Raw genomic sequence first — 71,507 nt, 5'->3', positions numbered from 1 at the left:
CCGAACTTGTAAACCACTGGTTTCAGGAGGTGTACCATCATCTGACCGCTGTGATGGCCCTGCAGCTGCTTGAGAGGATTGAGTCTCCCCCTGCTCAATATCCCCTTCTTCCTCCTGGTCTGCTTCTGGTATATCTTCATGCACCTCATTATCCTCTGTGGCTATCTGGGCTGGTGCTGGATTAGGACAAAAATTCTCGGCACTAGAACTACAATTAGGAGACATTCTGGGCTTTTCAATGTCTTCCATTTTCTGGTTTTCTTGGAATACTACATCCCTGCTTCTAATAACCTTCTTTGTTTTCGGGTCCCATAACCTGTATCCGAATTCTTCATCTCCATATCCTATAAAGATGCATGGAGTAGATCTTGCATCGAGCTTCTGTCTGAGCTCCTTGGATACATGTACATAAGCTAAACAACCAAACACTCTTAAATGAGAGTAGGAGGGAATCTTACCCGACCACACTTTCTCCGGAATTTCAAAATTCAACGGTACTGACGGTGATCTGTTGATTAAGTAGCAGGCGGCACGAACAGCTTCTCCCCAGAATGGCTTTGGCAGCTTAGCCATACTGAGCATACTTCTGACCTTTTCCATAATGGTTCGGTTCATTCTTTCGGCTATTCCATTATGTTGTGGGGTGCGAGGGACCGTCTTCTCATGTCGAATGCCGTGTCTCCTGCAGTAGGCATCGAACTCCTTGGAAGTATACTCGCCTCCATTATCTGAGCGGAGGCATTTCAGCTTCTTTCCTGTTTCACGCTCTACCATGGTATGAAACAGTTTGAAGTAATCCAATACCTGGTCCTTTGTCTTCAAGAAATATACCCACACCTTCCGAGAAGCATCATCAATGAAGGTCAGGAAATACTTGTTGCCACCGAATGATTCCATCTCCATGGGACCACAAACATCAGAGTGCACCAGACTAAGCAACTCTGATCTTCTCGATGCAGAGGAACTGAAAGAGACTCTATGTTGCTTACCAAACAAGCAGTGATTACAAGGATCTAGCACAGCATCCTTGCAAACAGTGATAAGCTTCTTTCTTGCCAAAGTGGACAATCCTTTTTCACTCATGTGACCGAGTCTCTGGTGCCACAGATTTTGAGACGCCTCTCCTTCTGCAATATTGAGGCTATCTGCACATATCTTCACATGAGTCTTGTACAACGTTCCACAAATATGTCCTCGGGCGACAACGATGGCACCTTTCGTCATTTTCCATGTGCCTTTACTGAAGTAGTTGTCATAGCCTTGCTTGTCTAAGGCTGCTCCCGAAAGTAGATTAAGCCGAAGATCTGGAACATGACGGACATCCTTCAAAGTAATTGTACAACCAACATTCGTTTTTATCTGAATATCACCAGTTCCCATAATCTTTGCGAAACTGGAATTTCCCATCTTTACCGTACCAAAGTCTCCTGCTTTGTACGTTTTGAAGAAATCTCTATGTGGAGTGACATGGTAGGATGCTGCAGTATCGACTACCCACTCAACATCTTGGGTTGATATATGAAGGCATGTCTCTTCTTCGGTGGAGCAGAGCGCCACTTCTCCTGTACAAGTGACTAGTGTCTCTCCATCCTTCTTCGGCTGATTACCTTGGAGTCTCTGCTCTCTCAACAACTTTCTGCAGTTCTTCTTCATGTGACCCTCCAGGCCACAATGATAGCACTTATACGATGATTTTCTGCCGTCTGTAGATCTGCCTCTGCTCTTGCTCCTGCCTCTCCCCCTATCTCGACCACCTCTTTGCTGTCTTCCTCTCTCTGTGACGAGGGCATGTGACTGATCCATGCCAATGTCCTTTCTCCTGGCCTCTTCATTAAATAGGGCATCCTTAACCATAGACAGAGTAAGTTTGCCATTCGGGGCCGAATTGCTGAGAGAGACTACCAATGTCTCCCAACTGTCTGGAAGAGAGCTTAAAAGTAGGAGGGCCTGATCCTCATCCCCTAGTTGGTAATCCACAGCAGATAGTTGATTTACCAAGCTCTGGAACTCACTGGTATGCTCGGCTACAGAAGTTCCACTCTGTAATGTGAGATGTACCAATCGCTTAAGCAACAGAGCTTTGTTCCGAGCAGTCTTGGCCTGGTACATGTCCTCCAATTTTGTCCAGAGGGCATATGCATCCGTTTCCTTCGCTACATGATGGAAGACACTGTGGTCGATCCATTGCCTGATCTGACCGATCGTTTTCTTGTTTAATTTCTTCCATTCTGCTACTTTGCTGGGATCGGGGTTTTCGCTTTTAGCTTCTATAGGATCAAACAGATCCTTACAATTGAGGAGATCTTCCATCCGAGGTCTCCAAAGTGTATAATTTGTGGCAGTGAGCTTAACCATAGCTCCCGAAGATGATTCTTCCATTGACATTATGGCTTGACCAAAATTGGAGCTGAATTTGGCAAAACGGAGTTAACCGTTGCGTCCGGAACGGCCGAAAATGGTGGACTTGACTCTTCCGGGGTCAAAATATAATTACCAGGAATTTTGGGGCAAAACTGTAATTTCACAAAATTTCTGGGTCAACCTGCAAATACAGAAACTTCAGGGGTCAATCTGTAATTTCCAATAGTTCAGGGGCTGCACCGTAATTTCAGAAAACTACAGGGGTCACTCTGTAATTTCCAATAATTCAGGGGCTGTTCCGTAATTTCCGAAACTTCAGGGGCTGTTCCGTAATTTCAGAAAATATTGCTGACGTGGCACCACGTGGCAGATGACGTGTCAGATGACGTGGCGACACGTGGCAGATGACGTGTCGGCTGGCGTGGCAGATGACGTGGCAGGGGTTCGCTGACGTGGCTGCTGACGTGGTCGTCTTCAACCTCCAGACGGCGCGTGCGGCGCGTGCGCGCGTGAACAGTTGCAGAAAAATTTCAGTCGGCGCGTGCGGGCTCGTGGAACGTCCGTTTTCTCTCCGGCGAACTTCGTTGTTCTCCTCTCGTCGGGTAATTTCACCTGGGATTGTCAAATTAATTATTTGAGCAACTTTCCGAAACACCAACTTGAAGAACAGTAGCTTTGTTTCTTCAAATTTTGGACCCAAGCTCTCAACCTGGAGCTCTGATACCACTTGTTGTGGTTCTCTGACCACTTTAGAGAAGAAATATGAGAAGAAAAATAAAAGAATTCTATTAATCTCTTAAAAATAGAATACAAAAATAAAAACTTCTCTCATGGAGGATTCTCTCGTGGAACCTCTCTCTGCACTCTCCAATTCTCTCTGGAATTGCTCACTCTTCTCTCAAGTTCTCTCTGGAACTTAAACAACTCTCTCTCTTGGAGTTTTCTCTCAATTCTCCTCACTTGGGAGGATTGAGATTGCTCTCTTGGCTTGGTTATCATGGAACGGTAAGGAGCCTATTTATAGGCTTACAAGGCCACAATTTTCAACATCTTAGCCCACAATTGTTGATCGGTGCAGCATGTCAACAATGGTGGCTGTCAACAATGGTGGCTGTGGTTGGTGCGGCTGTGGTTAGTGAGGTTGGTGTGGTTGGTGCGGCTGGACTTCACATTTTGGTGCTGCCTGTAAAGATTGCCAATCGGATGTGGCAATGGTAGATGGTGACAGCATTGGTAGGATCATTTTCCTGGCTTATTAATTCGCATCTATGTTCTTGCAGAGTATTCTCATGAAGCTGAAATTAAAGATATTGACCGGGCTTTCGGGAGTGGCGGGCAGGAGAAGAAGAATTGGAAAAAATCTCTTTGTGATCCATCCACCTGAGTGCATGGAGCACACGGCATGGCGCTTTCAAATCCTTCCAAGTTCGAAGCTTCGAACGAGCCGGACCATCCATTAGAATGCCTTATCGACAAACAGACTCGCTGACTCGGTGGTGGATGTTTTAAACGTGAAAACTCTCCTAAATGACCTTTTTTAAAATATAGCCAATATAGAGGCTATGGGATGAGTCTGATTTTTCCAATGAAGAGAGGATAAGCTAAGTGAGGAAAATAAAGGAAAGAAAAGGAAAAAAAATATATATATATATATATATATATATATATATATATATTTTAACAATTATTTTTTGAATGATTAAGTAAATGTAAAGGAAATGAAAGAAAAAAAAATTGATTATAATTGCTGTTTAATGAAAATAGAAGGAAAAGAAAAAAATAATTAATGCAATTTATATTTTTTTTACAAAAATATCCCATATACAAAATATTTCAACTTTTTTTTATTTTTTTATTTTGTGTATACAAATAAGGTTAACTTTGGAATACCAAAAAGTTTCATTAAATTTTTTTTTCCTTTTCTGTTAAATTTGAATGGAAAGCTAGACTCATTAGAATACATATATTCTAATTCTCTCATTTCCTTTTCTTTCTTTTGTTATCCTTTCATTTTCATTAATTTTCACTCGTTTCAAATTCCAAAAAAAAAAAAATTGAAATATTTTTTCAATTTGATGTTTATGTTTTAGAAAAAAAATAGTTTGAAATATTTTTCATTTTAGATATATTATTCTATTCTCTTTTTTGCTTTTTGGATTCCAAGTTTATATTATATGCTGTTTTGGTAGACCACAAATTTAGTTTTCACACCAAGCTTGGCAAACCTTCCTCGTATTTCTTTTTCTTCTTTTATGTACTACACTGTTATTCCTATGATTTTCTTCATTAATTTTAAACAAAAAAAAAGAAGAAGAAATTAATATATATAACTTATTTATGATATAATAAATGGCAAAAAAACACTGAAACAAACTCTTTCTCAACCAATTAAAAATAACATACACACACACACACACACACACACATATATATATATATATATATAAGGCAAAGCTTTAAAGCAACAACTCGCACAACAAAAAAATTATTCTGAATTCTTTAATAAGAGAAGCTCTATAATTATATGAGCTATAAAGTAGAAAACCTTAGTACACTACTTCAATGTAAAAGAAAATTTACTACTCCTTAGTAGTAGATTATGAAATATTAGCTATTAATTTATGGATCAAACTGTCAGGACCCGTCTAAAATTCTTTACCGGAACCCTAGATAAGCCTTGATCTCAAAGAAACCCTACCAAACCTTCCAATGGAAAATCCGACAGAACCTTCCCTAAGGGTTGGACTTACCACAAATTTCCTGTACTGAAAACACACTTCTATAAACACTACCTTATTCCTCCCACATTATTACCATTTAATTCCACAAATTTGCAGCATTCCAAATGAATAACAGGAAATCAGTGCATAATTAATAACTAAATGTCCAATACAGTATACAGAGTATTATACAAATAAATATGAAATTAATACAATGACAGATAAAGTAATACAAGATGGAGAGGAAAAAGGAAAAAAATCCTTCTTGGATTTTCGGCAATGAACTGAGATGTCGGACTCGTTCCAGACGATCAACGTCTCCCAATCCTTGTACCTAGGGGAACGGAATTTAAAAATATGATATGCTAATCATCTCAGTGAGTGATCCTATCTACTGTACAATTATAATAGTAACGAAAATTATAGTACACTTGATTAATTAAGAATAAATAAATAAATAATTAATTAATTAATTGGAAATAATATTTTCTCTCAAAACCCTCACCATTCACTCCGTTGGAAAAATTTTCCTTTTAAAACATTTTCCAAAACCCACTATTTGTATGCCCCGAAAACCAAGGAAACAATTAATCAACTAAATATCAATTAGAGCATAATAGATCAAGAATCCAAAATTTATAATGAAAATAAAATAGGAATAGAATAAAAATAATTTCATAACAATTACTAAATGATTAATAAATGTCATAAACAAATAATACAAAAATATTAATGAAACTTACATTAAGACAATTCAGGAAATAATAAAATAATTAGAATGAATCAATTAATTGACAATTAAATAAATGAATAATTAAATCAAATTAAAATTTCCATTTAAAATGAATTGTAAGAACATAGTAAAATCGCTTTAAAATCAGCAAATCAATATAAATAGTAAAATAAATCATTTAATTAATAAAAGAAATACTTAAATCAATTTAATCATCTATTTGAAGTAAATGATAAAACTATAAAATAATTTATTTGAAAACACCAATCCATTTAAATAGTAAAATAATCAAGGTAAAATGCATTTCAGAAACATTGATTAAATAAATTATAAAAATTCCATTAGATACATTTTTATTTTAATTACTCTTTAAAAACATTATTATTTGGAAATAATATCAAAAGCTACTTGACGCATCATACTATATACCGGTGATGTCCCATATAACCCAGCGTCCCGAGCACCATGTAACGGGATGTTAAAGAGAGAAACTTGCATACGGTCGCTTTGGCGTCCCGACAGCGCCGCTGCTTAAACTGTTATCCCAGCCATGGAGGGGGGTGGCTTATGGCCAATATCAAACTTGCCTACCCTCGGTCCAATGGCAACTCACGGAAGACATTATAACTTGTGCGCTCATCCACATACATAGTACAGAACACTAGTACTGTATGAGTACGTCTAAAACAAGTAACCATATTTATTATTAAAATACTCAATTTTTTCAAAATTCACCTTGTGAATTATATCATTTTTTTTTTTATATTCACCATCCCATATTTTTCCTTTAATAATACCAGCATGAATACTTCGATAATATATATAACTTTTCTCATATCACAAAATCCATCGATACAATTATACAATTTTCAAATCCATCAACTTTCATTTCCATCAACTCAAATATACAATTTTACAATGACATAAATATTTTTGAAACATAATTCTTTAAAACAATATTTTTCTCCAATCCTCAAAATCCATTTAAATCAACATATCCTTAAAACCATATAAATTTCATATATAATTTAATTCCACAAATCCTCAGTACCATAAAATAATTTTCACAATGCATAAATTTATATAAATGCATTTTTTATTAATCAAAATAAATTCACAAATAAATTCCGTAATAAGTCAAATAATATTACTTTTACAATTCCTTTAAATACCAAATTGTCATAAAATCTAGATTTCCATAATTTATCAAAAATCATATATTTCAATTTATTTAAATATGGGCATCAAAATTTAATTCACAGTTTATTTAACAATTAACATAAAATGAAAACATTCAAATATTAAAATATCACAATATAATTAATTTGACTCCCAAAATTAATTTCGAAGGTGGGTCACTCACCTTGAGTACGTAATTAACCCAAGATCTTCCATGGAATAAATTCCACAACGCACACGTGCTCCTCCTGAAGATTGGACCCTGGTGGCCAGAATCTCGCTGGAAAGCTCACGGATTCTAGGCCTTCGATTCTCACAATCCGTTAAGAATTGAAAAAAATGGATACCGAATTTGGGTTCAAAGGGTCCGAATTAGTGGGAAAGGATGGGCGGTACAACTGAAAACTCGCCGGAAAATCGATTTCCCGGCGAGCCGCCGTGGTCACCAGAATCTGCCACCGCCGGCGGCGCATCCAGTGGCCACTGGCCGTGATTTTTGGTGGAAAGGTAGATCGGGGAATGGGTGACTCAACGGGATTGGCATTGAGGCAAATAGAGATCGGAATAGGGAGAAATCTGGGTTTGAAGTGATCGGCACCACCGCCAGAAAAAGCCTCGATTCGGGCGCGTCGGTGGTCGGTTGGCCGTGATTTTTGGCTAGCCGGCCGGTTTTCAGGTGGGCTTCAAGTTAGGGTGGAGCGTGTATTGTTCTGGTGGTCGGAAATGAATGAATGGTGGTGGCCGGTTGGTTTCTCTCTCTAGCTCTCTCTTTCTCTCTCTCCTCCCCTCTTTCTCCCTCCTCTCCCCGGCTCCTGTGTTTTGCCAAAATAAAAGCCACCCGTGGGTGACACTGTTCACTCATGGGATTGGCTGAAAATGCAACACGTGGCACACACTGTTCATTCAAGTCAAAATATATTAAAATATTACGGTATTTGAAAAATTTTACATGTCCAAAACTTTGTAATCAGATGTCCAATTTAAGCGTGCCGCTAGTCTATGAACTTGTATCGATGAGTACTTCACAACCATGCATGAGTCAAAGCTCAACTTTGCATGAACAAAAAGTCAACTCCGGCACCCCTTGAACAGTTTGGACCTCAACTTGTTTTGCTCATAACTTTCAAACCGTAGCTCTGTTTTTAACGTGCTACTAGTCTATGGACTCGTGACAACATGTACTTTTTAACGGTACCTCGGTCAATGTGAAATTCTATCAGAAACAAAAAGTCAATATTTGATCCCTTCTCGATCAACGACGGTCAAACCCGGTTAATCTTGGTCAAATTTGAGAAATTTTCGATGTACTTCGGGACGGGATGTTACAATAATATCAAATTAAACACTAGTTTACAATTAAGTGTCATTCCTTGTAAACAAAGACACAAAGACATAATTATATATAAACCAAAGATAATAATATTATCTTTAGTGGATTCTGTTTAATTACACCAGAGCCTATGCAAGTGTAAAATTTTTCATGTCGAAGGGAACAAAAAAATGTGTGAATTGGCCATGTCCAAGTATAAAAATTTGTATGCCTTTTTTCAGTTCAATTTTTTGTACATTTGTATGTAGCAAACATTAGTCATTTTTACAAGCGAAGGAAGCCACTGTTAAGTATTTAGTCACCTTTAAATCTCTTTTTGGAACATATGAGCAGTGTTAGTATTAGTCACATTATTTTAAAATTTTCAAATAGCAAATTCATTGTTGAGAAAATAGTACTTCTTTTACACTAAAATTGGTGTAAACTATTAAAAAAAAAAGAAAAAATAATTCGATTTATTCAATAAAGTAGACAGAATTACTGAAAACAGAGTTGGTTCTCACATATGACCCAAAAAGATTTCAATATTTAACCAACATATTATGGATGGAACTGAAAAAAATATGTTCCATGATAAGATCACAACATGTTCATGAAAGAGGAAAAAAAAATGCCAAACATTTAATCTCTAAAGAAAATGTCCATGACCAAAAAAATGAATAAGATATGCATTAAATCACTTTCTAATGCAACCTAAACTAGAAGTTTTTAGTAGTCTTGTGAATTATATATGTGATTTTTATTAGTATTATTATTATTATTATTTTTCCGAATTACGGCACCACCACTTGTTGAGATATTGCCATACCAAATCCAACCCAAACAAGGCCCAGATAGTTGTCAAGTGTAGAGAAGACTAAAGGTGGCAATTTAGGTCATGATACAGTGATATGCTTCGAAAATGATACGAATTTAACGGAATTTGAGTTCATTATAAATGGGTTCGGATCAAATTCGGATCAACCTATTTAACACGATTAATAAACGGATCAATTTCAAGATGACATGCTTAACTCGAAACTGATCCGTTTAACCCAAACCCTCCAAATTATAAACTGTTTAAATTATAACTTTAATATATTAAATTTACTATTAATAAAACTTTAACTAATACTTTTTTATTACTAAATATCAAACTTATTTAAGGTTATAACTTATATTATTGATTTTCTTTTATTAATTAAAAATAAAAATAAAAATTATTGAAATTATATTTGTTTACTTAGATATAACATGTTTAATATATGTATGAATTTATGGACATCGAAAAAATAAAAATTAATATGTCTAAGAGTATTGGAGATGTAGAAAATTAAAAACATAATTATTAATAAATTTTTTACATTATTTTTTAAAAAGTAGTATTAGGTTTATTATGTATATATATGTGTCTATATTTGACTATTATATGAGATTGTTATATTATCATATCACATGTTATATTATTGTAAATTTGTAACTGTAATTATATGGTTTTACATTTATTTTCCAAGGAATGAGTTTTGATCTGTACTGTGATAGATTGCTGCTAAAAGACATGGAGGAATTAAAAACACATATATAATTTGACCTTATGTAAGAGTTTTAGCCGGGGGTTTTCAATTGGGCTTGAGGAACAAAAAATTTATGAATGGCTTTCTCATTGAAAGATAATATGGATTTATTTGCATTTGGCCGAAATAAATCAACTAGGTTTTCTCTCTGATTTTCTTTCGTTTTGACTAAAAATATTAGAATTTTGAGGGGTTGGAAGCTTAGGCAATGTAGGCAGATGGGTACATGAATTAGGTTGGTCCATATTGAGCCAGACTTCAACTTATCAGTTTAGGGTTTTTTCGATAAATAGCCACCTTACAACTCCATTTTAGAAAAATACCAAATTTTTTTTTTTAAAAAAACTAGCCACCTTGGGACAAAAATACCCTTGATAAAATTGAAAATTACGCAAAAAGTTTTTTTTTTACCCTTTCCTTTCTTCCTCTACACAGCCGTTCGTGGGGTTTCTTTAAGGTCACTCTTTGCATCTCATCGCCTCTCACTCTCATTTTTTTGTATTTTCTCATATCTCAAACTAAAATCAGATAAAATTTTTATCTTTTTTCTTATTAGATGAAAGTAAGGAAATATGTGTTTTTTTTGTTTTTTCTCTTTCTTTTTTTTCTTGTAATTTTTATTAGTTTAGGGTTTTTTAAGCTTTTTATTTGATATGGGTATGTAAGAAATTAATTTATGAGCTGTTATATGTGATTTTAAAGATACTTAGGTGGCATATGATTTGAAAATGGGAGAAATTTTGTGTAAAACTGAAAAATTGCGAAAAACAGTAAAAATGGAGGAAATTTGGCGAAAAAGATGAACTTCCGCCAATTTCCTCCAGTTTGTCAGTTTTCGCAAAATTTCCGTCAATTTTCCGCCAATTTTCCACCAGTTTTCCGCTAGTTTTCCGCCAATTTTCTGCCAGTTTTTCGCCAGTTTTCCGCCAATTTTCCGCCAGTTTTCCGCCATTTTTCCACCAGTTTGCCTCCAATTTTCCGCCATTTTTCTGCCAGTTTTCCATCAATTTTCCGTCAGTAGGAAAAAGCTATATTTGGCCCCAAAAAAAAAAAAAAACAGAATCAACTTTTTTAATACAGTTAATATGTTTGTTTAGTATTATTCAAAACTTTATATATTTATTGATTTAGTTTAACGTTATTCATTTAATTTTGTAGTAAAATGGAAGATGATGACATTGTAATTGCGGTTTTATACAATGGAACATTGATATAAAATGATAGTGGTAATTGGGAATATCGAAATGGTAAAAATATAATGGTTTCCGTCGGCAAGAGATGCACAAAATCAGAGTTAGAGGATGAGATTTTCAATTCTATTGAGATAGATCGAAATGAATATTTGCTAAAGCTAAAATAGATATATGGACGATGTGCAGAAAAGTTGGATCCTACAGAAATACGATGTGATAGGGATGTGAAATGCTTTCTTCAAGAAGTGAGGAATGGAGGGATGACAATGATGCGGCCTCCATTGTATATTGAGGTAATTTCGAAAGTTGAACATGTATGTAGAAATGTTCATCAAACAGCATTTGGTTCGGATAGTGGGAGTAATCTTCATTCTTTTTCTTGTCCTCCAATTGGCGCTCGTCTACCACAAGCTTCCGGTACTGAACCTATTCAGGCTACATATCAGGAAATTATGGTTCAAGAAACTCAGTTTAGAGATCAAGTTGATGTTCGTGGGGCCTGGACATCATTTAACATCCACGAAGGAGTTGATGTTGGAGGTGACTATGCTGAACGGTTTCCTAACGACGAGGAGTATGAGCAGTTGCATCATATTGATCATGATGAGAGAATTACAATGCAGCAGGGGATGATGTTGATCATAATGATGTAGATTTTGATCATGAGTTGCCGGACAATGATAATGATATGCATTCTGAAATGAACAATAAAGGAGTTGATAATGTTAGGGTTCATCGTGCTACAAGTGACCACATATCATCGAGCAACAGAAGTGGTTCTATGGCCATATTTTCGTCAAAGTTCACTGGTTGTGAGAGCATAGTAGTTGGACAATTATTTCGCATGCGAAAAAATAAGGAGTTCAAGGTGACACGGTCAACTACACAACGGTATGAGGTTGTATGCTTGGAAAATACTTGTAAATGGCGACTACATGCAACCACATTTAAAAATGGAGAAATATTTGTTGTGAGAATTTTTGATAATGTACACAGTTGCTCGTTAGATATCGTGTATCGAGAACACAAGCAAGCCAGTAGCCGGGGTATCGGGCAATGTATCAAATCTAAATATGAAAGTATTGCACGTGTTTACAAACCCAAAGAAATTCAACATGATTTTTTGCAGAAATATGGGGTGAATATAAGCTACAACAAAGCATGGAGAGGTAAAGAGTATGCACTTAACAGTGTTAGGGGATCTTCAGAGGAGAATTTTGCTAAGTTACCTGCCTACTGTTATGAGTTAGTGTCGAAGAACCCTGGGACTGTTACACGTATCAAAACAGATGATAATAACAATTTTGTATATTTCTTTATGGCGATTGGAGCAAGCATTAGGGGATTTAAATCCCACATAAGACCCGTGTTGGCTGTTGATGCAACTACATTGAAAGGGAAATACAAAGGGTACATGTATATTGCATCGGGCATGGATGGCAATAAGCAAATATATCCTTTGGCTTTCGGCATTGGAGATGGAGAGAACGAGCAAGCATATACATGGTTTTTCCAAAACCTGAAGGATGCCATCGGAGAGTTTCCAGATTTGGTGTTTGTGAGTGATAGACACCCCGCTATTGAAAGGGCATTACGCAAAGTTTTTCCCAATGCATACCATGCGTTGTGCACGTACCATATAAGCAGAAATATTAAAGCAAATGGACATGCGAAAGATGAATCAATAATACAATGTTTCATGCTCGCAGCTAGTGCATATTTGGTTGAAGATTTTGAGTTTTATATGGGGCAAATTGGGGCAAAAAACAGTAGGGCTGCCCAGTACATTCGATCATGTGACCCTACAAGGTGGGCACGTTCTCTTTGTCCATGTAAAAGGTACACTATCATGACCACCAATATTGCAGAAAGCTTGAATGACATTCTGCTAGATGCTAGAAAGATGCCAATAGTAGCATCAATAGAGCACATACGGGATTTACTGCAAAGGTGGTTTTATGAGCGACGTACTGCAGGTGCAAAATTGACAAAGCCTGTGACTGACCATATGGAAGAGCAACTCAAACTACGAAATTTGGAGTCCATCGGACTACGTGTGAAAGCCATTAATATGCATGAATTTCTTGTGGAAGGTGGGAGTTTGAGAGGTACAGTTAATCTCCAATCAAAAACATGCTCATGCAAAGTCTTCGATCTTGATCAATATCCTTGTGATCATTGTATTGCCGTTTGCAGAGACCGAAAAATTGCTCCTTATGGCATGTGTTCTCATTACTACACCGCGGATGCATATCGTGCAGCTTATGCTGAGTCCATTTATCCTTTGTTAGATGAAAAACAGTGGCATGTCCCGGATGACGTGGCAAGTCGCATTGTTCTTCCACCAAGACGGACACGTAGGCGAGCCGGTAGACCGAGGATGCAACGCATACCATCCGAAGGTGAAGATGTTATTGAACGTAGATGTAGCCAATGCGGTGGTGTTGGACATTATAGGCAAAGATGTACGAATTCATTGTCTTATGCTTCGAATTAGAAAGTTTTAATTTAGTGTTATGGTTTAATATGTTTTGATAATTATTTCATATATTGGATATAATATTTTCTACTTCACGGTGGAAGATTTATTAGTAATCTTCTTTTTTTTTAATTTAATCCCAAATGAAAAGAGGCTTTCTGGAGTTGATTTTAAATCTTTAGTTTACATATCATTTTATGAAATGTCCAAATGATTTTGAAAAGAAAAACAAACATATATCATTTTTTCTTTTATTTAAAATGGTTATTGATTTTAAACGTTAATACATTTTTTGTTAATTCCATGTTCATCTTATATAATATTTTTCTTCACTCTGAATTTTTTTACCCCACTATCAACTTAAATAATATATTAGAAATTGATTTTCCAAGTAGAAAAAATTAATTTCCGATAGGAGTAAATATTATTCAACAATTTTCGCTTGGAGGAAATTTTTTTCAACCGGAGGAAAATGATTTCCGCTTGGAGGAAAAAATTTTTGCCTGGCGGAAAATTATCCAGAAACTTCAATTGGTCTCCATATGGGATTTTCGAATGGAGGAAAATATTTCCTCCAGGAGGAAAACAGAAGGAAAACTTTTCCTCCTGGAGGAAATATTTTCCAACAAGCGGAAAATTTTTCAGAATCTGCAATTGAGCTCGTAAGATGCTTGTACATAATGAAATTCTAATAAATAAATATGGTACATTTTCTATAAGGTCAATTAGTTATCCTTATATCAATAACACATCGTTATCTTCGTTAAATGAGCATTATAAGCCACCATTATCTTTACAATTAAAAGTGTAATATAATAAAGAATATGCATCTATAAACATGATAAAAGAAAAGAAAAATGCATCACCACCTAACTTATATGCTTAGTTCTTTGTTGTACGCCTCATATGCATATTTCCTCCTGAAAAACTCTATTTCATCTTATGTGAATGTCACTGGTAATCTGCACTTTTTGAGCAATGGCTTTTGGAATTTTGTTCTCTGTTTTCTTTTGAATGAAAAAAATGTCATTGATGGTTATCATTATGTCTTAGTAGAAACCTGGCCATTCATATTGAACGTAAAATAAAATAGGACTTATGGATTCTTAATCAGGAGTGCTAAGGAGAATGGGCAAGTCTAAATTTTTCAAAACTTAACCTCTAAACAATATTTGTAATAATAATAAATCGAATTAGAAGTTGGCATCTCTTTCGAGTTCTTGGAAATGAACTAGTATTTCATTATTAGATTAACTGAACTTGATTTGATGAGTACCTATGTAAAATTTCAGCCTAAAGTTTGAAATTTGTGGTTAAATTGAGAGATTCACATACAACCTAATAAGTTATCAACTCCCCAATACCTTCTTGATAGAAAGATATTCAGACTAACTTTAAATTCATCTCTAAATTCTGACACATTGTTTTATTTTATATAACAGTAAGAATGATGTCTTTTTATGTTTGCTCAAATATTGGCAATTAGCATTCATAAAAACCTTTAAAATGCACCAATCAAAGGCCCTAAAATCAAGGTTGAAGAAAATAGACACAAGTTAGAATTGCAGAAAATGTAATTGGTGCTTTTATTTGGATTAAATTTTGCCCTGTCATTTTCTTTAGAATGCTCATGGCCCTCATTTAATATTTTCAAAAGAATCTAAAAAATCAACAATTGAAAAATGCTACACTCTTCCTGAAGGTCCAATATCAAAAAAGTCTACGAGCATAAAGAACTATGTACCAATTTAACTCCAAGCATCTTATTAACAAATTCCTTATATAAACATGGGCTTCCATAAACATGGTTCTTTTTGTTTACCAAATCAATCATTTAAAGGGTATCTTAGTGATTAACAAGCTTAGGTTACAAGGAGAGAAGAAATAATAGGACTTGCTCTCTGAATACATTTTAGTCAATAAGAGATTGGAACAAAATAACATTGAAAGGTAAAAAAGAAAACGAAAAGAACGAATGAATCTTGCTGCTTATAAGAAAAGTAACATAATAATGATATGCTTCTGTGTTGACCACATACAAGAACGGAAGGACAGCAAGCATCTACAATCATACAATTGTCCTCCTTCCCTGTTGAACTGACCAGGCTTAAGCAGGATAATATAGCAAGGATTACCTTGGTCATTCATTTCTTTCCTCTTTTCATATTCTCTTTCACCTCAAACAATTTGTCTTCTGTCGAACAAAACTTGGTTGTTTCATGTAATTGAATGCGAGGTCCAGACAAAAACAGAAACCAAAAACATGGGAATGGAAGTTGCATTAGTTATAGAACAAAGAAACTCATATGCATAAGTATATATGATAATGAGAGCCATGAGCTTTCTAGACTGAAAATACATTTTTAACCAGAAGCTTTTTAGCCATTTCCAATTAGAATTCAATCAGATCATGTATTTTTAAAAAAGAAAATTCAAGAAGGGAAAGATTTAGAGTACCTGAAGAAGCATGGATGGAACAGCAAAGGGTCCAGAAATGACATGGCTTCTAGTTTTCCTTCCATTTAATGAAGCAATTGAAGGACTGTTAGCCGTTGTTATGTCCCAAAAGCTTCGTTTCTTAGCTGTTGGGACTGGTGACCGAAAACGGTGACTTGGGCTCTTCAACTCCCCTGTGCTTGGCTCCTTTGACCTCAAACTGGCCTTTGTGACTACCTTCTTTGCCCCCTCCCTTTGTAGTCCTTCCACTGGTTTTTCATTCTTCCTCGAAAACTTGCGAATGAGGTCATCCTTTTTCTTTAGTTGTGAAGTGTGATCTTTTTTTGATTTTCTCAATTTTTGCTTCTAATGCCTTCACTGTCCGGCAAAGCTCTTTAACTGCTTCATCAGCCCCTTTTTTCTTAGACTCTGGAGTGAAACAATTTCCACCTAAGAAAGAGGATCTGGATTTGTGTTTCTCATTTGGTTGGGCAGAAGATGGAGGAGTCAATAGAGAGGTAACTGAAGAAAGGGTTGGGGAGGCATGTACTGCAAAGGACTGTGCTTGAAGAGTCAATAGGTTCTGTTGTTGATGTGCCAGTTGTACACGCAAGTCACGATTCAAGTTACAGTGATCTGATCGAGCTTTTCGAAAGGCCACGGGGAAAGAAACCCTAGCTGTTGAAAGGGAAAGCTTCGAAAGGGAAAGTAAGAAGCAACCAAAAACCACAAAACAAAACAAAAGAAAAACATGCTTTTTGATAGAGAAGAAAAACAAAAATAAACAAAATCTTCATTAAGGGTATCTTCGTCCAAATAAGTAAAAAGTTGGCTATATTTTAAAAAAAAAAAATTTTTTTGCTATTTTTCGAGTGTGCTTTTATACGGTGGTTATTTTTGACAAAAACCCTATCAGCTTATGTAGGTGTGTCTTAGGCCTACTTCAACTTATCAGCTTATGCTTCAACTTATCAGCTTATATGGTGTGTCCTAGGTCTTGTTTCGATAATTTTTGTTTACACTTCTTCATGTGTTTTAGACCTTGTTTTCTTCGGCTTTAAACTCTTTTGAAAACCTAAAGCTTTTCAAACACTTTCAGAAGCTCAGAAGTCGCATTTCACAAACCATGTCAAGCAAAGCTTTGCTTTTATGATCATATATAAAATTATATATAGGAGTCATATATATATATTATATATATTTGGCGACTTTTGTGTATTTCGTGTTCAATTATTACTTTCTTGCATTTTTACATTTAATTGGTTTCATAATCATGTCTATTTCATATTTATATTAATGTTAAATAGGGTAAGGCTAGAGATTAGTTCCCTACCCCCCTCTTCAATAATTTTCAAGCTGAAATAATAGGGGTGTAAACTTTAAAAGATGGCAACTTTTGTGAAAAAAGGGATTTTTGCACCCCAAAAGAGAGGCTTTCTGATTTCACAAAAGAACAAATTTAAAACATGTTTTGGACACGGTGATTTGAGTAAATCTCTTTTCTTCTAAAGCAAAATGGATTAATAAACATAATGTAGGCTTTTTAGAATACAAACAGCCAACAATTTTGACCCTCAAAAAGTCTAATCCTCAGCCATCTACCATTTCATGTAGAGAGAAACTATTTCTTAAGAGGGAAATGTGTAAAACTTGACAAGGAAAAGAATTTTAAAAAAGTATGAAATAGAATATTCAATTATATAATTGAAACTATTGAAACAACTACTTCCTCTTGTTTCCAACACTACTGCACAAGGAGATTAGAAGAATGTTAGCCAAGTTCCAGCGATCTATACATGCATTTTCATCAGCATTAACCAGCCTGCTTTCCATTGATCCCGCTGTTATGTGCTCCTGTGCAACAACAAGGCCAACGGAAACAATTTGTGCAGCAACAGGATCCTGAACATTTTGGGCACTTTGGTCTCCAACATTTAACACAGCTAGGTCTCCAACATCCGGGGCATTTTAGCCGCCAAGAGCAACACTTTACACATTTCAGACTCGGACATTCAGGGCATTTGGGGCATTTGGGTCGACAGAATTTGATTCTACAACACCTGCTTGAGGTACCAGTGGATGTAGAATCGGACCTCTTTTGCAAACGAAGATTCTGCCAAATCTTTTTGAGACGGATCTCCGTGGTTATGTTCTCCATTTCTTGGACAAATCTGCAAAGATGGCGGATGTAATCAGGGTAAAGCTCCAAGTTGCAGTGCCCACCACCTTTAATCCACAAAGGCTCGTATGGATCCTTTGCCATTTTCCACAGTCCATTTCCATGTAACCAATTCACAACATCATCTTCTGTACCCTGTGAAATATTTTTTTCCAACCCCATCTCAACTTTGTGCAATAAGAGGCATTCAAATGACTATAGAACTTAAATACAGCAATTTGGTAGTTAAACGTACAGCAACATAGCAGCACTTTAGAAGTTCTTCAAAACAAGATCTATCATGTAAGATTTCTACCTAGGAACCTATGGTGCTTACAAGTTTGATTGTTCATTCCCCAATTTAGGCCTCGTAATGATGTAATTGAAATTAAACCCAACTGTTTTCTCTAGGAAAACCATGAATTGACATTGACCATAACTATAATGTGCTTCCACAACTAAATTAGTGAGCTTTCTCTATTCGGCATACAAAAATTGGCACAACAGATATAGAATCCAATGAAAGATTTAAGCAAGCTTAAAGGTAGTGATTTTAACAAAACTAGAACACAAAGGGAGTTGATATGATACTGTGGGCCTAAAAGAGTTCTTTCCACTAGGTAGTGGAATGCTCTGCACAAAATACTAACAAGTCAATACAATTAAAGTCATCCAAGTGGAATAGGAGTAGAACATGTAGTAAGTCCTAATAAGCATCACGATGCAGGAAAAAAGTTTATCTTATTTTAACAATGCTATCTTAGTTAGACTATAATTTCAGCAAAACATGAAAGTCAAAGCATATTGCAGGGAAAAGCAAAGTTTGACAGTGTTTCTATGTCAAGAAGTACTTACATGTATCACTAGCACGGGGCACTTTACTTTCTTGATTTTATTGATGTTCTGCAGATATAATTAACAGTTACTAGCTTGAAATTGCAGGACATTGCACAGAATTTTACATAATGCTCAAATCTCACTTTCAGATATTTGAATCATCGTAACAGAATCCACCATTTTGTTATCAGTATACAACGATACTGACAATTCCTAAGGTAGACTGTTCCAAAGAATCAATCTGATGTTAAATATATCTAATAGATGCTAGACCAGCCAAGTTCAATCATTTTACCTTGTAAATGTCAAAGCAGAATGTGAATTTCACATGGCAGAGGACACGGAGGCCAGAAAGAATTGCACTATGAAGAACTACACCTCTCAGCCTTGGCAACTTAGCTGCTAAGTGCAGTGTCGGCCCACTTCCAACTGACTGCCCATATAATATTAAATTTTCCTGGCTTATACCATACTCGGTCTCAAGGCATTCATATACAGCCTCTATGTCGGCATATGTATTGGACTCACTAGGCTGGATTTCAACAAACAAAAGTGAATTAAAAAATTCTAGCAATCAGAACACAAGGCTGTAAGCTGCTCTAGATAATATATGATATGAGAAGCCAAAACCAGAAAGGTAGACCAACAAGTAACATATTTAGAGCGATACATAGAATGTAAGGAATGAAAACCAATTTTTTTTTTTTAAAAAATAAAAAAAGAAAAAAGAAAAAACAAGACAAGAGTAACAAGAAAATCAACGCATCAATCTCATATGATCCTTCAAAATAATGGACATCAAACAACCAGATACCATTCTCCTAATTCCTAAATAATGAGTGTTGATCAACTGTACAAAGGCCAAAGCTAGATTCTTCCCCATTGTCATGACAATGCTGAATCCAACATGAGGTATCCAGTTGTCAATTAATTGTTCCAAAAGCCATTGCTCACAAATAAATTCCATAAGTACTGTCTATTACTAATTAAGAAAACATCTAGGATTAAAAGCCTATGCCTCCTGATCATGCTGCTGATACTTTCTTTTCTCAACATACATTGCCTCTGATCCTGACAACCCAAACCTGAATTTCCAGTCTGTTGCACATTCCTAGAACTAGTTTCTTAACTAACTCTAGGAAGTCTCAACTGTTTTTCTTCTTTTATTTTTTAAAGTCCCAACTAAATCCCAAATTGGAATTTGGGGTCAACCACTTAAACTTCAATTTAGAATTCTCTTAAGAGTTATGGTGCCACATCAGATTTTAAATATTAAGAAATGCTTGCTAAAATACTATTCAAATGATTACCAAAAAAAAAAAAAAAATACTAGTGAAACATCAGAATCCGAATAAATTTTATATGGTACAGCAGAAACAGATTGTAGCTTACTTTGCCGGTGGAGGCTCCATATCCAGAATAGTCATATCTACATCATAAAATTCAGAAGGAATCTGATCAAAACAAACCCAATCAAGGAATTTCCCAACCAGAAAAAAAAAAGAAAAAAAGAGAAAAAAAAACACCCAAAAGCTTAAGTTCCATCTGATAGCATTAAAATTAACAGTTTGGACACCAACCAAGATTTGAAAGGAAAAGACTGCATTTTTAAAAGTTGGTGAACTCAAATCCAGAAAACCCATTTGTACATATCCGAGATATAAGTAAAAGAGTCCCAGAGTCTGCAGAAATCATGAACTCATGGGCATAGAGGTTGAAAACGAAAAAGATGACGACCATTCAAATATGCCCAAAAAGAACAAGTTAAATCGGAAATAAAAACCAACAAGTCATTTTGGAACAGTATAATTTGTTTGAAGAGAGAAATCTGAAAGAGTCCGCAAAAAAAGGCACAAAAGTCCAAGAAGAAACAATAAAGCTGAATCTGCGTTCAAATACAGAAAATGAAAATCAACCACTTTATAGAAGGTGAAAAAGAGTTAAAAATGGACAAAAGGGTAGGTTGAAAAAGACCGGTAAGAACTAACAACGAGGGGACTAGTAAATTCCAACCTTCTTCACTTTCACCTTTCTTTTTTTTTCTTTTTTTTTGGGGATTTCTTTCAAAGGAAAAATGATAATAGAAAACCCATATACATCCACCAAATATGAACCATATACCTCAATTACAGATCTAACCCAATAAAATAAAAACCCCAACAAGCACAATTTATAGAAAAATAAAGTGAATGAAACTAATCCAATCTTAAAACACCATATGGTGAAAAAATAAAATAAAATAATTCCACATCCCACATCCCATAGATTCCAATACAAACTTAAAAGGAAATTACAAAGAAGCTCAAAAGCAATTAGAACCCCACAAAAAAGAAAAGCAGAACAAACAATATTAAACAATGTGAGAGCTTTTGTAAATCCCATAAGATTAGGTAGAGAACCACGGATTAGAGAGTTAACCCAGCAACCAAAAACCCACAATAAAAAAGCGATTTTTACCATTATTATACCAAAAAATGACAAAAATTAAAAATTAAAAAGAAAAATCACTAACCCCATGAGATTGACTCTGAGATTGACCTTAAGCTGCACAAAGAGGTCATAAAGCTGGCCAAGGTCCGCAGCATTGCCATGAGAGTAAAGCAAAGTAAGACGAGCATATGGGTTCCTCAGGTAAAAGGCAACAATCTTATTACCACGCTTGGTGTCTATTAGCAAAACGTCCAAGGAACTATCATCGGGATGTGGAATCGGCATCGACATGTTCGAAGAAGACGACGAAACCACCGTGAGCTTACCATCCTCTCGCTTCTTGATCTCGTATGTAGCCGGAGATGGAGGAAAGAAAGCAAATTTAGCAGCCAGATGAGAGAACATGCAACCCATTCACACCCCCAAGAGATTTAAACACAACCCAACTCATTGAAAGGAAAACAAACTTGAATGCATGTGAAAAAAAAGCAGAGAAAAAAACAGAGCAAAACACAGAACGAGATTTCTGGGTTTGGTGCAGAAGAAGAAGAAGAAACAAGAAGGAAATTAGCAAGCTTTTGAAGGTCTCAAAGTCCGTGAGTTTTGTTGTGGGTCTATGGAGACCATTGGGAATCAAAGAACTCTTTTTTTTTTTTTTTTTTTTTGACAGAGACTTTTGGGTTTGTGACGATGAAGAAAGAGAAAGCAGAGGAGGTGCAAATATGGTGAAGTACGTGATATAAGGGTGGTAGAGGGTAAGTTTTCTAGGGTCTGAGCTTTTGTTTGTCTAGCTAGATTTGTGTAAAAGATTAGGTCAGTTTTAATGGAGGAGATGATTTTGCAGAGTTCCCAGAGCAAGAAAGAGAGAGAGAGAGAGAGAGAGTGTGTGTGTGTGTGCAGGCTCTGTGAAATAGTGTGTACTGTGGTAAGGGTGGCAACAAAAAGAGAGAGTGAGAAGCTATAGTTTTTTTAGTTGAAAAAACAGAGTTTTTAATATTTTGGTACAAATAAAAAACTGTTTGAGTTTAATTTAAGAGCATGACTTCATTGCTTGTCAGGGCAACAGACCAGTTTCAATATTGAAATATTTTTCTTTTTTTTGAGGTAAATAATAATGAATAAAATAATCTCTCTCTCTCTCTCTCTCTCTCTCTCCAAGTCTCATTCATTAGTACATGACATTTTTATTTCTTCTATCCAATTTTGAAGGGAGTTTTCAGACCTGCAAACTCTCTCTGTATTTTTACCATATAAACTCGCTGCCTTTTGCTGACAACTGTGTATTCTGCTTCAATATCAATGGCCACCTAGCTTGCTGGTTTTCTTTTTTTCCTTTTTTTAATTTCTAAATTAATGTTAATTATAATTAATTTTTCGTGGTTTCTAAGATGCCATAATCAATTTCTTTGGTTTATGGCTTCCCATGATTAATATTTATTTGGTTAAGGACACAATGATGCTTTGTGAACAATTCTTCATAATAAAGAAACAATTAAATGTTTTTATTATTACTTTAATAGTGTTTTACAAGAAATTTCATTTGTCTAGGACAGAAAATAGTCAAACTTTGTATGAAAAGAGAGTGAGATGTCTGTGTTTTTAAAAAAAAAAAAATCAAAAAGGAAGAAGAAAACAATTTATAATCAAAATTTTAACTTCTTTTTATCAGATCATGATGGGCAAGGGGGGATGTTCTCTCTCTTTTCATCAAAAACAAAAAAAAAATTATTTTTAGTTTTTATTTAGATCCTAAATATATTTTTTTTATTTTAAAAAAATTAAATTTTTTTGGATAATATTTAATTTATAAAATGAATGACAAGCCTTTTTTTTTTTTTTGGGAGATACAGGCCAGTTTATATAAAATACAATGTTCTACCCACTACGAATAGCATAATACTCTTTTCTTTTTTCTTTTCTTTTTTTCATTTTTTATTTTGTATGGTAATTTTTTTTTAAAAAAAAATTCGAGTATTCGTCCAAAGTTATCCGTTTATGGCAAAGGTTTATAATAAATACGTTAAAAAAAAAAAAAACAAATGAGGGTTAGACAGAGCCTTCTCGTGTATAAGCTCATAATTTCCATTCATCAAATATATATATATATATATATACATATATATATAAATAAAAGTATAAAGGAAGCTCCTACTATTATCATTGAGAACCACACCATGCTTCACTGAAGGTGAAGAATGTTTTTTTATTGATAGGAATTTCCCTTCTTTTTTTTTTTTTTTCCTAAAAATAACAAATGGCATTCCCAACTTATACATGAGAGACCCACTTCCCTAACTTGAAGCTTAATTATTTTCAATATGAGGTTTTAAAGCTCAAATGCATGTTTTTAAAAAAAAAAAAGTTTCTTTTTTCCAATATGAACATTGGGTTTTCGAAGAAATATATACTCTAAAATGCAACAAGGATAAGATATGCCTGCCAATTATGAAAAGAAGTCTATGACATGTAAGATGATAGGGAATCATGTTTTTGCATGAATTAGCAGAAGATATGCACATATATATATATATATATATATATATATATATATATATATGTATATACATGTGAGGTTGGGTAGGAAAATTGGTAGGCAGAATAGCTAAGGGCCAAGTGGATTAATGGAGTGGGGTTAATTAAGAAGTTTAGGTTAGGCTAAACTTAGAAACTTTGGAAAAGGTGCTTTAATGTGTGTTTTGTAACTTTCTACACCATTAGGCTAGCTACTTACTCTAACAAGTTAACATTTCCACAAATAATAATTTAAAGTTGTAATATTATCTGTCGAAACCTATAATTATAAGATGTTAATGTGGGGTTAGTTGAAGATTTCTTCTGCTATTGGGAACTAAATAAATTGAATAAATAATGATAGTTGTTCCATCAATGCAATTCATATCATTAATTGCAAGCATATTATAAACATTAAAAAGTTCAAAACCAAACAGAAACCACCTAATTTTTGACCTATTTTGTTCACAACTTCTATTGTAAGTCATAAAGCACTTCAAAGTTGTCCACTTCATAAGTGGCTTCCCTTTGTTTGGACTTGTAGTACTCTTTATTATTATTATAATTATTTCATTAAAGAAATCTACATGTATATGATTCATCTATAAAATGAACTAAGCAAACAATTCCCTAATTAATCATAACAATTTTCCAATAAGTCCGAGTTGGAATTTTCACACTTTAAAAGAATCAAAAGAGGTTAAATTTGGTCAAAAAATGTGGCAAGAATGTAATAGTCCTCTCCTTTTTTTGTTCTTTATTGTGTATTATTATTTATTTATTTTTTTAATGAAATCAAAAAGCTCTAATTGCTTATTATTGGTGAATACCAAAGAATCAACGTTGCATTGATTTGATATCATTCTTTCACTTTGGTGACATAAAAATCAATGAAGCATGCCCCATCTTTCACAAAATACAAAAACCCCACCAGGGAACCATCATCACCTTATCTCATGTTCTCATCCATCCGTCCATCCAACCCAATCAAAGTAGGCTCCACATAAGAAAATGTGCCAAAATCACAACAATTCTGGACCCACCCCAATTCCACCTGGTGATTGTCCTGTTTTATCAAAATCCCACGACATGCATAGCTGACAAGCAAGCAAAAGGAAAAATTTCAAGTACTCCCGCAGTACTGAATGCTTTAAACTCCTTCCATATATTTAATGCCATGTGGCTGCTTTAATTCGTGTCATATGATTACATGGCATTTGGAAAAATTGTTACCCTCTCCGTTTTCTCCGTTCTCTGTGATGGTAACCATGAGTTCTCCTTCTCCTTTCCCACAATGTCTCTCTCTCTCTCTCTCTAACTATTGTTAATATATTTTCTATAATTTTTTTTCCCAACAAAAAAAATATTTTCCATATTTTTTAACAGAAAAAGATTTTACAGTAAACATCAAAACCTCCATGATCAAAAAAAAGAAAAAAATTCAAAACTTCCCAAAAAGGAGGAAAAAAAAAAAATCAAACCCAGAAAGGAGATGCGAATAGCAGATTTTCTCTCACCTTCGGATCTAAAGGAACAATATCTTCTTCTTTTTTTATTTTTTTATTTTTTTTTATTCATGACTTTCCAGTCCTTCCCCAAGCTTTTTTCTCTTCTGTCTGCAAGATTTGCTTGCATTTTTCTTTAATCTTTGAATCAAATCTCAGATCTCTTTTTAAGACCAATCTCTCAGACAAGTAAACCCAGAGGATACCACCACGACACCTCCCATCCCAACCAAAGAGGAACATATATATTCTTCAAACCCAGATAAAAATCGCCCATCTTAAATTTAAAAAAACTAAAATTAAAAATTGGAAACCTTGGAGACCCATTTGAAACTAAATTTGGAAGGTTATAAATATAAAAAATAGTTATTTTAATACAAAAGGAGTAACATTAATTATGTTATTAGAGGCTCTTTTTGAAAAAGACTGCAAAATAGTCAGGTTTAATTGTTGTTAAGTATGTTTTTTTTTTTTAAAAAAAAAAAAAAAGTATTGCAAAGTGCCAAATCCGGCCAGTGAAGACCAAGTTTGTAAGATATGAAAGCCCAAAAATACTTGTTATAGAGAAGCCAAGAAAGTAGGAAAGAGAAGAAGTGAATGGAAGATGGCAGAAGAGAGAGGACGGAGGGGAGGAAGACTGACTGGAGAAAGACATTTGGAGATGGAAAGCTAAAACGACGTGAAGAAACGGAGCAAGTTTTCTGCCTTTGCAAAGCTTTCTGACGTGGAAACTGGACAGATGACGTAAATATAAAAGGAGTTTTGAGCCCTCCCTAATCAAAAGGGGTCCCTTTGCCTCCATGAAAGGGCAATGGAAGGGTGGCGCGTGGTTCTCACTTGATAAAAGTCACATCGAAGCTCCAATTTGATCGGTGATGGTTTTGAATTGTACTATTATTAGGGTCTAATGTGTGGATTTTGATTTGTAAATTGACTTTGGGAAAGGCGTAATATGAAGATTAGGGATATCCTTGTCCCGAAAAGCCTTATTTCCCTTCTGATTTTTTGTACATGCGAAGGCTAGGTTTGGTGTCCCTACATCTCACACCCTCTATGCTTGCCACTGATGGCTATGGGATGATGCTTACCCCTCCATTTCTCTCTTATCTACTGTTTGGGGCCAAGTTTTCAATCCACAAAAATGAAATTTGGTATTTATGCTCTGTGGCTTAATAATAGAAATATAGAAAGCAAAATCATAATTTGATATATGAAGAACCCATTACAAAAAATTTTGTTTTAGTTATCCAATATAACATCAAGTGAAGGTTGTCTTTATTATTATTATTTACAATGTATTTATATGTGTTTCAGCTTTGAAGGGATGTGGCTTGGCCCCCCTGGCGGATTTGATTGTAGGGATTAATAATGCTTTGAACTTTAATCTATAATTGATTGACAAATCTAAACGGGACAAATAATGTTAGTTGGAATTAGCCTTGAGAATATCTCACCCTTCTTTTTACTTGCCACTCAAATTTCAACTTACAATATAAAATTTTCTCTTTTTATTTTTTGTATTTCTGTGAATATTTGTGAACCTTGTTGATCAATATAAAGGCACATAAAACCAACCAAAATCTTATCAGCCATTAACCAAAAACAGCCTGCATTTTTTCATTTTCCTTTGATTTTTGTTTTTTCCCTTCTTTTGGGAATGGGAGGGTGTGGACCACCATAGCAAGGCACCCACTTCCAACAGTATAAATATTTCTCTTTAATTCCTTAAAACCAAAATACAAATAACTCCAATTAATTAGTTTTATTTATTTATACTTTGGTTTCCTAATTTTTTTTAATGACATTCAAAATCTATGAATTTAAGCAGAATTCAACTAGCATTTTTTGTTTTTTTCTTTAGCAACAAATTTTAATTTTTCAATTTAACAGTAATATTCAGGAATTAAATGTTACAATTTTAATCCATATAGAAAAATTAAAAAAAAAATTTCCCAAAATAAGAAAACCCTATTTTATATAAAATATAAACTTTTTATGGTACATTTGTTTTGCTAAGAAGTATATCTTTAGTTTACTTGAGAGTTGAGAATGTGAGATGATTCCAAAACATCATGCATGAAGCATTATTCAAATAACTTTACTTTTCAACTTATTTATATAATATATGTATGTATACACATATAAACACACAAAACCATGGCCTTTTTTGACATGGAACCTTATCAGCCCTACATGGGGGCTAGAGTTTGCCTTTATTAAACCTTTCATAGTTTATTAATATCAAAGACTGTCTCTTGCATGCTTGACTTGCTCTCCTTGTACTCCATGAAAAAAACAAACACATATAAAACTGTTCCAAAATCTCTTTTTATTTTTTTATTTTTAAAATACCATTTTTAAATATTGGAAAGATGCAGTGGGGAAAGTGCTTGTGATCTTCCCCCTACATAAGAAACAAACATAAGAAAGAAGACAGAGACAAAGTTGCAGAGCCATTGGAGACTTCAAAGTGGGGCTTTGAGTGTTAGATCTCCAACAGCAATGTTTACTCACGTGAGATGCACGTCGAAGGTATATTTATTTCATGGACATTGTTAACTTGTTACATATCTGTACCTACTTATTTAGCTTATACAGACAATGTGATGGAGGTTGAAGCCACGTTACAGACATATAAACCTTTTAAAAAATAATAAAACTCTCTCCTTGAATTATTTAGGGGTGTCTACATTTATTTAGCAAAATTATTCGCTTATATATATATATATATATATATATATTATCATGGTCTCTTTACAGGGATAATTTAGTGGTAATGACCATATTTTTTTATTTGTAAGATTTTTAGTTCGATTAATTTAAATGATACAAAAGAATATATATATATATATATATATATATATATTTATATATTAACAAAGTAACATCTTAATTAGTGATTTTAAATCTAAAAATTTAATGTAAGTAAATGACACACATACATAGTGCTAGATATAGACTACTCTACTGGCTAAGTAGATAGCTTTTTAAAAGAAGATAATATTTCATTTACACCATTTTAGTTTTGTCCTAATTATAACTAAATCTATACTTTTAAAAAATCATTATTTATCTTCTATATATTAGTTTTTACTGATACTTTTTTTTAAATAAAAAAATACATATATAATCTAAGGTTATGATCAGTATATAGAATGGTTATGCCAAATAAATTATGAATACTTATTTATAAAAATTAAAAAATTAAAAAAGAATAGATGTTTCGATTATAAATTTTTTTATTTCATTCCAAAAACATCAAATTTAGTAAAAATTAATTAAATGTGTATTTTTAGTTTGAATATTCAATCTCAAATTTGATAAATTTCAAATATGATAACAATATTTACTCTTCAAATGAATCAATAGTAATTCTAGTTTTTTTGAAATGAATACATATTTTTTAAAATGAGAGAATAAATATTTTTTTTAAAAAAATAAATATTTTTAAAATTTAAGATATACCAAATATAGAAATAATTTGTCTTATAAAATAGTTATTTTACTTCTTAAACGTGCACTAAAATGTGACAGTAAAACAAGAACAAATGGGCTAAGAGGTGTTGTTCTTTTATGGACTTTTTTGAGCCCAAAAGCTAAACCCATTTTAAACATAATGATTGTAAATCTATTAAGCGTGCAGGTAATTAATCAGTTTGCATTTTTTTTTTTTTATTATTCCAGAGGAAAAAAGAAATATAAAGACTGAATAAGAAAAAGACAAGGGGAGATTAACAATATGTTGTTTTCAATTTTGGGTGAAAAACATATTCTATTGAACGTTTATTATAAATATGAATACTTTATGCCAGAATAAATTCTTGTTCAATCAATTTAAAAAAAAATTGAATAAAGCACTAATAATTGGTCTAACAATACGTTCTTAAATTTTGAGATTGTGGATTCAAGTTATAACATCGAAAGTTAATGTACTTTTAAAATAGGACCAGAGATTTTTGCTCAGTTTTTTTCTACTTTCTTCTTTCTTTGATAGGGTAGAGCCCTATTCATCCATAAAATTCCCAAATAAGGATGGATGGGACATTGAATGAAAATTTTCCACCAAGAATTATGAAAGTGACTTGCCATATGTTATTTTTTATTATTACCTTTTTTTTTTTTTCACTTATAATTAACCAACTTTACTTGTCACTCCCATCAACCAAAAAAAAAAAAAAAAAAAAAAAACTCAATTGTCACAATTTTTTCCTTTTTGGTATCTAAAATTTCCAAATTTACTTATTCCATAGAGAACCACACAGCCTTTAATCAATTAATTATAATGGTGAATTTGGATGAGGATTTAAAAGTCAAGTGACCTTCTTATGGAAATTCCTCCATAGAAAGAATTACTAGTAAATTTCCAAATCCTCACAAATATCTTTGGCCAAAAAAAAAAAAAAAAGATAAAAAGAAAAAATCTTTAAATATATCTAATACTCTGCTTCAAATTACATCAATTATGAATATAAAGAAAACAAGGCTGCCTTTAATAAATTACGATGCAATGGTAAATTTGGAAGAGGATTTAAAACTGACCTTCTTTTTATGGAAATTACATAGAAAAAACATTTAAAAATGTTAGAGATAGTAAAATACTTATTAAATTTTTTTATTAATTAATTTAATTTGACAAATGATATAGTAATTTTTAATTAATTAATTTATTTAATTCACTTTTCCATTTAAAAGTTAACTTATTTATTTTTAAATTATATAACTATGCTAATTAATAATATTTTAATATTTATTATTTGGCAAACAAATTTAATAGCTTGTAGAAAATCTTTAAGAATATGTAATACAGCAAAACCAGTGTTTACCTAATCGATCTAATTACCAATTAGTTCTACTCGCAAACAACCAAACATTATATAGTAATATATATAATGACAAATGATGTTATAGTTTATATATATATATATATATATAGAATTGTTCAAAGTACCCCGAAAGACAAAGAAGAATAAGAAGAATGGGAATCCAAAATCTTTTTCTGCTCGCTCTGGCTGCTATGGTTTTGGGTTTTCACGCAGTTAGTGCTAGAACTCTTTCTTCTGATTTCTCCACAGGTATATATATATAGCATTTTACAGTTGTGCCGTACTCTTCATTCATAAACGTGTATAAAATAACAACGTAAATTCTCCATCATTATTAAGTTCACATATATTTATGACTATAACTAGATTGATTTTAATTTTAATTTTATATTTTATATTTTATATTCTTATATTTGTATTTTCTTTTCATTTATAAACAATAATATAAGTATAAAATTTGCATGTTTGCTTCACGAATTAATGTTATAATTTGAGATAATATTGTAGATGATGTGGGCGTGAAGATAGCAGCAGACCCATTTTGCTATGTATTATGCACTGCCAAATTTGGAGACGATGAATGCCTATCAGACTGTGTGAGCCGGAGATTCAATTATGGGAAATGCATACTTGAATCCCCATCGGAAACCCTTTGTTGCTGTAGCCCTTAAACATATACAAACATGCGGGTTTTTAATTTTATTTTTATTACTTTTTTGCAATAACTCGCATGAGTATTTAAACTAAAAATTTCATTATCACATGCAGTTTTATGTATTAATTTACGGAGAACTTTTGCTCCTGAATCGTTTTATTTATATATACATATATATATATATATATATATATATATATACATTTTGGGGAATAAAATCATCATTTTATATATGCTATAATATATCAAATAAATTCCATATGATATATACTATTTTTCTAGATAATAAGTCCAAGTTCCATTTCCCGTATTCCAAAGTATCAAAAGAAAAAAAATATAGTAATAACAAGAACGGAAGTGTAATAAATTATTAAAAAATCACAATAATTCTAAATTTGAACTTTCTTACATCCTATATCAAAAGGATAGATTGAAGACACGAGATTATAGTACAAGTTATACTAAAGAGCCTCAAAATCATGGAGACACAATAATTATAGGTATATATTAGATTATATATGTATTTTTTTATTTAGAGTTTTTTTTATGAGGAATTTATTTTTGTCAAAATTCAAATGTATAAAATGATTCAAACAAATATATAAATATTAGATGAATATATATATTTTTGGAAAGAATAAAGCATATTAATTAGCAAGATTTTTTTTTTTTTAAATTCTTGAAATCTATATCGCAATTAAATATAGTCTAATATGATTAAGGTAACCTATATAATAATATATAGTAAATATTACATGTTATTTGATAAAAATATATTTATATCTTATTTTATTTTATGGAAAATTATTGACTGAAAAAATAAAATAACTAGTTTACTATTAAAATTAATAGTTTTTCAAAAAATAAAAATAGATAAAAAAAAAAGCCTTTGAAAAGATAGTTATATATATATGATAAAAAAAAAAATGACACTTTTTTAAATTTTATATTGGCACTTCAAATTTTAAAATCAGATAACACCATTTTATATGCATGAACGAAAATATATATATATATATATATATACATATATATATATATATATATATATATATAAACACACACAAGGTACTTGAATATAATTGGATGAATTTATAATTTTTAAAAATATAATCATGACATGTAGTACAAATAGAAGCATAGGAAACTATACTTTGAAATTTCTTATAATCAACAGGAATTTGACAGGTTTTGAGACTAGACATCATCTAGCAATCCACGTTTCAGTTTAGATGATAATTAGAAGAGCAATATGATATTATAATTATATTAAGAATAAGACACATAGCCATTACGAAGAAGGCAAATAGCCAAATCAATCTACAAATTGATTAACCTTTTAGGATTCTTTTTTTTTTTTTTTTCTTTTCTTTCTTTTTTGCTGAAACACCTTTTTGGATATATGATTGGTGTCGTCTGGCTTTTGGTTCAATTATATGATGAGACTGGGCAACAAACCTGTATTTGCCCAGTAGATACAATTGGCTCATGGTTAAACTTCATACGGTTCGATGGTCCCGTGTTCAATGCAGGTCGAAGCATATGGTTACCTGGTTGGTTAAATGCTGTTAATGAGAATAGAGACAACTTCACCTACATATATATACGCAAGAGGCAAGCAAACCATCCAAAAGAAGTAACTCTACACTGCTCAATAGATTTTAGTCTTAGATGATTCTGCCATCTAAGTCCATGGCGATTCTCATCCGATGATTCTACCATCTAAGTCCTTGTAGGGACCTCCACTGTGAAGATTTCAGTCTCAGATCTGCTTAGGGTCTGATTCGGATCTGCACTTCTCTTCCCTAGGGCTCTCTCCTCTTTTGGTCCTAAGTCGTTTTTGTTTTTTGTTAAGATGGAGCCAGATCATAGAGGCTTACTTCCCCTTCATGAATCCCTCAGAACCCTTTCTCTCCACCAAAAGGCGCAGATCGATGAGCTAGCAAGTAACAGAGTATTGGTGGGGAAGCTACTCACAACCCGTAATTTCCGTTGCTTCACAATAGGAGAAATCATCTCTAAAACCTGGAATTTGAAGGGCAAAGTCAAGATAGAGAAGTTGGAAGAAAATATTTTCAAATTTTCCTTTGAGTTGTTAGGAGAAAAGGAAAGGATCTTCAATAGTAGGCCATGGACTTTCAATGGGGCACACCTCATTCTCAAGGAATGGCAAGAGACTTTGGTGATCTCTGAAATTTCTTTCCAATTTTTGACCTTTACAGTTTAGATCCACGGTCTCCCTCCTATTTATCTTCATGCTGATGCAGCTCTACAAATTGGTGAACGGTTAGGGAGGGTTATTAAAGATTTGATTACCAAGAAATCAGTTGTAGCACAGCAGTTTCTACACTTTAAGGTGGACATTGACACAGACAACCCCCTCCCGATAGGTTTTTTTCCTGGAAAGAGCAGAAGGCGACGAGCTGTGGGTTCACTTCAAGTTTGAAAGGTTAAGCGATTTCTATTGCAAGTGTGGGCGTCTTTCCCATGTGATCGGAAAATGCCATTTTGGAAAACCGACAATGATTAGAACTGGCACAGGAGTAGAAGCTCGCCTTTATGGGCCGTGGATTTGATCGGAGAATCCGGGAAGCCTGTTGTTTTTCAATCCTCCAGTGGACATCAACGAACTAATCCAACTAGGTAGGACTGCATGTCAGATAGGGTCTAAGGAAGTTGTCATTCCCAATAAACTTCAACTGGAGGACACAAACCAACATAATTTGGTGGAGCTCGAGGTGAAAGAAAAAGGAAGTAGCAACCTATGCAAAAGATGGCAGGAAAGAGACTTTGAAAACATCAAAGCTATGTGCCTAGAGATCAATGCTCTTAGCCTTACTCTAAAAAGGCATGAGCTAGATCTTGAAATGGAGCTTCAGGAGGCGGTTTTGCAGAGATTTAAAAGTCCCTCTTTTAATGTTTTAGGCCTAAATAACAGGGCCGCAACTATTATTAGATCCCTAGCCACTTCTAAAGTTATTGAAAGAAGAGAACTGGGCTCCAGTGGCCCTGAATTCCTTGAGACTATCGGATTGGGCCCACCAGCAATTCTCAAGGCTTCAGGAAAGAAGTTAGGCTCAAAAGATATGACCAGATCCCCCTCAACTCATAAACGTCCAGCTCCAGGTGATTTTTTTGGACCCCCACGCAGCTATTTACTAATAGAAGAGCCCATTGGTGGCAGCTCCTCAGAAGGAATACGGTGCCACACAACTGTAGGAGTCTCTTTTATAGACACTCAACTAGTAAACTCCCTTGCTTTGAATAGGTAGATTGAAACAGTGGTGCTCGATACTTGTGAGAATGCCTTATTGGAGTCTGCTGTAATTGCTAAATCACCTAGAGATAGAAGGATTCCTCAGGTTCAAGATGGAAGGAGAACTAGGTCGTGGAGGAGAGAAGCTCGAAGAAGATATGTATCCTACCCAGAGGAAAACCGATCCGGAGATAGGGAAGCAAGTTCCTTGTCATGGCGGAAACTGGATTTTTAGAAGGCCGAGGAGGTGGGCCTTCTCATGCCCCCCCCCCCCCCCCCTCCCTTTTTCAGCCTTGAAATTTTTTTTCATGGAATTGTAGGGGATTATGTAATCCAGCGGTTACTAATGTTCTAAAAAACCTAGTAAGAATCCATAATCCTTCGTGCTCATTTCTCTGTGAAACGAAAGGAGTAGAAATCATTTAGAAAAGGTGAGCAGAAGCCTAGGCTTCTTTAATTTTGTGATTATTGCAGCCAATGGAACTGCAGGGGGTTTATCTCTAATGTGGAAGGATGAATGCAATCTTAGTATCTCTTGGTCCACTGAGAGAATAATTTGCCGGGATGTCACTGATGATAAAGGAAATCTTGGTTGGAGCTTTCTGGCTTGTCATGGTCCCCCCTATAATTATGAAAAGAACCATTTCTGGAGCCACCTAGCAGAGATTGTGAATGTGTGGAACTGTCTTTGGATTTTATTTGGAGACCTCAATGAGGTGATAGATAGTTCGGAAAAATTCGGAGGCCGCCCAATATGGAGAAGAAGGCTCCATTTGAAAAACTTTATGCAGGAAGTGGATGGATGCGATCTTGAGTTTATTGGAGGGCAATTCACTTAGGATAACAGGCAACACAATCACGCTCTTATTAGGGAATGCCTTGACAGGGTAGGGGTAAATAAAGATTGGTTGGTTAGTTTTTCCCTGTCTGTAGTGGAGCATCTTATTTTTGAGGAATCAGATCATTGCCCAATTCTTATTCGGTTGGTTAGTAAAGAGAAGAAAGCAAAGAAACCTTTTAGATTTCTAAAAGTCTGGACTACCGACAGATCAAGCAACTATGTGATTGAGAAAGCCTAGAATGCTGATTGTCAGCTTGGGATGAATTACCATAAATTAAAAAGAAGCTTTCAGGAAACTGCAAAGGCTTTAAAGATTTGGAATAAGGAGGTTTTTGGCCTTGCTGATAAAGAAATTCGTAGTCTAGAAGCCGATCTTCGTGTCTTGCAACAATGGGAGGATAGAGACATAAGAAAAGAAGCTGAAGTTTTGGACAAGCTGCGATTAAATAGAGCTAGATGGGAGTCTATTCTTTGTCAGAAATCTAGAGAAATCTGGCTTAAGGAAGGAGACAAAAATACTAAATTCTTTCATGCTAGTCTGCTGAATAGAAGAAGTAGGATCCAAGCAATTAAAGATGACCAGGGATGGATCTATGATCCAGACCAAAGAGGGCAGTACTTCTTACGTCACTTCAAAGAACTCTATAAATCTGATTTTCCAAGAATCCTGGAGGAATTTAAAGAGCTTGGCGAGAGCCTCATTTTCCAGGAAGAAAATAATGCTTTAACGAGAATTCCTATGCCAGAAGAAATCAAAGAGGCAATCTGATATTTGCATCCGCTAAAAAATCCTGGACCGGATGATTTTCCAGATATTTTCTTTCGGTCTTATTGGAATTTAGTACAAGATAAGGTGATTAATTTTACGCAGGAATTTTTTTGCATCAAGAGGATTCCCCTTTCAATCAATGAAACTTTCATCGTGCTTATCCCAAAGATCAATCAACCTCAGAACTTCAATCATTTTAGACCCATCAGCTTGTGTAATTTTGTGTATAAAATTGTGTCCAAGATCCTAGCAGGGAGACTTAGCAGTGTCATTGAGAAGATTATCTCTCCTAATTAAGGCGCTTTCGTCAAAGGTCGATGGATAGCGGAAAATACAGTGATTGCCCAAGAACTAGTTCATAAATTTTGGAACCATAAAGGAAAACACGGCCTCATGATGATTAAAATCGACTTAAAGAAAGCTTATGATCGCCTCGAGTGGAGCTTCGTTGATAAGGTCTTGAAATTATGGGGTTTCTCTATTGAGTTCAGATGGCTTATTCGGAGTTGTTTAAGATCGGTGAATTTTTCCCTACTTCTTAATGGGAGCGTGTGTGGTTCTTTCAAGCCTGAAAGAGAAATTCGGGAAGGTGATCCCCTTTCACCTATCCTTTTTATTCTGTGCTCTGAAATCTTGTCTAGGTTTTTGCTGAAAAAGGAAGAACAAGGTAGGCTGTTCAGAATAAAGGTGGATCGTAATGCTCCAGCAATCTCTCACCTCATGTATGTAGACGACCTCATCATATCATGTCGTGCCAACCCCAGGGATGCTGCTACTATCAGGGAGTGTTTATTTTATTTCTGCAGTTGGTCCGGACAAGTGGTCAATGAAGAGGAATCCAACATTTTCTTTTCAAAATCCACCCTTTGAAAGGATATGATGAATATCAAGGAAATTTTAGGTTCCAAGGATATGGGAGTTGCGGCTATCTACTTAGGGAACTCTTTAGTTTTCGGGAGAAACAACTTGAAAGAGTTTCATTTTCTCAAAGAAAGTATTAAAGGACGATTGGAGGGTTGGAATAAGCATTTTCTCTTAAAGGCTAGAAAGGCAACTTTGATTAAATCAGTAGTGCAAGCTATCCCTAACTATACAATGTCTACCTATCTTTTACCTAATAATGTTTGTGAAGACTTGGATGCCTGTGTTCGAAAGTTTGGGTGAGAGTCAAAGCCGAAAGCGACTGGTTTCTTGGCTTCGAATGTGCTGGCCAAAAGAAATGGGAGGCTTAGGTTTTCGAGGATTCAAGGATGTAAATATGGCCCTTGTTGCAAAACTCGATTGGAAAATAGCCTGTGTAGAAGATAGCCTATGGATCCGGCTAATGAAGGCGAAGTATCTACGCAATGAGTCTTTTTTTGGTTATAAACTTAAAAAAAGGGCTTTGTGGGTTTGGCAAGGAATCATCAAAACTAGGAAAGTCATAAGAAAAGGTTCATGCTTCCAAATTGGAGATGGTTCGGCTATAGATATTTGGAAGGACCCATGGCCACCAGATTTAGATTTAAAAAGCCCTATCAGAAGGACTGGAACAGATGTTTGTAGATAGAGGAGAGTTTTCGAGCTTCGTGATGAGTGTACTAATCAATGGAAAGGACCTGAAATTCATCATCTTTTTAACTCGGTTTCTGCTGAAGCTATCTTACAGATCGCTTGGCCTCGAGTTAGCTGTAGAGACAAACTCTTGTGGAGAGGAAATAAGGAAGGTAGGTTTACGGTCAAAAGTTGCTATGAACTCATGTGTAGGGATGCGTACGATAGAGATGCTGAGGATATTTGGAAAAGACTCTGGAATCTTAAGATTCACGAACGTCTCAAAATGATCTTATGGAGAGTGCTGGCCAATGTTATCCTACAAGAGAGCTGATTTTGCTAGATTAGGAAAATGAGATCGCAATTGTGTTTGGTGCGAAGACAAAGAGGAAACGGTGCTGCACATTTTCAAAGATTGCCACTTTATCAGAAGACTAGCTTTTGCTAGTAAGTGGGGGTGCGGACTTGAGAATTGGCAGATGTCCAACATTAAGGAGCTGGTGGAGATGTGTATCAATCCATTTGTAGTTGGGGGTAGTCAAGGCAAAGATAAGAGAGCATTTACCATCTTCCTGTCCACTTTGCTTTATTTTACTTGGTTTTGTAGAAATGAAAAGATTTTCTCTGACTTTACCCACAGTCAGGATCTGTTTATCATTTTGATTTACTTCTAGATGAATTTTTAATTCTGGAAGAGGCAGGCAAAACTCAAGCTAGTAGTTTTAAGGATCGGTGGACTCCCCCTCCTAAAGGCTGGTGGAAAATCAACTTTGACGTTGCCTTCTGTAATGATCAACCTGGGATTGCTTTTGTGGTTAGAGACTGGAAGGGGGATGTCATGTTTTATGATGCTAAGCGAATTTGCTACGGTTCCCCTATGGAGATTGAGGTGAAAGATTTATCGTGGGTTGCTGAAGTGGCTGAGAGGAGGTTATGGAGAGCTCTTTACTGGTCTTTGGACTGCAGAGAAGATGTGAATGATATTCTTTCCATGGAAGATCCTATGGTATGGGAAACAAGATATGATATCATTTTCCTCAGATTTATTTTTGAAAATGAGAACCGGTAATTGTCTTGGAATTCTAGAAATTCAAATAAAGTGGCTGACTTGCTAGCCAAGAAAGCCCTTCAGATAGGAGCCTCTTTTGATTTGAATGCTTGTAACTCTGGTACTTTTCCTAGGAACATTTCGTGCTTGTTAGCCATTGATGCTCTTGGAAGTAACCTCTCTTTGTAATTCCTTCCCTCCTTGGGAGGTGCTTTTGTGGCTTGTGCAATGAATTGTCTTTATTTACCAAAAAAAAAAAAAAAAAAAAAATTCTACAAAATGATTATTTCAGCATAAAAAAATTATACGGATTGATTATTATTATTATTATTATTATTATTGTTTTTTAATATCTGCTAACGTTCTCAAAGGACACATGCAATTGACTGTTAGAATTAAGTATTTCAAATTAAAAAAAGGTACTCATTCTCTGAATCCTTTAAAAGCAACAAAATTACCAATGCAGAAAAAGTATATAAAGTACATTTCATTGCGCCACTTGTTTTTTCATACAGTAAAATACGTACATTTCCATACAATTTTCAGTAAACGAATTTTTTTTTTGGGTGAATTTTCAGAAAACAAAATTGAACAGTATTAATCAAACAAAAAGTACCAAAACTTGGTCATTTTCAATTGTCTTCAATCTATATGTATAAAATTATAATTTATAAATGAGTCTCTTAATTGTAATTGAGAAAATATTGAACCACGTGTCCTCAATCCTTCTTTTTCAAAAAACAAAATTTATCATAGAGTTGGTTTTGAGACAACTCTCTCCCTGTTGTCCGCCCCCGCCCGCCCCCCAACCTCCGCGGGGGCCCATATATATATATATAAATTTTTTTTTTCGATAAATCTCTCTCACCCCTATAAATGTCACATATATACAAAGAATCACGTGAGCACTAGTACTACTTATCCATTACCTGTACAATAAGGAAATATAGCAGAGGAAGCTGTACTTTTTTTTTTTTTTTTTTTTTTTTTCTTTGGGTAAAAAGAGGAAGCTGTACTTATAACATACAATTTTATTGTAAAGAAATTAAAATGGTGTGCTTAAAGCTAAATGTATTCCACCAGCTTCGAATTGGGCATGTCTTTCTTGTCTTAATTCTCATCTCCGATGAAACCTCAGCTTGTGAGCTAACTGAGGTTACTGATGAAACATGTAAGCTAATTCTCTTTCTCACATTCTCTAATAATATATGTGTGTGAGTGAATATATATTTCTACCCAATCAATGTATTTGTGGTCTATTTAAGATACTTGTAAATAAAACATCAAATTTGAATATTAATTCAATATTGAAGCTAGGAATAATTATATTGATTTTATTTCTTAAAATGTGTAGTGATGGGGTTAAGAAAGAATAATATATATGGACAATGGCAAAAAAAGGTGGGATAGCAAAAATAGCATACAAGTACGGAAGAGGATTATTTTCTGAAGCGTTTCGATCGTACGCAAAAGTCTACCAGCTAAACCCAAAACCGAAGGAGCCAAGACTACTACAATACAAGTGCATGCTCAAAATAATATTCATCTTCACTATTAGATGCAATGCCCCTTTTTTTTTCCATATAATTTCAAGTTTCAACATTAATGTCATATAAATAAGCTGTGTGTATTCACCAATAAAAAAAGAAAAAAAAAAAAAAAAAGCTGTGTGTATGTCTATGCATATAGTTGGTAATTTTCTACTTTACATGATCGTCAACCTCCTGCTAATATCGGTAGAACGTAAAAGAAGAATTTAGTAGATGATTAGTTGGTGAAATGAGCATCGTCCAATAGAATAAAAATTCTAAAATTATGTGTACATATACTTTTGTTGTATTGAAATAATCTAAGTTTATCTACCATCCATCCCATTATTCTTCATCCATCTTGTAATTATGTTTTTGGATATATCTTAATGCAAAATGGGCAATGATTCAATTTGAGTTTTAACTTCAGCTGTCTTTTATTCAATTCTTCTTTCGACAAAGAATATGGCGGTCATATGGAGTAAAAAAATATTTTTCATGCTTACATAGTTAATAATTTTTCAAGCTATAAGAGACGTATTTAATTTCCATCAAATTTTTATAAGTTAATTTTCTAGTCTTTCCTTTTCCTTTCTTCATGGCTGCAACATTTGAGAATGGTACTTGAAAATTAAAAGAAAAAGGGAACAGGAATGACCCATACGAATACAATTAGCTTAGTCACTGAATAATTCCAGGTACAATAGGTAAACCTAAAAAGTTGCGATTGTCATTCTAAACATGAAAGAACTTATACAATTGTGCTTAAAATATATCTATGAAAAAAAAAAAAAAAATACAAAGAAATTGAATACAATATTCATGTGAAATTTCTTGCTTTTTCAATGGTTCCATCTGTACAGATCACCGTTAACGTTGAAGCTTCCGTGACAGCTCGAGCATTTGAAGAATTCAGCTGGTTATAGAGAAAATGGGCTTCTTCTATCAGCGACTTATTCCCAAGGAGCCGAGAGAATCGTCAAAAATGTATACTCTAAAAGAAATCAAAATCAAACTAATTAACATATAAAAGTTAATAAAGCATCAATATTACAAAACGTAGAAATATATAAATGAAAGTTATTCAGAGTTTCTCTCTACCTCTTCTCTGGACTTGGCAGAGTATCATTATGTGTCATTTTCAGGATACGAACAAAAGCACTTTAGTTCAATATACGAATTCATATTTACATTAGGCTTGGGAACGAGGAGCTGCCCCAGTGCAGTAACCACATCCTCAAAGAGATGAATATTCATCCTTTTCTTTTGGTTTTCATTTTGTATATCTTTATTAGGAAATAGAAGAAAAAAGAGTATCTGTGATTCATGGGAAAGCGAGAAAAGGAAGAAGAAAAATTATATATGTGGACATTGGAAAACCTTCAACATTGCTACAATAATGCTGCCTTAAATTTTAAGCAAAATCCATAAACCAGGAAAAAAAAAATTGTTGTAAATCTCATAAAACGTGCAAACTTACAATTGGAAAAAGCTTTCAACACCCAGATTCTTCAGGCAGTTCATGATTCTTAAAACAAGATTAAATACAAACGTATGGTCTACAGGTCTATTTACGTCTATGTTATGTATGCGTCTGCATATGTTATATTTATCAACAAAGCATCTCAAATTCATTATCGAAGATTTCCGCTAGGAGAATACCTGATTGTGAAAGCGGTTCAGTAAGAAATAGGTACAAAAAGACTGATTAGTTCCACAGCTGTGACAAAGATACAGCTGGAGTTGATGCATGTAGTCCTTGCTTGCCATGTACAGCAGATTTCAGCACATTGTATTGCTCATTAACAGAATTGTAGAGTGCTTGTGTGTAGACCTGCCCGGCCTGTTGCAGAGGATAGCCACAACATTTAGAGTAATTAAAGTGGAAGCAATAGACATGACTTCTACAAATTACTGGTCTGACTATTTTAACTAAACCTAGTATACATACAAACAAGAAACATGGAACTTTAAAGAGGACCAGAACATCCCTTGGATGTTACACCTTCATCATACTCGAGGAGGAATACATGATATTCACAATTATAATAAGGTAATAACCATAGAAAACATGATATTTACAATTTTGAAGCCATGTCCTTGAAGGCTTGTTTCCAACTGTATTTCTAGCACAAGTAAATATCATGACCCCATACTCTTTGCTGTCTCTACCCTCCCTCTTTTTTCTTTGGTACAGTCAAAACTGACCAAATATACTAACTACCTAGATTTCTTGAAAAGGGTACCTTCCTGTTGAAGAAACTAAATAATAGCATCGTCACTCTAATCATCCTTTCAAGTTCTAACTACAAAGAGAGAAAGTACTACATAAACAGCCAATGCTTATGATCATCTATGACAACAAAATGCAACCAAGACAATTATGGAGTGCAAATTTGACTCGTTGATTTTAAGTGCACAGATTGTCTTCTGATAAGGGCTACACCAACATAAAATACTAGCATGTGGATCTATTCATGTAAACCAGGGAGGTAAAAGATCAGCGTATTAAGTGGAACCAACCTCTTCAGATGTTTTACAGGAAGCAGAAATTTCAGAGAAGTTGACTTCAGGTGCCACTGATAGTCCAACCCCATGAAAGGATATCAATCTTTTCTCTCCAACATCTTTTTCTACCTGGGAGAAAAGAAGGAAAAAAAAAAAAAAAATGGAAAATAGAAGATGAAAGTATTACCAGAGAGACCAAGTCTGAGAAATGCTATACCTGGGGTGGAGGCGGCATGATATTGTAACACAACAATGCCAATGGATATATATGCCCTGGAACACCAGCATGTTCTGCAAGCCTTCTCATGTTGTCCACTGAAGAAGCATCAAAGGGAGCCTGACCCCCTTATATCAGTATGAAGGGATTTTAATGGCATCATCAAAATGAAGTTGCTGTTTAATTTATAGAAATAAGAAATGACGAGAACCACAGATGCAGATTACTAAAACATTGCTATCTTCAGGACCAATTAAATGTGAGTTTATGGGGTGAACTGATGGAACTAGGCTGAAGACCAAAGAAACTCTTTTCTTTTCTTGTTTTGTTTAATTCTCTGCAGTGTTATTCTAACTTTTAAGGCACAATAAGCTCTTCACATATTTGGAAAAATTCCTGTGACCAAATAGAGTGGATTGTTTTTCAACCCCATTTTCTACCTTCCAAAAAGAAATGTTTTTCACAACTTCATCCTGGCATAAAACAACTTGTAGGAAGCATAAATAGAACCAAAAGATAGGACCTCCGACATTATTGTACTTAAAAAGATAGTCTAGCCATTACATGTTCTTTGTCTACATATATAACAAAACTGAGGGTAAAAAACACTTACTGGATGCCACTCTTCAGTTACCGGATCTGGTCGATCCCTACCACCACTTGGTGCAATCCATATAAGTTGTGACCCACCCCTACAGTTAAATATGTTCTGTCAGGGGACTGGATATCAATAACAAATCAAAACCATACAGATTCAGAGTATAAAGAATAATAAGGACTAACTACCACACCAGAAGATGTCAATCACATAAACAAGGAGGATTACATAACAAATAAGGCACTCAACTGAAGTGGAAGGATAAACAGACAGTTTACAGTTTACTAACAATAAACCAGACTGCCAACACTACCTAAGATTGTTTTTACAGCCTACTACTACTATTGATAAAGCCTGGATGATGACTCCCTAAGTCAAACAAGGAAATGCAATTTTGTACTAGTCTGGTTTGATGCAATATTGTTATGTAAGTTCGAGGGGTCTATGAAACTAGAAACATCATACGTCAGGAGTGCCCATGAACCGCCTAGCTGAATGATCTAATATATTATTCAACAACACTCTCTGGCATACACAGAAAGAAAAAAATGAAAATAATAACATAAAAGCATGATATGCATTCCTCAGCATTCAAACCAGGAGTAAGATCATTATAATGGTATCATTATAATCCCCCTGTCCTTGTCCTGATACCAATTCTTTTTCAGAAGAAGGAAATGCTTTTTCACCAAAGAGCTCAAGGTTCACATTTTGAAACGTTTTGGACAGGAAATACAGTATGCCAGAAGTAAGATCCCTGAACAATACAGAGTGCAAAATCCCAAAAGGAAATAAATAAAATTCTAATAAAGGCACCTCAAAAGCAAAGCCATTTCCTTCAAACTTCGGGTATTTGCTTTTCTTTTCATCTCAGCAAGCTCAGGAACATCAAACATGTGTTTTTTTGAGTACACACAAACAAGATTCCTGAAAAAGTACATAATGAAAAATCTTATCAATTAATCATTTAGAAGTGATACAAAACCATAACATCATAAAACATATCTTAAAATCTCACAAGCACCTTCCAATGCTAAATGGCTTGCAAAGCGGATCGGTCACAACCCTATCTCCAGCAACATAGATCTGTAGCACATAATGTAAAGTTTAGTTATGCCAGCAATTAAAAAAGCACTAGTTTTCTTGGTAGAGTAGAACAAAGAAACGAAAGACCAGTTCACCATGTTTTCAGCAATATGTGGGTTTGTTGTTTCAAGCAACAAGGAAATGACAGCAGGATCTGCTTCAGTTTGGTGGTTTGAAATCAGAATGATGTTGTGACCCTGCAATCAGTAGTAAAAGAAGAACCAATTATACCACAAAAGTCACTTCTTTCTTTTCTTTTCAGAACACAACAGAAAGTACTTCAACTTGTTTTATCATCTCTCTGATCACTTGGTTAAGAATTTATGTTAAGAGGAAGAACATATTTCCTCGAACTCAAAGAACAATGCATCTGGCATATTGCACAACAACAAAAGCATCTAAGTCATACCATCCAAGCCGATCAAGTGTCAGAAAACTTAAATTGGACCACAATTTTGACAACTAGTATGCAGGCGTAGCCAAATCCTGAATATCTAATCCCCATATAACGCTTGAACCAGTTTAGTATGGTAGTCACAGTTCCACTCCAATGTCACACTATGGTTACCAAAGAAAAAGTGTAATGCTAGAATAAAGCAACTGACCAATGAGGATGCTACCAATAAAAGGACTAATTTGCTTTTATTATTACCCCTACCCTCCTGTCCACTTTACATCCAAAAAACATAAATAACTTGCTAACCTAAACCTAAGTTGCCACATGTATATTCAAGTACAAGCGTTCATGTCTAACTACCAATGCTTAACTTTACTCATCAAATTTTCAAAATGTTTAGCAGTTAGGCCAGAAAAATTCTGTAAACAAAATAGAATTACTCAGGATAGGCACCTCCTTAAGCTTCTCTTCCATTTCATTGAAAATGGAGATGTTGCCAACATATGAGTTCCTGCACGAAAGAAAATCAAAACTTCAGGGCAGGGAAAAGATTAAATTGTAGGGAAACTGACATTATCTTGACATAAGGCACATGACTTCCTTTTGCAAATAGAATAACCTAGAATCATAAAAATTTTCACTCTTTTTAGACTAGGTTACGGGTATAATAAACCACCTCAAAGATCAGAATTAAAAAAATAACATAAAAGGTTTGGAAAGAAAATGTTTAAGTTTGTTTGTCCAGTACAAATGAAGTAGCCAAACTGAATGCATATAGTAAAATAGACAAATTACAGAAGTAGATCATAAATCAAGCCGATTCATGATTATGATTCCTCTCAGTTCAGGGAAGAAAAAGACAGTTGCAGACAAATTACACCTCGATTAGCTTCCACTTACTATAAGCTTCAGTCCAGTTATAAAAATTCCATAAAAGAAATGAACCTCTTTTTCCTGATTTAAGTCTTGATTTCCCGAAGGAAATGGTTCATATTCATTTACAGCTGCAAACATAAATAATTTCTTTGTGGTATTTATTCAAGTTTCTAAATCTAGGTCTGAGTATGATAATTGGATATTAAGCATTAATTAGGGGGACAAAGTAAATGCAAAAAGTGGAGAGAACAGGAAAGAGAATGGGGGGAGAGTGAGAATGACAAAGACAATCATTGAATAACAAGAAGTACAATGACTTGACAACAAAAAGCTTAAAAATATAACAGAGACAATAATAATGATGATGGTAAAACAAATACCATAAAAACTCTTTTATAATCAATCAATTATGATAAAAATGAATGAAACACTCGAAGAAGCTATGAAAGCCTGATCCATATTAACTAGTTACCTACATAAAACGCTGTCACATTATGTATTTTTTAGTGACTAACCTGAAAATAAGTATTTGTCACCATAATGTTTTACAACCCAGAGGCCAAATTACTTGTACCATCAATCGGCCCTAATTCAAGCCAGATTGGACCCTCCAAAGTTCAAATTGTCTTAATAGTTAATTTTAACCTGTGCAAACAGCAAGTTGGACTACCTATCAATAAAAATGCCAGTTTGATTAGGAGAATACTAAGCCGTTCATAATTCACCCAAATTCTTTACTACATTGAAAATCTTCAATGAGCGACTATACAAAAGGATATTTTAATAGAAAACAATCTAACCATAATGCTAATCCTACGTCCTACTCACATTCATCTTTCTTACATCATTTGTCTTGGAATAATTAGAGCATGGCCCAAATATTTGAGAATACAGAACAGAGGTTAATACAGGATTGCATTAAGTGACATGTTCATTCATACAGTTTGATTTCAAAATTGGTTTGTCATAATTGAGATGACATGGATTCATTTAGAAAAGATAGATTATACAAATAAATGCATCATTACAGACACAACATGCAGTTAACCATAAGTATTACAACCACATGGAGATGGAAACCTTAACTAACCTGAAATCAACTAAAGGTCGAATGTAATTTTGACCAAACATATAGTAGTCGAAAGGCTCCCGCAATGCTTTGTGATATGGCGCGAACACAAATGGCTCCTGAAAATTGAATTTCATACATGCTAAATATTCTTAAAGTTACATCAAATGTTGTGCTGAATATACATAAGTTATTAGAATTGTGACACAGAAAATAATGTCCAATTTTACCTCTACATCCAAGAAAATACGATCAAGTGCAGCAGTCATATTTGAAAACACAATCTCATCTGCATTAGGATTCCCACTTTGGAAAATCTGAAGCAAGAGAGCATGTGAATAAAATAGCAGAAAATTTGTCTACATTCCAGAAAGACAGATAGGTATATTATATAAAATGCATATAGATGTGCAAATCTTATGATTATCCAAGATAAGAAGATCTTGAGATTGGATTTATGATGAACTAATCTTAACTTTAGTAGTCTTCGTTAACACTGCAAAAGACTGGTAATTACTTGCAACGACAATCAAAAATCTGAAACTTAACCAATGATGCAGCCATAAATAAAATGCAAATTGTTTCTTGATATCAGAGTCTACTTGCCTAATTATTCTGAGTTAAAATCTCGTTAACCCCTATTTGTGTTAATTTAATATGCTGCACATGACCTCCAATTACTGTCCCATTGTTGGATAGGCCTATATGTGAGACGATGTGTAAATAGCATAACAATAAAATAAAATGTAAATAGCATAAAAAACTATAAATAGCGTTGCCTACACATCTAAATACGTAAAATAAAAAATGAGTTTAACAATAAATATTACAGCATTTTTATAATTCTGATATAATTCTTCCATCCCTGCAGCAACATTTGAAGGAAGTCTTCCTTCTTCTGCTTCCTTCTTGATTCCAGAAAGTATCTCTGCCGATAAATTCTCAACATAAATCGACAAAACTAATGACACCTAACTATCCAAATTTAAATTGAAATTTTATGACAAAATAAAGAGCTGTGTTATGATTGTAGAGCAATAATTTTTTTTTTTTGGCAATTGATAATTCTTCTTAAAAAAAAAAAAAATTAGAATTTTCCATTGACAAAGCTGTATTTATAGTATTTTAAACATATTATCACCTTCTCTATGCGTTTCAAAGTAGCTGCTTCACCATATTCTTTCCTTTTAAAGAACTGCTTTCTTTCACAAAGTACTTTTTTTTTGAAAGAGCCGATTATTCAACTACAATTTTCTACAAAAACATCCAGAAGTAACTACTAAGGAGACAAAATAATGAAAAGACAAATTAGATCTATACATGACTTGGACTTAGAGTACTCTCAAACTGGATTTCAAAGCAGCTCCAGTTATGTTAAAAACCAATTACATGAGTGGCTAATTCTCAAAAATTTTTAGCAGAATATATCTTCTTCTTTATTATTATTTCTATCAACTCAGCTGATCACACTCTAAAGTTCTAAAAATGTTCACCAAGACAGATCTAGAGCTTCAAAAAAATTTGCATGAGTTTTTCCCAGTTTATGATTTCCTAATTTTCAATTTTTTACTTTTTGACAAGTTTCAATGCAAAACCTGCCAATGGGAATTTTAGTTCTAAGGGGAGGAAAAAAAAAAAAAGGAAATCTTATTCTCAAAATCCAAAGCTGAGAGTCAAAATCATAAATTATGATCTTAACCACCCAAATAAGACAAGTAAAAAAACATTAAAGCATTCAAAGAATTCAAATGAAACCTACTAAGAAACAGCAATACACCTGAATCTTTGAAAGAATTTCAGACAAGCAAGATACTCAAAACTTTTATAGAATCTTCCAGAATTACATATGACTATCATTGTTTAAGATTTCAAACCACAGCAGCCGATCAATAACAGTAAGTCTTCCAAAAATGTGTAGTATTTATCTTTTTAAAATTCCTTTTTAAAAAAAAAAAATTATATAAATAATGATAAAGTAAGCATACATACCCCTCTGATATGACCAATTTGCAAGTAGCAACCACAAATCTCAAAGTAATTATACCATTTAAATGTCATTAAGATCCTACCAATAAGCAACAATGCACATTAACTTTTCTAAACAGAGTACTGACAATTTGATGACTGGAAAAAGGAACCCAGTAAATGGTCGGGTTGACTAAAATTTATTACACCATCTAATCTATAAAGTTATAGTAAGACATTGAAAAGCAAAATGCGATTAAAAACAAAAGGCCACTTACTAAGAAAATTACGTTTTTAATCACCATTCATATATTGAGGCATATGCAATTAGAATACCAGGTTCCTTCAACTTCTGTAATCAGTTGACGTAATTTAATAAATTCCTTCGTACAAAAACAAAATATCAATTCTTTTTCCACTTGTTTCACAAAAAATCCATTCTCTTCCAAAAATTAGTGGACTTTGATCCACTTCTAAATAAGATTCTCCCTCTTAGACCAAATCCACATAACAGCCAAAAACAAAAACTCTTTATTGTCACAAAATCCCATAGCATTAGCTTAAACAAAATAATTAAAAACAAACACCACGTATGAAAAAAGGATTATAAAAATCATTTGAATCCAAACATGATAAAGAAGCAAAATAGAGATTTAAAAATAATAAAAAAGAAATACCACGCCATTAACTCAGCGTGATTTGCATGACTAAACACACTCAGACAAGTAAAACCTCCATTCAAGTAACTACATAGCATCCAAGCCTGGTACGACTATTCAACTCCGAAAAAAAGGAAAGAAAAAAAAGAAAAGAAAAGAAGAAGAGGCGTATCACAATTTCATTTCCTTCCAATTCCTCAATTTATTTTGTTTACCAGTTTTATTATTTTTATACGAATATTTATTTGTAAGGGCCAAAAAACCAAAAAAAAAAAGGTGTTAGAATAAAGCAAGAAAATAGGCGTATCACAATTTCATTAAAGCAAAAGACTACGCCATTTAAAAACTAATAAAAAAAAATTTCAAGATAAAAAAAAGAAAAATAGAAATTACTAAACATAGAATCTCGTTAAGCTAAAAAAGAGAAGTAAACAACTTTCTTTTTTCAAATTTTTTTTTTTCTCAGAAACCAAACACTAAAACATACCTTCTTCAGAAGCAGCATTAAGAAAAGTCCGTGAACGATTACTCTCTTTCCATTCCGAACTGATAGCAAGCGGAGAGACACCACTCTCAGACGCCGCCGAAGCCGCCGCAGACGACGACGAAAACGATGATTCCTTATCCTTAACCATCTTGGCCATAGCACGTAGCTTCAAAGAGTAAACCAAACAAGGACAAGAAAGAGGATTTCGCAAACTCTGTGCGAAAGAAACAGCAAACAACTTCGAAGACGAAGAAGAAGATGCAAATGGAACCCTAGACGATGAGATAGTAGAGAATGTGGAAGGCGTAGCAGCAGATAGGATAAACATAGTCTTCTTGTTAATCTCTGATGAAAAAGAAAGAAAAAGAGAGAGGCTGTGGAGGAGAGAGCAAGCGCGTCGTACGCCACAAAGCTTATAAGAGGCGATTGAGAAGCTTATTGGATCGAGGAAATGGCTAAGCCTAGCCTAGCCGAGCCGCGCCCAGCCAGCTGGATTTGAGCCGAAGACTCCGATTGGGTCGTATTGGCGGGCCAAGCACGTGGTCTTCACGCTCCCTCACCCCTTTTACGGCTGCTGAGTGAGGTTTTAGACTGGTGGACACAGACTGTGAGATCAACGGAATGTATTGGTACACGTGGAATTGATAGAGAGATAGAGAGATAGAATGGTTTTGTGGGACCGAGATACCGGGGGCCCAATGTTGTCATGTACTGTGATGGGGTTTTGATTGGACTTTGTTTGGGCTTGATTGGACTTTTCTCAAATGTGGATAATTTATATTCTCCTACGGGTAATTAATGCTAAGATTGTTTTTGGGGTTAATGAAAACAGACAAATTTGTTGTTTCTTCCATGTTGATCCTTGGTTAATCAGTTTCATAGGAATTATCTTAATTTTATCAAGAGTAGAAAATCTATTATTATTTTAGCCTATCTATACCCTTCTGAATATATTATAAAACCAATTTTTTATTTTCTTTTCCTTTCCTTTCTGACCTGATCGTCGCTTTTTTTATTTTTAATTCTTTTTTTTTTTTAAAGAAAAGAATTAAGCAATTAATGAGATGCTTAAAAGAATTAATGAAAAGTAAACGCCACCCTTTTAGACCTTGAAAGTCCAAGTATTCCGAAATAAATGCTTGCAATGCAAGCAATTACATTGATTTGCAGCAAAAGGATCGGTTATAACGAATTGTCGCTGTATAACCAAAAAGTCGTATCACAATTTGCAGCCATTGATATTGGAAAAATTCACAGAAAGAAGCAAAAACATAGAACTTGACTCTTACCAAGAGAGCAAAAATTCAAGCTCCAGCTCCCCCATTGTTTAAATCAAAAGCTCAACCGCTCGGGGCTGCACGGGTATACCAACAACTACCCTTCCAGCCTTTTTTATTCGCGGAAAGAAAGAAAAAAGATGTTCAAAATTTACAAACAATTCCATGACAAAGAACATCAATTTTATTTTGTTACTGCAGGAATCATCAAGCTTTAATTTTAGCTCTCAATTTCTCCAAGAAAGAGACTATTCGATACTGAAAGCACTTTAAAAGTGTTGTTAAATATGGTTTTAAGTCTAATAAGGGCATGCAAAATTCCTGAGATAACAAATGCATACACAAATTCAGTCGAATAAACATGTTTCATATATCATTAGGTGTATCCATTAAAAAAATGCCGCATCAAAGGCATACAACTACTTGTGGTCGTCTCATTCTCAAAAGTTCTAAACTCCATAGAAATCAAAATATAGCACATCGAAAGATGCCTTGTTTAGCCTAGGAAATTCATTATAACCAAATGGAGCACCAAGTTGCAAAGAACAAAATCCGCAAAAGCTCTCTCCGGTGGTAAATCCTGCAATTTTACAGGAAGAATGGTTAAAGCTATAAAAATTATTTCAGTATGGGAAAGATGGATGAAAATAATAGAATTTCAGAGTGGAAGTGGAACAAACAATTTAGAATTTTTCAAAGTCATTGGAAAACCTTCAATTTCCTTCTCTCATACATTCAAGCCTATGCATCAACTTAAGTGTATTCAATAATATTTCATGCCTATACTTGGTTGCCATTTAGCACCAAAGTTAATTGTGAGTTTTAACTTTCAAACCCTCACCATCTCAGCATCATATGAAAAACGAGACAAATAGGTTAACGAAGCAACCAATTATTACCTTGAATTCCTTGTTATCTTTGTTTACTTGGATACGGAGACAAACTACACACAAAAATAACCAACCAGTTCAGTTCTCAGCTTTGAATTGTTGAATTAGAGATTCTCATTTTGTAGAAAAGAATAAATGACATATATAAAATATGCTTACCAGCAAGAACTGCAGTTCCAATACAAGAAAGAACTCCAGATAGAAAAGAGTTGAAAGGGAATGATCCAACAATAGCCATGTAGACAATCTGTTGTAAACATTGATTTAGAAGCAGGCATGTTACCGGTATATATGCTTGTTCATGGGGGAGTCATACAAATACGAAAAAGAACCAAATACCAAAAACGAAAAACTTATTAGGTGTGAAGATTATATGTAATGCTTAACCCCAAAAAAAAATAAAAATAAAAAATAAAAATGTATCAATGGAATGGGAAACATAATAGAAACAATTTTTTTCAAAACTAAAAATCATGTATGACCTCACTAAAGAAAGGGATACAGAAACTTTAAAGATCATTGTTTTTCATATTTCCTCTGTACTGATTACTACTAGGTGTCAGATCACCAACTCATGCTTAAAAGTGTCACACAAAATACTATCATGTAATGCAAAATGAACTAATAAGCTAATTTAAATAAAACCAGAAGTGAGTAAGTTGATAAATAAGAATATAAACGCAAGGTGGAAAAGATGAGCAAGTATGATCTTGGAAGGAAAAAGTTCCAACTGTCTGCATGGACAATTGCTCATTTTACCATCCACCATGTTTATAAATAAATTCCCCCTAATGCACATGGATCAGAAAAAAAAAAAAAATGGAACTTTGTATATTTTACTCCATAGATCTTCATAATTCAAACATAGGGTTCAACTAATGTCAATTTGACAAAACATAATACGTGCATGCCCTCTATCATTACGGACCAAATCTCTTACTGCTCAACTCTTATCTAGCAAAATGCAGCGTTTTTGTTTATGTAAAGCAACTTGATAAAACATGATATGCAATCAATAACTTATATTATAGAACCCCAAGAGAGTTGGGGAGAGCTAAGAAAGATATATAAAAAGGTTACTAGAAACTTAGAATGTTAAAATTGAACATCAATTTTGTAGCAGCAAGGAAATTTAAATTATAGCCTCTGACGGAAAAAAAAAATATCGTGGGACAAAACAAGCTGATGATGGAAAACCAGGAGAAATATCATGAAGCAATCAAGAGCCAAAAAGCTCAAATTAAGAATGTCTCGAAAACTCTCACTAAATCTGCACTTAATCTCTCACAGCCCCTTATTGAATTGTTGCCTACCAGTTTGACTAACTAAAGACCCAGTTTTTAACCCCCAAAAAAATTGCATTGGCATATAAAATCATTCAATTAACATACCAAAAACATTGATAGAACTTAAAATCATATAGAGAAGCAAATCAGAGATATTCACAAACATTAAAATGCATTAACAATAACAAGAACATTTTACAATCTCCTTTAACTTCAACATCAACAAAGGAAGAAGAAAATACTACCATAAAATTCAAGCTTGTTATGTGTTAAATTTAAACCAATTTGGCAGATCAGTTTACATTAAAAAAATGATTTTTTATTTTTTTTATTTTTTTAATTTCCATTTCGCAACTAGGTCATAAATCATAATAAACCCACAACACAAAATTCATTCTTCAAAACAAAATCAGAGAGAGTACCTGGATTGCAGCTGTGAGGACAGCAAAAACCACATAGAGATCGATGATCTGCAGGAGAAGAAAATGGGTGAAAAAAAAAAAATCATGAATTTAGTTCAGATTTGAGAGAGAGGGAAAAGGGGTTGACCTTGAGGTTAGTGGGTGTGGCAGCATAAGCAGAACGAAGAGACTGGAAAAGAGCTTGGGCGTCCTTGCTCGTCGATCTGGCCATGGCGGACCTTCCTTTCTTCTCCTCTACTATTTTTCTGCCGCTGGGATCGAAAAAACAAAACCTTTCCCTTCTAGACTTCTTTACTTCCTCTACTCTCTCTGCTTCACAGACGATTACGGGAGCAATATAGTAATTTTCTTTTTGAAATATCGTCACCACGTTATTATTTATTTTTTTTAAAAAAATTAATTTTTATTATCATATTAGTTGCTAAAATGTTTTTTATTTTATTTTATTTTTTTATTAAAGTGGGGAAGAAACCCAGTAATTAGTTGCTAAATATTGGTAAATAAATTTATCCGCCAATTGCAAATATGAAAATTCATTCGACTTGTTACTCTTTATGAAAAACTATAAGAAAAATTACAAATTACTTTTAAAATTTTAAAAAGATATAATTATCTACTGGACTATTTTTTATAATGTCAAAATCAGCCTGTTTCTAGTAATTTTCTTTTTGAGTTCGAACAGATGGATTGATTTTCTATTACAACAGATAATTTTTATAGACAATATATAATTTTCTTTTTTTTTTTTTTAACACAATTCGTAAGAATTTTAAGACAATATTGATCATAATTTGGTTACGTACATTTATTATCAATTTTGTTCGCCAAAAAAAAAAAAAAAAAAAGGTTATGATTTAAATTAACATAAAACTAGACACTAGCTTAATTAATATATTAGTCAGACCAAACAAGCATGGAAACAGGAATTATCTTTTCTTTGTAAAATTATTAGCTCCAAAAGAAGAAAATACAACAAGAAAACAATAAAAATGCAGCGGATATTTACAAGAAGAAAACAACCCTCGCTTTCTTTGAATTCTCTAAGAAACCACGAGTAAATAGAGCATTAACAAAAAGAAGGTGCTTAAAAGTCATAGCTGAGAAGGCTAATCCATGTTTCACCAAGAAGGTACTCAGAAGTCCGTCATAAGCTGAGAAGGCACATAATCCATGTTTCATCGAGAAGGTACTTGAAAGTCATAGCCGAGAAGACATAGTCCATGTTTCATCGAGAATGTTCTCAGAAATCATAGCTGAGAAGACATAACCCATGTTTCATCGATCCAATCTTGGTGTGGCCTTAACTCAGAGGGATCAAAGTTCATATAATCGCCTGTGCCTTCGAAGTAAACTCTATATCGTCCCCCTCTAAGGACTTTGCAAATCACACCCTCCCACCATCCATCATTATACAAAGCATCAACTTTGTCATTCAGCTTGAAACCTTTAACAGCTTCTGGGGGATAAGGCCTCATGTTCTTTCTATCAGCCTCCTCTGTCAAAAACTCTGTTTCATCCTCTGTTTTTAACGTCTCATACTGAACAAGAAATGTGTCCTTCCCCACCACTTTGACAATAGTTGCAGCGAACCAAGCACCTTGCAATCCATCTTCATCACTGCAGACCTCAACTCGTGTCCCTTCATGTAGTTTCGACCTTGTTCTTGCTTTTGCTTCCTCAGTGACTGATACATTCTGAAAGTCAAAATATTGAAAACAAAAATGAAACACAAAATGAAATGTATAGATTATAAAAGATTTTATATGATTATATGCAGCTTCTAACAACATTCTCATCTGTCCTCACGGAGACTAGTGTATGAACAGAAATGAGAATAAACAGCAAACTGGCATATCAAGTCTCCCAAAGGCAGTATGAAGTTCAACACCTATCAGTAAAAAATTATTATAGCTTCAACTCAAACGCCATCCATTTAGGGAAGAAAACCCAACAGGCGAATTTGGATTTTCATTCCTCAAACTATTACTCTGACCGCACAGAAGTTTGTATAGATAGTCTTGAATAAATTTGCATATTGAAGTCAAAATTAGAGCATAATGGAAAAAAGTATGGAATGTTGTTTCCTATAGACAGGACAGCTTCCACTTTCAGAAACTAAATCAAAATCAGAAGCTTATTGAATCATCCTAAAGTCCAAACCATCAATAAGAAATAAGTCCAAACCATCAATAAGAAATAGGGCCTATGAATTATCAATTATATATGATTATCTAACACTTCCACCTAGATTAAATAAATTTCATCCATCCACCTATCAGAATATTTTTTCTACCTACTGATATGATATTTTGACAACTGCATCTTCACCAACACTTCTATCCGTTTGCTTTGTACTTTGAACCCCACAAGCAATTTACACGTCAACAATAACTCAACCCAAAACCCATTATTCTAGACAACCAACAACAGTTTGGGCTATGTCCATTGGTCTGCAATTTAAGTGGACTTGCAGGAAAACGAGAAGAGACATTTGTTATGTTCTGTTTTAATCCTTGCTAGTTGAATCCAAATCCCAAATCAAAGAATAAATTGAACCGCATTAAAGCCTCCATCACAAATTGACTCAGAACATAAAAAGTAACGTACACAAAACAAACACCATGAAATAATCAAGAAAACAAACCCTTAAAACTAACCTTCTCCAGCAGAGGTGGAACCCAATTTCCCTTAACCCATTCTCTGTGAAGCCGCAAACAGGACTTTCCAAATTCAAATTGCTGCTTAGCAAACCGGAAATAAACCCCAAACTTCTTCGAGCCGTCCAGGATCTCAGTGATCGCTCCCTCCCACCACCCGCCGCCGAAGAAGGCATCGACATTGTCGCCGAAACTGAAAGCATAGTTTCTCTCCCGAGGCGGCAAGGGCCTCAGAAGCACCAATTCTACCTCCTCTCTCAGTCGCTCTCCGTCGTCGTTTTGTGCCTCCAGAGTAGTGTATTCGACCAGAAATTTGGTATCCACAGAACCCTTTCCGACGATCTTCGCCGGAAAAAGAGTGCCGCGCAAGGTGTGATCTGGGCTGGTCACCTCGACCTCGGCTCCTATCTTCAAGAAGGTATCGTAGGCCATGCCTGTAATTTTCGTTCAGAAAGCTCTGGGGTTTTGAGAGGTTTTTCTCTGCGAGTTCAGGTTGCTATATATATAGGCATCGGCTGGAGGCCATTTGTCGAAAATGCCCTCCGGCGATTTTTACTTTTTTACTCATTTATTTTATTTTATTTATTTGTTTGATAAATTTAAATTTAAAAAATAATAATACTAATAACAATAATAACAAGCAAACAATTCCTCCTCCCACTTAAAAATGTAACAATTAATCCTCTTGGAACTTGGACGATTATGGTTTGTTCCATTGGTTTTGTTTTTGATTTTACTATTTATGAAAATTAAAAATAAAATCTATGATGTTTTTTATATGTTTTTTTTTTCTTTTTTTGTTTCTAATTAAAAAATATATGTTTGTATAAATCATTCTTTTTATTTTGATTGTTTATTTCTTGCATAGGCCACTACAATTTGAAGTTGGAAGTCCATATATAGTATGATACACACACTCTTTTTTTTTTTTTTTTTTTTACCTCGATATATTTTCCAAGATGCATTTGCACCAAATTAAAAAAAAAATGTATAATCTTAAATAATTGATTAAAAGTAAAACCCAAGTTTTTGATAGAAGTATAGCCGTGGCTAGAAGTAACATTTTAATTAATGATTTAAAGCTGAAAGTATTAAGAACTTAATTGGAAATAAGACAATCCTTAGACAAACCTACGAATACATAATATGGCTTACAATTTGAACTAATATCTCTCTGTTGTAAAGGAAAATGGCCAAATGCTACACAACAGCAAAAGCAGAGGCTTTCCATGGTACGATTGCCCCTGTATTTGTTGTGCTGCTTTAAATCATCTCTATTCGTTGTGCTGCTTTAAATCTTTATTATTATTATTATTATTATTTTATGTAGACGTGATATTGGAGGTCCAAATGGACATTAATGGTGGACAAGGAGGCCAAGGATATGGTCGAAAACTGGGAGCAAAAATATTACCACCCAAAATAATTTGTTGCAAATTGAAATTTTGTGACTGGGGCATTTGTGTCCTATTCTTTTTCGTCGTCTGATTAAAACTCCCATAGGGATTGAAACTAAAAATGAGATTCAGAATTAATATTCCACTCTCAATTTGTTTTAATGCGACTAGTTAAGGAGACAATACAAATATATATATATATATATATATATATACAGTCCGTTTATGGTGCGGAAGGTCCTCATGCAGACCACAGTATTGGTGACGATTTTTCATAGTATTGGTGATGATTTTCTAAAAAACCATCATTAATACTATGAAAAACCGTCACTAATACTGCGGTCCTCATGCAGACCGTCCTCACCATAGAATTTACATATATATATATATATATATATATATATATATATATATATATATATATATATGTATATAGCTGGTTGATGCAGAGTTTGTGTAGTTTATGACTTTATGACCCCTACCATAAGTTTGGATCGTATCTTATATATCAAGAAAATCAATTTAAAGCACCCACCATACAATAATCAGAATTCAAAAATGATTTAAAACGAACCCATAAAAGTGTTATTTCAATAAACTGTAGAATTCTGCATAGTTTCTCAATTTAAATTACATTCAGAGAAAAGTTAAACAATTTGGTGAAAAAAAGAAAAAAAGAAAAAAAACCATTAACAATGAAAAATAAGACTAAGACTGAAAGAGGTAGAGAAGGCTTCTGTACTAATTTATTAGAATTTCGACTAAACATTAAAAGAACCTAATTAAATGATACCCACTTGGCATGTTGTTGCCTGTGAAAAATGGAGAAAACCTTCAGTAACTTAACGCCGCTGCCACCACCGATATAGACCCGAAATCGCTCTCTGAGCTTGAAGATCACCTGTTAATATTTGAGCACCCTTCGCACAATAAAAATTCACATAATGCAAAAATAAAATGACATCAAGACCAACTAAAAAAAAAGTTAGAACACAAATAACAAAATAATACTAGGACAAAGTAGAAGAATCAATAAGAAAGGAAAAAACAATGACTAAGAGGAAGAGATCAGGGTTAATTTACCACAGAAAAGAGACTTTCACAAAAACACTAACAAACTTTTCTTCAACTGCAAGTGATATGCCAAAGAAAAGAGAGTTTAACAAAAACACTGACAGACTTTTCTTCAAGTGCAAGTAAGTATGAGATATTCATGACCATTACTAGTAGTGATAAAAAAAACAATACTTTTAGTATAATTTCCTACCTTTTCGAACGTGAGGAGGAATGAACATCCTCCTTTTGATTGCCTACGTCCAGGTAAATTGATTGAATCGGTCAATGTCTTTCTTGTATACCAAACGAACACCACAAGATGTAAAGCATGATTCGTCGCTGGTTTTAGCATGAAATGAAATCTCGAGGTTGCCACGGCTATCTTCCCACTCCAACATCGGTGTGTAGTCGCCATCACAAGGCACAAAGACTAGCCAAAGGTGATGTGATGAGCTTCCTTTGTAACCACCTAATCCCATAGCCATTTCACTCTTTTTATCATCAACTCTCACATGCCAAGAAAAATGATCAGGGGAATCAGAACCGAAACACACGGCGAAGGCAAAACCCTCAAACACATTGTCACACCAATCTGGATTTAGTTTTTTACTTATTGATGGTCCTGAAGATTGTTCTGTGAACCATTCTGGGATTTCCTTTCCAGGAAGAACAATGTTAAAACCTTGGCTTGAATGACGGCGATTCTGTAATATTAATTAATAAAGAATTAACCATTTTGCTTAATTAGTATTATGATATATATATATATATATATACAGCATTGATTAAATATGTGCAAAGAGGTAGACCTTGAGATATCCTTTCAGGGCTCCAAATGCTGTCGTTTTGCTGTCCTGTCTCTCTACCAACTTGAAGCAGTCCACACAGAATGCTGAACAATGGATGTCGTTGGGCACTTTCGGATCCAAGAACGATTCAAGTGAAGTACAGTAGTCAACACTTACCATTTCTAGACTAGATGGAAGCTCCGGCCCCAGACTTCTTAGACGTTCACAATGTTCCAAGGAGAGCTTTTTGAGCTTGGATAGTGCTTTGATACTCTTAGGCAGGGCAGAAAAAGGGTTGTTGTTGAGATTTAAATCTTCTAAAGAAAATAAGCGGTCAAAGTCATCAGGAAATGCTTCATTTGAAAGATTTTGACCACTTAGATCCAATTCTCTTATAGAACGAAGGTCACCAGAGGGCAAATGGGCCTTGACAATTTTGGGAGTACTACTGATTGCAAGCTTCTTAAATTTTGTTGAAGACGAGCTTACAATTGCCTCACTAAATAGTATGGAACAAAAATAAAAAAAAGAAAGATGAAAAATCAGTGTTAGATGCAGAAAAAATATACCAAAGATCACCAGTGGTGACGGATAACAGTATACTCTTTCTATGCAATATCCTTACCTCTTGGAACGTGAGGAATGCACATGGTACCCTTGTTGATCATTGCGGTAGTTGCTGGTAATTTTGTTGAGCTCTTCTATATCTTTCTTGTACACCAAACGAACACCACAAGGTCCACAAAAGGAGTCATCGCAGTGTTCAGCTCGAAATGAAATCTTAAGGTTTCTGCCGCGGCTATCAAACATTGATAAAGTATCACAAGGCACAAACAATAGCCAAAGGTGGTCTGAGTCTCCAACGTAACTATGATAATGCCGTGCCATTACCACCTTTCTATCGTCAACTCTCATCTTACAAAGAAAATTAACACGCGGGTACTCTGAACGATAGCGCACGGCCAAAGCCAAACCTTCAAACTCTTTGCGGCTCCAATCCGGATTTAGTTCTTTACTTATTGATGATCCTGAAGATTTTTCGGTGAACCACTCTGGGATTTCATTTCCAGGGAGAACAATTTGGAAACATTGGCTTGAATGATGGCTATTCTGTAAGTACGTTAGTTAAAGAACCAGCCGGTTGCTTAATTAGTAATTAATATTTAGCAATATTATTAATAATTAGTTATCAGTATTGCAAATTAAAAGAAGAGAAGTGACCTGCTGGGAAAGATATCTTTCCAGGGCTGCAATTGCTGTCATTTGGCTGTCCTGTTTCTCTACCAGCTTCAAGCAGACCACACAGAATGCCGAACAACGCATGTCGTGGTTCGGCTTTGTTGGATCCAAGAAGGACTCCAGTGAAGTACAACAGTTAACATTCACCATTTCTAGACTAGATGGAAGCTCTGGACCAAGACTTGTTAGGCGTTGACAAAACTCCAAGTTCAGCTTTTTAAGCTTAGATAGTGCTTTGATACTCGGAGGCAGGGCCGAAAAGGGGTTGCCACAGAGGTCTAAATCTTCTAAGGAAATTAAGCAGCCAAATTCATAAGGAAATGCTTCATTTGAAAGATTGCGACGGCTTAGATCCAGTTTTTTCAAATAACGAAGATCGGAGGGCAAATTGTCCTGGACAATTGGTGGAGGCAAGTACTGAATTTCTTCAATAAATTGTTTTTCAAGGTCTTTGTTAAGATTGATGGAAGATGGCAGGTAATTTACACCACTTCCTGTCACACCAAGCTTTCTCAAACTCTTCAAATCCCCAATGTCCTCTGGTAATTTGGAAAGCTTTGAACAACCATTAAGGTTTAGAGTTTGGAGAGAATTCAAACCTCTCAATGTCTCCGGGAAACTTTCCAGACTTGAGCAATCTTTCAGGTTCAATATGATAAGCTTTGAAAGTGATGTGATGGAAGGATGAATCTCAGACAGTGCCACGCATCCTTCGAGAATCAACCTCTCAAGATTTGGAACCGCCTTAAAGTCTCCGAATGTGTGGAAATATCCCGAATACCGCAGGTCGATGACTTTCAAGTTGCGTAAAGGCTGTCATATCAGAAATGATAAAAGGATTAATGAAAGAAAGTTACATTCAACAAAAACAAATCTGTACATCTAAACATATGTTATTATATATTATATATATATATATAATAACATATAAACATATGTTATTATATTTATATATATATATATATATATATATATATGTACATATAAACATATGTCACTATATTTTATATATATATCATTCTATCATAACCTTTATTATAAGTTTTTGAATTAGTTTAAAAGTTGAGATTAAAATTGTAATATTGAATTGTACGAGTTTGGTAACATAATAAAATTGGAGAAAGGCGAAGTGAAATTCATTTAAATTCCGAATACATTTTTAAATTTCAAATTTTGAAATAATTCAAAAATTGATAAAGAAGGTAATCCCGATGTCCTCATTAGGCCTTTGTTTCTAGACTTTAAATTTAGTCCAATATCTTGGATAAAAACGTCACTTATACATATAGATAAACACACATAATTATTAATGATCTCCTAAGCAAAATCATTTAACATTATTCTAAATAAGGATGAGGTTGGCACCAAATATATCTTTCAAATGATGAGAGGGTCATAGAAAGTTTTCCAAATGTACCTTGATAGAGCTGTTCCAAAGGTGTTCGAGATTGCTCTGGATCAATGTCAATTGAACGAGTTCATTTGGTCGGAAACTTGATGGAAAGTTTTTGAATGGAAATCCATTCCAGTGAAGCAATCGTAGATCATTAGAAAGATATTCAAGATTAACGGATGTCAAACCATAGTCACTCTCTGTCTCCGGTGAGTCCAAAATCATGAGCAGTTTTAGTCTTTTCATGTTCGAGATAGCTTCAAAACTCAATCCTGTGCTTTCTTTTTGAAAGGTTACTATTGCTTCGACTTTTTCGGTTCCCTAACAAGGCAACATTAATAAAAATTAAAGATGAACAAATCAAAAATATTTCATGCAAACAGGCATATTATAATATATATATATATATAAGTGTGTAACTAATTAATAAACTTAGCATATACACGAGACAATTTCTATATATATATATATATATATAAATAGTAAGTATTCCTTACCGTGTTATTATCTAAAACATGGCAAAACTCAGACCAATCCCACAGTCTACTCTGTCTCCCTGGCTCATCGGATGATTCGTTTCTAACAATGTCCTTAGCCATTTTTTGTAGTAGATCATGCATCCGAAGTGATCTGTGATTTCCACCTTGAGTGCTCAAGAGAGACTTATCAATGAGTGTACCGATCACACTTTGTGGAGACAAACCATATCTAATTTTCAGAATTTCTGCAACATAATCTCTATCATAACCATTGAAGAAGCATGCAATGTCTAGGAAAATATGTTTATTTAGCTTCTCGAGCGCATCGAAACTTATTTTAAGTCTCTTAACGATATCCTCTTTTGAATACCTTTTCCATATCTCCAGTGCACTTTCCCATTCTTTCATATCTTTGTGACGTAAAAAGGAACCGAAAACTTGAAGAGCTAATGGGTGTCCATTGGCATCTTTTACAACTTGTTTCGAAAGCTCAATATAATCGTTGGGAGGACGAGCAGTTTCGAAAGCTTTCCACGTAAACAGTTGAAGAGCTTCACTAGGATTTAACACTTCGGCTTCATATCTTTGAAATTTTTTGCTTAGTAAACTTTGATTCTTGGTTGTCACGATGATAATACTACCTTTACCGAACCACTTATCTTCCTCAGCCAATGCATTTAGCTGCTCTACACTGTCAACATCATCAAGAACCACAATAACTCTTTTGCGACGTAGCCTACCTTTTATCAATTCAACTCCAGTGCTAACATCCCCTATTTCAAAAGAGACACCTAAAATGTCCTGAAGAAGTTGTTTCTGCAAACGAACAAGGCCATTCTCGTTCTTTTCGCAAACTTCTCTAACATTTGCAAGAAAACTATTGCCATTAAATTTATCCGACATCCGCTTACCATCATAGTAAGTTCTGGCAAGAGTACTCTTGCCAATTCCGCTCATTCCATAGATTGCAATAAAGTGAGCATCATCATCACCTGAGGCCGCAGATTTCACAAGAAGTGACTCTAACTTCTTCAGACGTGATTCCATCCCGAATAGGCCGCTTAAAGTTTTTGTTGATGGAATGCCCAGTTTTTGTGATAGAGTTATGTTAACGAAGTCATCTATGAACTTTGCTTCATGCCTTTTAAGAATCAAAAACAAAAATTAATTATAACTAAAGTGAGTGAGCAATAGCATGAATATATATAATTGTAATATAAGTTGCTTAATTTGTTAAATTTTGTTTATACATATATAGACAGTACGCACATGGATTTTTACATGTATCCCATGCATGTATTAAAACCGTTAGTTTTGTATGATGATTTAACAAAATTATGTAATCGTTTAATGAGATTTTGATATCAATTGTTAAAAATTTAAAGTACATTATTCTTTAAGTTAATTAAATAATACATTTACAAAATCCCTTTATATTTTATACACTACTCGTTTTTTATTCAACTAAATTATGTAAATTGTATATTTTGAAACAGATATAAAAGAAATAACTTCGATGTATAGGATCGAAATAAATTGAGACAGTTGAATTAGTTATTTTAAATAATATAAACATCTCATTAAGCACAATACAAAACCTTAATAAGAATAGTTATCTTTTTTTTTTTTTTTGGGTCAATAAATAAGAAAATAGTTAATTCAAATGGATACTTTTAGCCAGTGTAATGCCTCCTTGATTTCTAGTAACAATGATTGATAATTCCATTAATTCGATATTGTTAAAGGTACCTATTTTGTAATTAGTAGGAAAATAATAATAAAACAACTACAAGAACAACAACAATAACAATGAAGATCATAACAATAAACAGCAACAGCAGAAATAGATGGTGGATTCTGAGATCAATAATGTTAACAGCACGATTTAAAAATGGATAAAAACTTTTAAAATTACATTATTTGAAGGATTAATTTACTGGCCTATAGAATTTATTTATAGCCTATAAAATTCTTGGCATTAATAATTATTCAAACACTAAAGAAGTAACTTTCTTTCTTCTGTTTTGGTTTTTGGCTGCATGATATCCTAATTTAATCACGATATGAACCAAACAAGATTACTAACCAGCTAGACAGATTTCAATTTTTCAACAAAGTTAGAAACTACTACCATGTGTATTGGGTAGTGTTTACTTTTGAAATTTTGATCCGTAAAGTCGAATTTAACTTGAAAGATATTCTTTAAAGTGCCAAAACGTGACTTGCAATTTGAGGACTCCTTGTGCAATCAGAATTCGAGTTTTCAGATTAAAATATCAAAAATTCGAGTTCAAGATTAAAATATTAAAATATATATGTTCAATTCAAAAGGAAAACATGTCAATTACCTTTATATTTATATATATATTTTTTGTTTTTCCCAAACACGATATCATGTGCCTTTTTCTTTAAAAAAAAAAAATGAAATTCTCTTCCCCAGCATTTGTTGGAGTAAAAACACTACTACACTAACATTTATTATACTACCAAAAAGAAAAAGAAAAAGAAAACATGAACTGGAATTAATGGAGTGTTTCTAAGAGAAGCACGGAAGCAAACACGGAGAAAGTTTTACTCAAAAAAATGAACAGGAATTAACAGTAAAACAGAGAAATAAGAAAGTTTTTATATACGTTACGTACGTTTTTTTTTCCTCCACAGTCGAGCCAGCCATATTGGCAACAGCCTCTAAAGCATCTTTCCATTGTTGTATCTCAGCAGGGTCGTGCTTACCAGATTGTTCATGTTCCTTCAATGCTTTCCCAAAACTTCCTGTGTGCTTCCTTAGATCAGATGGATCCACATGATAGAAAATTGGTAAAATGTTTTCCGAGGTTCCCAGGCATTCAACAATCTTGGTAAGTTCTTTCAAACACCAAGTTGAAGAAGCATACTCTTCCGACAGAACAACGATCGCGATTCTGGAATCTTCGATCGCTTTAAATAATGCCGGGGCAATGATTTCTCCTCTTTGGAGTTCATAATCATCCTTGAATGTGTAAATCAGTCCTTTCTTGTTTATATTAGTATAGAGATGATCTGTAAACGTATGGCGGGTATCACCTCTAAAACTCAAGAACACATCATATTTTTTCAAGGATGATGAAGAAGAAGAAGAAGAAGAAGAAGAAGACATAATGGCAGATTGAGAATTTGAAGGAAGAACAAACACACTTGACGATCAATAAAGTTCTAGTTTACCAGAGAAAGATCGATGTGTAGTCCTGGAGCTGAGGATTAAAGGCATATATGTGTATATATATATATATAGATAGATAAAGACACATAGATATTGATTGATTACATTATCATGCTTCGTTATGAATCGTTGACTTTGTGTGTGAAAGCATGCAAGTAAAGTCTACTCCTAAAATTAATTTGTTAAAATATATTATGCAGAGGAAACAAAAGAACTTCTCATCAATAATTATATATGTTTATTAAATATGCATCAATTAGTGGGCCCTACACATTAATTTTAATTGTTTATAAAGTTTGAATAGACTAGTGATAATGTACCATATGCAAATAAAGATTGATACCTTCACACTGGTGTGAAGTAGAGAAGTTCTGCCTGATATAAAAACTGTTTTTATGTAATCGGATATACGTATAAGTCATGATTTATCAGTTGTTACCATGGTGTTAGGATTTGTGTTTTAATTATTTCTTCCTATTGTTGTTGTTGTTGTTATTATTGTCATTTTTTGGATTTGGTTGTTTTTATCTCACCTGCCAAATAAAAAAATAAAATAAAAAAATGAAGTGGCCGATCGATGCACGAATCTCTAACGAATGCATATCTTATTATGAAAGTATCAATGTAAGAGCATCTTTAACAATGTTTTTCCTTTCAAAGAGCAGTATTAAGAAAAAACATCTTAACAAATAGTGACAGTAATACATTGTAAAATAATAAATAAATGAAAACACTAAAAAGTTTAAATCCACCATGAAAGCTTACATATATATACATTTATTTAACAAATAACATAGCATCGCAGATCATTTATAATTGGACATTGAATAAATATTAGATATATTTGTAAATTTTATTTTAACATTATGTGAAAATGATTATAAAACAGTATTGAAATTATTTAATATGGAATAATTTGAAGTGATATAGAAAATACGGATACAATAAAATTTTCTACAAATCTAGCCTTTATCTTAATTTTTTAAATTTAAAAGCCTGTTATTTGATCTTAATAAGAGGGTTGACTCACTATTTTAGAAATCCTCCCTTGGATATGGATTTAGATCTGGCATTGGGATCCAAAAGCCAATTTAAAATAGTATGGACAGAGAAATAGGAAAGTCTATTTGGTATAATGGTATTATCACCCAACGTTATTGACTCGTATGGGCATTCGCATCAACTCTGAATCGTTCTAGAAATCTCGCCATGCGTTCACACGTATAAATAAATTTAGACGTCGGTGGATCTAGGCTATCAATAAAATATAGGCTTCAAAGGACTTAAACCTTATAATTTAATTAATTTGTTTTTCTTCATGAGGGATCAGTATTGCTGAAGATGAACTTAATATTTAACTGCATTTAATTTTTTCTTTTTTTTCTTGACATGATGAAATGAACCATTGCATGCGCTTAACTCTTTGTTTCTTTTCCAGAAAAGGGTTCTCAAATAAGGAAATTTTTCCTTTTTTCAAAAGCTCAGAGTTTTATTGAGTAAGCCTTTGTATACACACCTCTATATATATATATATATATATATATATATATATATATATATATATATACACACACTAAATTTTGGTTAAAAAAAATAAAATTTAATCATTCTAGATTTATTCATGTATATATATATATATATATAATTTCTATTTATGAAAGAGGATTGAAAAGTTCATTTTTCTTCTAATATTATTTCAATAACAAAGGTCCACAAAATCTTTTGATATAAAAATAAAAATAACAACCTTTTTGGTGGAAATCCATCATTGTACGTGCTGAAATATTGTTTAAACTCTTCTATGTTTTCTCATATACCAAAACCAGGGACTAGCTACGATTTATTATCAGGATGGACTCCATGTTGTTGTTGTTGTTTAGTACGCAATGAACCTCAATAGTATTGACAAATTTTATTAATGAAAAAGTAAAAATACAGTTAGTTTTATCACATGAGAGATTAACTTAAAAAACGAAAAACAAATGCAGACAAAAAAAAAAAAAAAAAAGCAATAAAACATAACGACAATGGTTAAGATGTCGTATTCCTCTTGTCCATCCTAGATGATATCCTGCTTCTTCATTGTTGGCATTCACCTTCATAACAACATAAAAAAGGTTTGTCAATCAAATTAAAGCTTGTTCTGGAGCAAATTAAAGGGCTAGAATTATTGTTATTAATTTAAAATTCATATTTTTACCTGTTGAGATTTCAGGGGAGAGAGATGAAAACTAGAATTACAAACACGAGACTTAAGATCATATTGTGGAAAGACTTTCTGCTTTGTGTTGTCAACCATTTCCTTATTCCAAATGATCAGCGAATATAGCTTACATATATATATATACACACATCCTAAAAAAATTAGCTTAAACTAAAAAGAATTTAAACAATTCTTAATTGTTTTATAGTCTGGCTCTAGGGTTTTTGCTATAGATACGATATTTATTTTTATTGTTAATTGTTTTATATTTTTTGCAAATCACACCCTCCCACCATCCATCATTATACAAAGCATCAACCTTGTCATTCAGCTTGAAACCATTAACTTTAACAGCTTCTGGGGGATAAGGCCTCATGTTCTTTCTATCAGCCTCTGTCAAAAACTCTGTTTCATCCTCTGTTTTTAACGTCTCATACTGAACAAGAAATGTGTCCTTCCCCACCACTTTGACAATAGTTGCAGCGAACCAAGCACCTTGCAATCCATCTTCATCACTGCAGACCTCAACTCGTGTCCCTTCATTTAGTTTCGACCTTGTTCTTGCTTTTGCTTCCTCAGTGACCGAATACATTCTGAAAGTTAAAATTTTGAAAACAAAAATGAAATACAAAAAGAAATGTTTAGATTATAAAAGATTTTATATGATTATATGCAGCTTCTAACAACATTCTCATCTGTCCTCACAAAGTCCACTACAAGGGAATGAACAAGGAGCAGAGACTAGTGTATGAACAGAAATGAGAATAAGCAGCAAACTGGCATCTCAAGTCTCCCAAAGGCAGTATGAAGTTCAACACCTATCAGTAAAAATTTATTATAGCTTCAACTCAAACGCCATCCGTTTAGGGAAGAAAACCCAACTGGCCAATTTGGATTTTCATTCCTCAAACTATTACTCTGACCGCACAGAAGTTTGTATAGATAGTCTTGAATAAATTTGAATATTGAAGTCAAAACTAGAGCATAGTGGAAAAGGTATGGAATGTTGTTTCCTAGAGACAGGACAGCTTCCACTTTCAGAAACTAAACCAAAATCAGAAGCTTATTGAATCATCCTGAAGTCCAAGCCATCAACAAGACCTATGAATTATCAATTATATATGATTATCTAACACTTCCACCTAAATTAAATATATTTCATCCGTCCACCTATCAGAATATTTTTTCTACCAAATTATCCATACGATACTTTTACAACTGCATCTTCACCAACACCTATCCATTTGCTTTGTAATTTCAATCTCACAATCAATTTACATGTCAACAGTAACTCAACCCAAAAACCCATTATTCTAGACAACCAACAACAGTTTAGGCTATGTCCATCAGTCTAAGATTTAAGCAGACTTGCAGGAAAATGAGAAGAGACATGTATTATGTTATGTTTTATTCCTCCCTAGTTGAATCCAAATCCCAAATCAAAAATAAATTGAACCGCATTAAAACCCCCTATGTAACACCCCGTCCCGAACCACGTCGGAATTTTTGCACGTTGATCGAGGTTGACTGTTGACCATTGACCGAAAGGGTTAAAAGTTGACTTTTTGATCCGGTTGGAATTCTAGGTTGACTGAGGTACCGTTACGAAGTACACGTTGGCACGAGTTCGTAGACTGGTAGCACGTTGAAAACGGAGCTACGGTTTGAAAGTTATGAGCAAAACAAGTTGAGGTCCAAACTGTCCAAGGGGTGCCGGAGTTGACTTTTTATTCATGCAAGGTTGAGCTTTGACTCATGCATGGTTGTGAAGTACTCGTCGATACGAGTCCGTAGACTAGCGGCACGTTCGATTTGGACATGTGGTTTGAAAGTTATGGACCTGTAAAGTTTTTCAAATACCGTATTATTTTAATATTATTTTTACACGCATAACGATGTGCCACGTGTGACTCAATGAAGGTGACCATGTGTCACCATGGTGAAATGCCACATGTCAACCATGTGTTTTATCCTATTATTTTATTATTATTTTAAATAAGAATATTATTATTAATATTATTTAATTATTTCTTTCTTTATTTCTTTTTCTTTTCCTTTTTCTTTTCTTTTTCTTTTTCTTTTTCTTTTCTTTTCCCCACGTGGGAAAACACCATTCTTTCTTTTCTTTTTCTTTTTCTTTTTTTTCTTTTTTCCTTCTTCTTCCCCGAAACACCAAAACACGCACAGTACCTTTTTTTTTCTCCCCACCGACTGTCCCTCTCTCTCTCCCGTGTTTTCAAATTCCGGCCACCTATACAGTACACGCGCCGGCCAGTGACGTGCGGAAGGAGGAGACGAGCTCGGCCACCAATTTTCACGGCCAGCCGCCGCCGGACGCGCGCCGATCGGGCCGGAGAAGCCGCCGACTGCCAGATTTTCTCTCTCCTCTTTTCTTGTGTTTTCCAGCCAGCCCACTCCCAATTGAGCCTCTTATCCCCCTATTTTGGGTCCTCTGAATCCAAAAATGGCCTCCAATCCCAGAAATGCGAAGCGGTTTGCGAGATATGGGGAAGTGAACACCGGCCAAAACTTTCCGACCAAATTCCGGCCACCTCCGGCGGAATTGGGGTCGACGGAGACCGGATTGGTGATCCTCGTTCCACGAGCTTCGATTCGGTATATTATTCACCTATTTTGGTTAACGTTTGCATTTAAGCTCCCCGGGTACCGGGTATTATTTACCCGATTAAAATATTAATTTATTTGACTGCCTGTGAATTTTGTTCTAGGAGCACCGGTGAGTCGTGAAATTGATCTCGTGGTGGATCATGGGTTAATTGCGTGCTCCAGGTGAGTGACCCACCTTTAAAAATATTTTTGAGGTAATTAATTGTATTTATGTGGTATTAATTTTATATCTGTAAATTGTGCTCATGTGGTGTATTTTAAATATAGTCGGGAAAATTATTATTTTATATATATATTTACCCATTGGTGCTAAATGAAATTTTGGGTCATTAGAAATTCCCGATTATTATTATAATATGATTAAATGGTATTTATTACACATGAGCAAGTATTTTCAGTAATTGATTGTGTTTGGATTTTATATCATTTTTGGGCAATTAATTCTATTAAATTGGTATTTAAATTATGCTCATGTGGTGTGATTTAATTATGGTTTTATTGTGGTTTAATTTATTATGCATGACCAAAGTGGATTTCGGTATTAATTGTACGTGATTTTAAATAATAATTTTCGGGCATAATTGGGTTAAATATTTTACGAAAATATTTGTTTAAATTTTATAAATCATGCCCGCGGTATTTTTATTGTTGCATCTCGTATTTTGAGGAAAATTGTGGTTTGTTGATTATCGTTGTTTCGTACCGGGTGATTGGATAAAATATGTGGGATGGTGTTTTGTGAAATTTTGGTATACTTCCCACGGTGGTTTTTGGAAAAACGGTACGGTTGGTTACTTATGTTTATTTTTAGACGCACTCATACAGTATTGGTGTTCTGGTGTATGGTGTATG

At 34.0% G+C, this 71,507-nt stretch overlaps 5 protein-coding genes and 1 long non-coding RNA gene across 9 annotated transcripts; all 6 read right to left on the bottom strand.

Moving 5' to 3' along the window:
* Positions 1–15,289: 15,289 nt before the first annotated feature.
* On the bottom strand, positions 15,290–16,705 carry LOC132804278 (uncharacterized). The gene is made up of 2 exons (XR_009639413.1): positions 16,006–16,705; positions 15,290–15,742 (listed from the first exon to the last, which is right to left on the bottom strand). It is a non-coding gene; the product is annotated as an uncharacterized LOC132804278 (long non-coding RNA).
* Positions 16,706–17,608: 903 nt separating this feature from the next.
* On the bottom strand, positions 17,609–22,477 carry LOC107411870 (uncharacterized). The gene is made up of 6 exons (XM_060818567.1): positions 21,492–22,477; positions 20,372–20,408; positions 19,275–19,511; positions 18,998–19,045; positions 17,973–18,298; positions 17,609–17,902 (listed from the first exon to the last, which is right to left on the bottom strand). Exons 1-6 carry the CDS (start codon positions 21,821–21,823, stop codon positions 17,707–17,709), a joined length of 1,176 nt encoding a protein of 391 aa, XP_060674550.1. The 5' UTR covers positions 21,824–22,477; the 3' UTR covers positions 17,609–17,706.
* An 18,056-nt stretch (positions 22,478–40,533) lies between these two features.
* Positions 40,534–50,176, bottom strand: LOC107411917 (glycerol-3-phosphate acyltransferase ATS12, chloroplastic). 4 transcript variants are annotated; one of them, XR_007237939.2, is made up of 14 exons: positions 49,742–50,176; positions 47,461–47,558; positions 46,861–46,947; positions 46,652–46,749; positions 45,139–45,196; positions 44,384–44,485; positions 44,227–44,288; positions 44,019–44,129; positions 43,218–43,296; positions 42,605–42,724; positions 42,403–42,516; positions 41,542–41,722; positions 40,981–41,165; positions 40,534–40,873 (listed from the first exon to the last, which is right to left on the bottom strand). XR_007237939.2 is itself a non-coding variant. In XM_016019593.4 (13 exons), exons 1-12 carry the CDS (start codon positions 50,067–50,069, stop codon positions 41,588–41,590), a joined length of 1,392 nt encoding a protein of 463 aa, XP_015875079.3. In that variant the 5' UTR covers positions 50,070–50,167; the 3' UTR covers positions 40,534–40,873; positions 41,542–41,587. The 4 variants fall into 4 exon arrangements, 1 of the variants encoding a protein (XP_015875079.3); XR_007237938.2 differs by having other exon boundaries at positions 40,981–41,196; positions 49,742–50,175; XR_003054642.3 differs by having other exon boundaries at positions 40,981–41,722; positions 49,742–50,173.
* A 1,188-nt stretch (positions 50,177–51,364) lies between these two features.
* On the bottom strand, positions 51,365–53,944 carry LOC107411918 (dolichyl-diphosphooligosaccharide--protein glycosyltransferase subunit DAD1). Its single transcript, XM_016019594.4, has 5 exons — positions 53,744–53,944; positions 53,617–53,664; positions 52,068–52,155; positions 51,918–51,961; positions 51,365–51,598 (listed from the first exon to the last, which is right to left on the bottom strand). Exons 1-5 carry the CDS (start codon positions 53,825–53,827, stop codon positions 51,515–51,517), a joined length of 348 nt encoding a protein of 115 aa, XP_015875080.1. The 5' UTR covers positions 53,828–53,944; the 3' UTR covers positions 51,365–51,514.
* A 588-nt stretch (positions 53,945–54,532) lies between these two features.
* LOC107411828 (protein AGENET DOMAIN (AGD)-CONTAINING P1) lies at positions 54,533–56,760 on the bottom strand. Its single transcript, XM_016019498.4, has 2 exons — positions 56,274–56,760; positions 54,533–55,310 (listed from the first exon to the last, which is right to left on the bottom strand). The coding sequence occupies exons 1-2, from the start codon at positions 56,703–56,705 to the stop codon at positions 54,864–54,866; spliced, it is 879 nt and encodes a 292-aa protein (XP_015874984.3). The 5' UTR covers positions 56,706–56,760; the 3' UTR covers positions 54,533–54,863.
* A 1,657-nt stretch (positions 56,761–58,417) lies between these two features.
* On the bottom strand, positions 58,418–65,835 carry LOC112490655 (TMV resistance protein N-like). Its single transcript, XM_025070858.3, has 7 exons — positions 65,268–65,835; positions 62,644–63,766; positions 62,171–62,467; positions 60,736–61,566; positions 60,140–60,624; positions 59,536–60,013; positions 58,418–59,430 (listed from the first exon to the last, which is right to left on the bottom strand). The coding sequence occupies exons 1-7, from the start codon at positions 65,759–65,761 to the stop codon at positions 58,981–58,983; spliced, it is 4,158 nt and encodes a 1,385-aa protein (XP_024926626.3). The 5' UTR covers positions 65,762–65,835; the 3' UTR covers positions 58,418–58,980.
* Between the last annotated feature and the right edge of the window lie 5,672 nt (positions 65,836–71,507).

This window comes from Ziziphus jujuba, chromosome 6 (assembly GCF_031755915.1).
Source record: "Ziziphus jujuba cultivar Dongzao chromosome 6, ASM3175591v1".
Lineage (NCBI taxonomy): Eukaryota > Viridiplantae > Streptophyta > Magnoliopsida > Rosales > Rhamnaceae > Ziziphus > Ziziphus jujuba.
Note: the sequence above shows the minus strand (reverse complement) of the source record. Positions and strands in the feature narration are given on the sequence as shown.

What these genes read in the sequence shown, in the direction of transcription:
- LOC107411870 (XM_060818567.1), bottom strand. Translation starts at nt 21,823, where the DNA reads ATGGGTTGCATGTTCTCTCATCTGGCTGCTAAATTTGCTTTCTTTCCT. An exon ending in CTCAGAGTCAATCTCATGGG is followed by an intron (nt 20,409 to 21,491) that starts GTTAGTGATTTT and finishes TTTATGATGTAG; the next exon opens with ATATGACTATTCTGGATATG. An exon ending in CCGAGTCTGAAATGTGTAAA is followed by an intron (nt 17,903 to 17,972) that starts GTGTTGCTCTTG and finishes TGGAGACCAAAG; the next exon opens with TGCCCAAAATGTTCAGGATC.
- LOC107411917 (XM_016019593.4), bottom strand. Translation starts at nt 50,069, where the DNA reads ATGTTTATCCTATCTGCTGCTACGCCTTCCACATTCTCTACTATCTCA. An exon ending in CGACCTTTAGTTGATTTCAG is followed by an intron (nt 45,197 to 46,651) that starts GTTAGTTAAGGT and finishes TCTTTCGTGCAG; the next exon opens with GAACTCATATGTTGGCAACA. An exon ending in TCATGCCGCCTCCACCCCAG is followed by an intron (nt 42,517 to 42,604) that starts GTATAGCATTTC and finishes CTTTTCTCCCAG; the next exon opens with GTAGAAAAAGATGTTGGAGA.
- LOC107411918 (XM_016019594.4), bottom strand. Translation starts at nt 53,827, where the DNA reads ATGGCCAGATCGACGAGCAAGGACGCCCAAGCTCTTTTCCAGTCTCTT. An exon ending in TCCTCACAGCTGCAATCCAG is followed by an intron (nt 52,156 to 53,616) that starts GTACTCTCTCTG and finishes TGTTTACAACAG; the next exon opens with ATTGTCTACATGGCTATTGT. An exon ending in TGGAACTGCAGTTCTTGCTG is followed by an intron (nt 51,962 to 52,067) that starts GTAAGCATATTT and finishes TTTTGTGTGTAG; the next exon opens with TTTGTCTCCGTATCCAAGTA.
- LOC107411828 (XM_016019498.4), bottom strand. Translation starts at nt 56,705, where the DNA reads ATGGCCTACGATACCTTCTTGAAGATAGGAGCCGAGGTCGAGGTGACC. An exon ending in TTCCACCTCTGCTGGAGAAG is followed by an intron (nt 55,311 to 56,273) that starts GTTAGTTTTAAG and finishes TTTGACTTTCAG; the next exon opens with AATGTATCAGTCACTGAGGA.
- LOC112490655 (XM_025070858.3), bottom strand. Translation starts at nt 65,761, where the DNA reads ATGTCTTCTTCTTCTTCTTCTTCTTCTTCTTCATCATCCTTGAAAAAA. An exon ending in ATGTTTTAGATAATAACACG is followed by an intron (nt 62,468 to 62,643) that starts GTAAGGAATACT and finishes TTGCCTTGTTAG; the next exon opens with GGAACCGAAAAAGTCGAAGC. An exon ending in AAAGATATCTTTCCCAGCAG is followed by an intron (nt 60,625 to 60,735) that starts GTCACTTCTCTT and finishes ACGTACTTACAG; the next exon opens with AATAGCCATCATTCAAGCCA.